This window comes from Ranitomeya variabilis, chromosome 1 (genome assembly GCF_051348905.1).
Source record: "Ranitomeya variabilis isolate aRanVar5 chromosome 1, aRanVar5.hap1, whole genome shotgun sequence".
Classification (NCBI taxonomy): Eukaryota; Metazoa; Chordata; class Amphibia; order Anura; family Dendrobatidae; genus Ranitomeya; species Ranitomeya variabilis.
This window is the reverse complement of record NC_135232.1, coordinates 177,740,447-177,812,535: the sequence shown is the minus strand read 5'-3', so window position 1 is coordinate 177,812,535 and position 72,089 is coordinate 177,740,447. Positions and strand designations below refer to the sequence as shown.

Here is a 72,089-nt window from a genome sequence, read left to right as displayed (position 1 = left end):
AAATTTAAGCAAATTTTTTAAAATTCAAATTTTAGAGAATATAAATTTTGGTAAAATTTGAGAAGTATGTATGTATTGAAATACATTTGCTTATCTCTAGAGCTATGCCATCCTCTGCTATTCATATCTGAATTTCATTTCCCAACCCATTCATACAAATGAAATGGTATATATATACACAGAAGAGCCGTTCTGATTAGTGTTATTATGTGTTATTAACCTCCCTTGAAGCCGCACATTTCCTCGTTCTAAGACATATAGAAAATTTTAATAGTTTCCTACTTGAAACATAATTGGAATATTATGAATCATGTATGTCAGAAGAGGTTTATCTTCTGCCTTTCTTTCACTATGGTAAAGTAATGCATTGTCCCTTATCAAAAGAAATAATTAATAAAAGTAAATAAATCAAGAGAAAAGGAGCAAATCTAATATAAGTAATTGGAGTTGCACTACTTGATTTTTGCACAATTATGTTGCAAGTCAAAGCTAGCTGAAACTTGAGATTTCTAAAAATTATACTTAAACACACACACAAAAAAAAAAAATGAAACGTATTACGGGGAAGATATCAAGGGTTGTATGAATACGTATCATAGGGCACCATTTTAAAAATATATACTGTATGTACTGTGAGGTTTAATACAATCAAGACATGTGCAGAGGGCCCAACTATCAATGTACTGTATTTAAATGGTACATCTGAGACTTCATGGGACTTCATGAAAAACAACAATGCGCCTAAGCACTAACAGGCAGTTAGCTGCTACCTACCTGCCTGTTGTGCATGGCGTCATTCTTTCCTGGCACAGAAAGGCCACAGACCAGTCTTGATAAAGATTCAGCTGCGTCTGCTGACGCCACGTTAACAAACGGAAGCTTTTTTTCTTCTCCATCCTGTTGACAGAGCAGGACTTCTGACGTCATTCTCACTGAAAGCCGGATTCCTGCTGCCTAACTGGAGGAACTGTCAATCAGAATGATGTCAGAAGTCACACCCTGTCTAGTCAGTAGAGGCAGCTAAATCGCTGGCAGGAGCGGTCTGTGGCATTGTGCACAGCAGGCAGGTCGATATCAAGTACCTGCCAGTTAGTGCTTAGGCACATTTTTTTTTTTTATAATAAAATCCTGGATATATTCTTTACGGTCAACCCATTAGACTGTCTCAAAGAAAAACTGGGGTTTAGATGTTTTCAGCCTTAAGGGGAAAAATCAAGTATCGGACAAACAATGCATGTACTTCCCATTGCAAAATGTGATTGCTAGGAAGGGTGTCTTTTACAACTAGACTGTCAAACATGTTCCAGCTTTATAGTGGAAAACGTTTCATACTGTGCAATGATTCATATTTAAGAGTTTTAGGCTCACACTGCTCTCAATGTATTACATGATATTTAGCAAAAAGCTCTTAAAAAAACAGTAACACAGGGAGCTGTAACAACTCTGCTGGCATCACGGCATGGCCTCTCATCTCTCAGACTATCTTACCCACTGCTCCAGGTCATGTTGTGGTTTCTGTTTCTTGCCAGCACCATGTTCTATGTCTCTGCTCTCTGCATGCTTCATGGCTGTGTGTGTATAGGGGGCCGGCGCCTGAACTCTCTGGTTCTTATAGGAATCAGGTGCATCTGTCTAATCCGTTCCTGACCAATTACCAAGAGGCCTCCAGTATATAGTGCAGCTCCACCCAGTGTTCTGGGCCTGTGCAATGTGTTTGCTCAGTTAGTGTCTAGCTGCTGAGTTTGCCAGGCCTTGCTCTATGTTACTCCCTCGCTGGAGGCTCTACTCTGTATTTTTGCCTTGTTCTTGTTGTCCGCCCTCCAGGAGGCAGAATATCCTGGTCCCTGCGCCTTTGTCCTTGTGTCTTGTTCCCAGGGGTGGGATTCAAATTTTTAACAACAGGTCCTCTAAGTCGCGGCGGCCGGAATTTTGGCCACGCCCATTTTCAATAACCCCGCCCATACTAATAAGCCACGCCCAGTGGCACGATTCATATTTTTTGAAGCAGTTTGTCTCCCTTAATGACAAGAATACGTTGTGACATACGGTATTAAAGTCATTCAAAGAAACAAACGACTAAAGCAAATGTACTGCACAGGACAATTGTCCGTGTACAAGGTGCTTTAGCTGATCAGTCCACAACATCCTTAGTTAAATTACTAAAGTAGAAGTGTCAGTGCCGGCCGTAAAGCACAGCACAGCGGTGACGTCACCGCTGTGCTCTGCTTTTACTTTACGGCCGGCGCTCACAGTCAGTGCGGGAAGCAGACACCGGGGGACGTGACAGACATCAGAAGGTGAGTATGTAGTATTTGGTTTTTTTTTAGATTTACAATGGTAACCAGGGTAAACATCGGGTTACTAACCACGGCCCTGCGCTTAGTAACCCGATGTTTACCCTGGTTACAAGCGAACACATCGCTGGATCGGTGTCACACACGCTGATCCAGCGATGACAGCGGGAGATCCAGCGACGAAATAAAGTTCCAAACGATCTGCTACGACGTACGATTCTCAGCGGGGTCCCTGATCGCTGCTGCGTGTCAGACACAGCGATATCGTATGGATATCGCTGGAACATCACGGATCGTGCCGTCGTAGCGACAAAAGTGCCACTGTGAGACGGTACCCTTACTGTAGGTGATCAATGTGGCGAGACGCTGCAGAGAAGCGAGTGCAGCCCCAGCCTCCTGTGATGCCATGTGTGAGACCACCTCAAGTGAAACCGTGCACTCTGAACTACGCAAAACAAATCCCCCAAACTATACGGTGGAATTGCTTCCCCACCTTCATTTTACCTCACTGTGAACTTTTTTTTTCCTGGTTTTTCAGGACATTATATGGTAAAATGGGCTCATTCAGAACTAAAACTTGTCCTGCAAAAAAAGAAACACAAAACCCCAAGCCCTTACAAAGGCTCCTGAAAGGTGTGGCAGAAAAAGAACAATAGCTGCAACATGAAGGGGTTAATCACCATGATTTGCAGATATTTTGGGTGCATTACAAAGGTTGCAAAAGTGTAAAGACAAGAAGAGCTGCAGAGTGTCAGATAATTGGAGATGGCACAGAACTGCAGCCGTTATAAAGGTGCCGTTACACTGAGCAACTTACCAGTGATCGCGACCAGCGACGTGATCGCTGGTAAGTTGCTGTGTGGTCGCTGGGGAGCTGTCACACAGACAGCTCTCTCCAGCGACCAAGCGACTTCGGCATCGCTGAAACTGTCTTCAGCGATGCCGAAGTCCCCATGTAAAAAAAAAAAAAACACTACATACGCACCTTCTGTCGTCCTTCATGTCCCCTGGAGCTTGCCGTACTGACTGTCTCAGCGCCGGCCGTAAAGCAGAGCCCAGCGGTGAACCTGCAGTAACAGCGGTTCACCGCTGGGCACCGCTGTTACGGCCGGCCGGCGCTGAGACACAGTCAGTGCGGCAAGCGCCGAGGGACATGAAGGACGACAGAAGGTGCGTATGTAGTGTTTTTTTTTTTTTTACATGGGGACTTCGGCATCGCTGAAGACAGTTTCAGCGATGCCGAAGTCGCTTGGTCGCTGGAGAGAGCTGTCTGTGTGACAGCTCCCCAGCGACCACACAGCAACTTACCAGCGATCACGTCGCTGGTCGCGATCGCTGGTAAGTTGCTCAGTGTAACGGCACTTTTAGAGGGAGCTGATAATAACAGCATGGCCACCTCTCCAGCACAAGCCTGGCCTGATGGGAGGCTACAGGCTGCACAGCTGCGGTACTTGTGTGAGGTGAATGCCCGTGTGCTGAGGGGAACAATACAGCGACACTTCAACCGCACCCGGCTGTGCCTTCCTGGAGACTGATAAATGATCACATCACTGGACTCACCGGCATTTCTTTACACTCCACAGACTCACATCTCCCTCTCTCCTGTCTGCTCCTCCCACATGAGTCACAGTCACACTTCACTGAGCTCGCTGAATCTGATAGGCTGCAGGCGCCAGACAAGGAAGGAAAGAAAAAAAAAAAAAGATTCGGTTCACTCACGCTGCAGAGCCGGCTCACATCGTTCACAGCAGGGAGCCGGCTCTTTGTGTCGGCTCGTTCATGAACGACACATCACTACCTTCTTCCACGATCGGGTCCCGCTCCTCCCGGGGTGAACAGTCCCCACCAGCAGCACAGCAACCCGTCCGGGGGCGGTCCGGAGGCGGTCCGGGGGCGTGGTAACCATTTTCAATTACCGGAACGCTGGCAGATAGAAATTTTAGTAAGCGGCTGCCCCGTACCGGGTCGTACCGGCTGAATCCCACCCCTGCTTGTTCCATTGCCTTGTCTGTACTTAGTCTTATCTCCGTCTCCTTGTCTGTGGCTTCCTTCCCTGCTGTGTCTTTCCTTGTGTTCTCAGTCTGCTTATGCTCTGCACTCTTGCAGCTCTGCCTGCTCTGTACCTTTGTGGCTTTTACCTCTGATCCGCGGTTCTGCTCCGTTCATCTCTGCTCCGCTCCCGTTGCTGTAAGAATCTCTTTCTGCAGCTCCTCTCCGCATTCCTTGCGGTTCTGCTCCGTTCATCTCTGCTCCGCTCCTGTTGCTGTAAGAATCTCTTTCTGCAGCTCCTCTCTGCATTCCTTGCGGTTCTGCTCCGTTCATCTCTGCTCTGCTCCCGTTGCTGTAAGAATCTCTTTCTGCAGCTCCTCTCTGCATTCCTTGCGGTTCTGCTCCGTTCATCTCTGCTCTGCTCCCGTTGCTGTAAGAATCTTTCTGCAGCTCCTCTCTGCATTCCTTGCGGTTCTGCTCCGTTCATCTCTGCTCCGCTCCCGTTGCTGTAAGAATCTCTTGCTGCAGCTCTTCTCCACATTCCTTGTGGTTCTGCTCTGCTTTGCCTTTATTGCTGCGCTATCTCTTGCTGCTCTACCGCTCCTATCCGCAGCCTTGCGGTTCTCTTCCAGTGTGAACAGGCCCCAACCTGTTTCTCCATACTACATATCCGTTCCCGCACCTCCAGTGTGAACAGGTCCCTACCTGTTCCTTCATAAACCATATCAACCAGTCCTGTGTTCTCTGCCGTGCCTTCCAATCCAGTGTTCCTGCCAGTCCTGCCGTTCCTGCCATGTCTTCCAGTCCTGTGTTCCTGCCGTCCTAGCCAGTCCGGTGTTTCCTGCCGTTCCTGCCTGTCCTGTGTACCTGCCAGCCCTGTGTTCTCTGCCGTGCCGTGTCTCTGCCAGCCCTGTGTTTCAGCCGTGCCAGCCTACTCATCTGAGTTTCAGCCGTGCTCTTCTGCCAGTCCTGCCTGATGCCTGCACCAATCCTGGTGTTCCTGTCTCCCGAGTGGGATCAGCAGCCACAGCAAGACATCACCCTGGAGTAGCACCTGGCAGCTGCCTGCTGCACAAGCCTGACCTCACCATCAGAGGCCCCAGTGAAAACCCAGGCAGCTGTCATAGTCACGCCCCTTCCAGGGTAGTCTGGTTTGTGGCACAATGGGGCCACAAACCCCCTGAGCTCACGCCCACCAGTCAGGGCATGAGCGTGACAGGAGCCTTGTACTTTCAAAAAGGCTGGACTTGCCAAAAATGTAGAAAGAATCAAAGTTGCTGGACAAATCATCAAAAATCTTAAATATGCCGACAATATAACATTCATAGTAACAAACGTAGATGGAATGAAGGACTTATTACGGAGTTTCAAGATGGAAAGCTTGAACATTGGACTGCTACTCAACTCCAAGAAGACAAAAATATTGACTACTGCCATGTAGGACTGGAACACATTTGAGATAGTCAGCAACAAACTGGAAACTGTAAAGGACTTGAACCCACTTGGATCTAGGATTACTCAAGGTGCAGCGATGACACTGGAAGTTAATAGGATAATAGCTATGTACAAATCAACAATAAAGTCACTAAACAAGGTCTTCAAATCAAGGATAAATTCAGTGGCAATGAAGACATGGTTCGTACTTAGTTTGGTCTTCTCTGTGGTAACATAAGGATGTGAAACCTAGATGATAAATAAACAAGACAGAAGAAGAATCAATGTCTTTAACCCCTTCACCCCAAAGCCTGTTTTCACCTAAGTGACACGGCCAATTTTTACAATTCGGACCACTGTCACTTTATGAGGTCATAACTCTGAAACGCTTCAACGGATCCTGGTGATTCTGAGATTGTTTTCTCGTGACATATTGTACTTTATGATAGTGGTAAAACTTCTTCGATATGACTTGCATTTATTTGTGAAAAAACCAGAAATTTGTCAAATTATGAAAATTTAGCAATTTTCAAATTTTTCGTTTTTATGCCCTTAAATTAGAGAGTTATATCACATAATATAGTTAATAAACAACATTTCCCACATGTCTGCTTTACATCAGCACAATTTTGGAAACATATTTTTTTTTTTGTTAGGGAGTTATAAGGGTTAAAAGTTGACCAGCGATTTCTCATTTTTGCAACAAAATTTGCAAAACCATTTTTTTTACGGACCACCTCACACTTGAAGTGACTTTGAGGGGTCTATATGACAGAAAATGCCCAAAAGTGACACCATTCTAAAAACTGCACCCCTCAAGGTACTCAAAACCACATTCAAAAAGTTTATTAACCCTTCAGGTGCTTCTCAGGAATTTTTGGAATGTTTAAAAAAAATTGAACATTTAACTTTTTTTTCACAAAATTTTTACTTCAGATCCAATTTGTTTTATTTTACCAAGGGTAACAGGAGAAATTGGACCAAAAAAGTCGTTGTACAATTTGTCCTGAGTACGCCGATACCCCACATGTTGGGGTAAACCATTGATTGGGCACATGGCAGAGCTCGGAAGGGAAGGAGCGCCATTTGACTTTTCAATGCAAAATTGGCTGGAATTGAGATTGGAACCCATGTCGTGTTTGGAGAGCCCCTGACGTGCCTAAAGAGTGGAAACCCCCACAAGTGCTTCACAGAAGTTTATAATGTAGAGCCGTAAAAAAAATTTAATATTAATTTTCACAAAAAATGATCTTTTTGCCCCAAATTGTTTATTTTCCCAAGGGTAGCAGGATAAATTGGACCTCAAAAGTTGTTGTGCAATTTGTCCTGAGTACGCTGATACTTCATATATGGGAATAAACCACTGTTTGGGCGCATGGCAGAGCTCGGAAGGGAAGGAGCGCCATTTGACTTTTCAATGCAAAATTGGCTGGAATTGAGATCGGAACCCATGTCGTGTTTGGAGAGCCCCTGACGTGCCTAAACAGTGGAAAGCCCCACAAGTGACACCATTTTGGAAAGACCCCCTAAGGAACTTATCTAGATGTGTGGTGAGCACTTTTAACCCCCAATTGTTTCACTAAAGTTTAGAATGTAGCGCTGTGAAAATTAAAAAATCATTTTTTCTTTACACAAAATGATGTTTTAGCCCGCAATTTTTTTCCCCAAGGGTAACAGGAGAAATTGGACCACAAAAGTTATTGTCCAATTTGTCCTGAGTATGCTGATACCCCATACATTGGGGGGAACCACTGTTTGGGCGCACGGCAGAGCTCGGAAGGGAAGGAGCGCCGTTTGAAATGCAGACTTAGATGGATTGGTCTGCAGGTGTCATGTTGCATTTGCAGAGCCCCTGATGTACCTAAACAGTAGAAACCCCCCACAAGTGACCCCATATTGGAAACTAGACCCCCTACGGAACTTATCTAGATGTGTTTTGAGAACTTTGAACCAACAAGTGTTTCACTACAGTTTATCACGCAGAGCCGTGAAAATAAAAAATATTTTTTTTCCCACGAAAATTATATTTTAGCCCCCACGTTTTTATTTTCCCAAGGGTAACAGGAGAAATTGGACAGCAAAAGTTGTTGTCCAATTTGTCCTGAGTACGCTGATACCCCATATATGGGGGGGAACCACTGTTTGTGCGCACGGCAGAGCTCGGAAGGGAAGGAGCACCGTTTGAAATGCAGACTTAGATGGATTGGTCTGCAGGTGTCATGTTGCATTTGCAGAGCCCCTGATGTACCTAAACAGTAGAAACCCCCCACAAGTGACCCCATATTGGAAACTAGACCCCCCACAGAATTTATCTAGATGTGTTGTGAGAACTTTGAACCCCCAAGTGTTTCACTACAGTTTGTAATGCAGAGCCGCGAAAATAAAAAATATATTTTTTTCCACGAAAATTATATTTTAGCCCCCACGTTTTTATTTTCCCAAGGGTAACAGGACAAATTGGACCCCAAAAGTTGTTGTCCAACTTGTCCTGAGAACGCTGATACTCCATATGTTGGGGGGAACCACTGTTTGGGCGCACAGGAGAACTCGGAAGGGAAGGAGCACTGTTTTAGTTTTTCAAAGCAGAATTGGCTGGAATTGAGATCGGACGCCATGTCGCGTTTGGAGAGCCCCTGATGTGCCTAAACAGTGAAAACTCCCCAATTCTAACTGAAACCCTAACCCCAACCCTAACCCCAGCCCTAACCCTAGCCCTAACCCCAGCCCTAACCCTAGCCCTAACCCCAACCCTAACCCTAGCCCTAACCCTAGCGCTACTTTCACACTAGCGTTTTTTTGCATACGTCACAATGCATCGTTTTGGCGAAAAAAACGCATCCTGCAAAGTCATCTGCAGGATGCGTTTTTTCCCCATAGACTAACATTAGCGACGTATTGACACACGTCGCAAGCGTCTTGCGACGGTTGCTGTTATGATCCCTAGTGGCTGAGGATCACAAATAGACCAGCAAGTGATTAAACTAAGGACGAGCTCTAGGGAGATGGTAACTGGACTGATCGCAAAACTGAACCTATCCAACACAACTAGAGGTAGCCGGTGAATGTGCCTAAAAAATTACTAGACGTCTCGAGCCAGCCTGAGGAACTAGCTACCCCTAAAGAGAAAGAAAGACCTCGCTTGCCTCCAGAGAAATAATCCCCAAAGATATAGAAGCCCCCAACAAATATTAATGGCGAGGTAAGAAGAAGGCACACACATAGGGACGAAACCAGACCCAGCAAAAGAGGCCCACCAGTACTAGAAAGCAGAAAAACAGAGCAGGGGTCCATGCGATCAACAAAAAACCCTTACAAAATATCCATCCTGAGATTTCAAGAACCCACACACCAACTAACGGTGTGTGGGGAGAAACTCAGCCCACTAGAGCAACCAGCAAGCGAGGGAATTACATTTTATCAAGCTGGAACAGAAAACATGATAAACACTGCTGATCAAAAAATGAGCAAACAAAACTTAGCTTGTCCTGGATGGACTGGGAGCAAGGTAGTCAGAAAGAATCTGAGTAGCACTGATTACATCGACAGCCGGCAACAAGTGAAAGTAAAACAGAGCTATATAGGAACCTCCCAGAGGATAATGAACCAGCTGATAGCCAGAGACCAGCAGGATAACAGACAAAGCCACCAGGGGGAGCCCAAAGCAAAAGTCACACCATACCACCAGTGACCACAAGAGGGAGCCTGAACACAGAGTTCACAACAGGTTGCGTCGTGTTGTGGCGGACCGCCGGCAGCAAAAAACGTTACATGTAACTTTTTTTGTGCCGACGGTCCACCATTTCCGACCGCGCATGCGCGGCTGGAACTCCACCCCCACCTCCCCGCACCTCACAATGGGGCAGCGGATGCGTGGAAAAACAGCATCCGCTGCCCCCGTTGTGCGGCGCTTGCACAGTATGCGTCGGTATGTCGGGCCGACGCAGCGCGACGGCCCCGTACCGACGCTAGTGTGAAAGTAGCCTAACAAGAAAATGGAAATAAATATATTTTTTTACATTTTATTATTTTTCCCTAACTAAGGGGGTGATGAAGGGGGATTTGATTTACTTTTATAGCGTTTTTTGGGCGGATTTTTATGGTTGGCAGCCGTCACACACTAAAAGACGCTTTTTATTGCAAAAAATAGTTTTTGCATCACCACATTTTGAGAGCTATAATTTTTCCATATTTTGGTCCACAGAGTCATGTGAGATCTTGTTTTTTTGCGGGACGAGTTGACGTTTTTATTGGTACCATTTTCGGGTACATGACATTTTTTGATCGCTTTTTATTCCGATTTTTGTGAGGCAGAATGAACAAAAACCAGCAATTCCTGAAATTCTTTTAGGGGGGGCGTTTATACCGTTCCGCGTTTGGTAAAAAGGATAAAGCAGTTTTATTCTTCGGGTCAGTACAATTGCAGCGATACCTCATTTATGTAATTTTTTTATGTTTTGGCGCTTTTACACAATAAAAACTATTTTATATAAAAAAATAATTGTTTTTGCATCGCTTTATTCTGAGGACTATAACTTTTTTATTTTTCTGCTGATAATGCTGTATCACGGCTTTTTTTTGCGGGACAAGATGACATTTCTAGCGGTACCATGGTTATTTATATCCATCTTTTTGATCGCGTGGTATTCCACTTTTTGTTTGGCGGTATGAGAATAAAGCGTTGTTTTTTGCCTCTTTTTTTTTTTTTTTTTACGGTGTTCACTGAAGGGGTTAACTAGTGATATAGTTTTATAGGTGGGGTCGTTACGGACGCGGCGATACTAAATATGTGTACTTTTATTGTGTGATTTTTTTTTAAATTTAGATAAAGAAATGTATTTATGGGAATATTTTTATTTTTTTTTCTTTATTTAGGAATTTATTTTTTATTTTTTTTACACATGTGGAAAATTTTTTTTTTTACTTTGTCCCAGGGGGGACATCACAGATCGGTGATCTGACAGTGTGCACAGCACTCTGTCAGATCACCGATGTGACAGGCACATTGCAGAGGCTTGCCGGCACCTGCTATGAGGATTCTCAGCAGACGCCGGCAAGCAGGGTCATCTCATGACCCGGAAGGAGTCCCGCGGCCATCTTGGATCCGGGGACTCCTTCCAGGTCACCGGAGCAGCGCGATCTCATCGCGTTGCTCCGATGGGAGAGCGCAGGGAGCCCCCGTCCCTGCGCGATCCCCCTCTATGCCGCTGTCACTATTGACAGCGGCATCAGAGGGGTTAAGTGCCCACGATCGGCGATAGCGCCGATCGTGGGCATTGCTGCGGGGTGTCAGCTGTCATATACAGCTGACACCCGCACCCGATCACCGCGGCGCTCAGCGCGAGACCGCGGTGATCAATGCGCCGTACTAGTACTGCGGCTGGCACTAATGCAGTGTCGGCAGCGCCGTACTAGTACAGCGCATGGCACGAAGGGGTTAAAATGCGGTACTAGAGAAGGATGTTATCAATATCATGGTGGCAAGAAAAATAAACAAATCAATATTTGAACAAATCAAGCCAGATACGTCACTCAAAGAAAGGATCACAAAGTTTTGACTGCCTACTTTGCACACATCATATGAAGAGAGCAATCACTGGAAAAGGACATCATGGTTGGAAGAATAGAAGGAACAAGGCAAAGATGAAGACTAGCAAAGCAACCGTTTTAACCTCTGAGCCACCGTGCTCAACACGTTTCACCCTTTTCTTGTTCCTCTCTCACTTATAAATGTGTGTAAGTGTTTCACTACTGTTATTCTTATAAGTTATTCTGGTTTTGGCACAATTTTGGATTTTGCCTCTTTGACTTCAGTACTGGGAGCTGAGCTCCAATAAACACTACATACATAAACACTTCATATGTCATTCTGTAATGGTCTAAGTAAGGAAGAGGGTCCTCAAACCATAACTGGAACTAGGACCCTAACTATTACTGTCCCATTGGTATTCTTGAAGGTAGAGAGGCCTGGGTCTCCAACCTTACTTTGCTCCTGTTAAACCCTAACCTGTCCCCTCCCTCACCCCATGAGGCATTGGATAGAAGTGTAAGGTAAACGAGGCACAAGGACAAATCAGGTATAACAGAAAATCACTATCATACAGAAGCACTCACCAAAAATAAGGATAAAGATAGGGACAGGGAGGAATAAACTAAATGGGAATAAGATCAAGGAGATGAAAACTCACATACTACAGCAAACTACAGATCACTACAACTACAACTAAACAGCTTAGCACTTAGCACAGAAAGAATATTCTCTTACCGGCAAGGAAGAGACTCCCAGATCTAGTATATATAGGGAGTATAGATGATTAGCAGCAGCAACAGCTGTCTGCAGAAAAGCTGAATGTTCCCAGCCAGCATGGAAATAGTCCTTAACCCCTTCAGCGCTAAAGGAAAGGAAATCCATTTAAAATAGAACACTAATTATACCGTCTCCACACAGGACCTGCAATTTATTACCCGTTGTCACCTTCTAACTCCAGGTCTCCAAGGGGGATGTGACATCCTCAAGGCACCATAGCTGAAATTCAGCCAGGGCTACCCACAGGTCCTCTCATGCACTATTTCCATTGTCACAGTGTCCAAAGTTAAATATTTGCTGCACCTACTATGTCCTTGTCACACAAAGCATGTGAATTTGTATCATCAAGTACCTCCTATAGTCTGAAAAATATAGTTCTTACTACTTAGATTTGTAGAATGCACAAAGAGTTAACTGATTCAGCGTTATATAATTTTCAATTGCATCATAGATTTTGGACCAGTAACTTGAGTAAGAACAGCAATCATACTTGTAGAATCTCCCTTAAAAAATAACTGTGGAGACAAAAGAAAGTTTTATTTTTTTGCTCTTTCTTGGCATGCCAGGATAATAAAACTGTGTGATAGTGGTGTTACTGGTAAAGCAGGTGCTGGAAAAGGAAATAATTCTATCAGCATGTTACTAGAGGAAACTAAGCATTCATTGCATTGTTATATTCTGTGTATAAAACCATCTGCTGTGAAATGAATGATGTGCAATAAATCTGTTTAAGAAGGTTTGTCTTCTAAAAGAAATATGCTTATTTCATTAGATACAGAGCTTCATCCTTTGTCTGGCAGTCTACCTTCCTTCTCATGGATAGTTCCAATTCTGGATTTGTAGGTTTCTATTACAATCTGTTTTTCATATTCATTTTATTGTTCTCCTCACTATCTGTGTATACTGAGCATACTCTAGCAGTCATTGGATGTAGTCTCTTCTATATTCTCCATTGTAATCTATAAATGTTATCATAATGTCGTACTGTACATTGCAATTTACAGTGTGTAATGTAATTCAATAGGGACAGTACTAAAATCCAAAAATAGAAGTATATCTAGAACAAATTTTCCCATCTGATCCTACAAATGAAGATTGAGTGATTGCTCTGAGATTTAATTGCAAGGCTGAATTTATTGTCATGTTCCTAGAACCATTCTCTGGGCAATCTTAACATTGTGTCATAGAGCAATACCTTGCTAAAAATTATCTATTAATTATATCTGGTGGTTACTGTTTATCAGACAGCTTAGGATATGACATGTTCATAACATCGCAATCTATTAGCAGAGCTGAAATAGGGAAATTACATAAATAAAGTTCTAAAAAGATGAATACTCTGGGGTCCCCACCATGTCACTTGAATGCTTCACAGTATTTTCTATTTGAAAATCTTTGGTAGTTGTGAAACCATGGAACCTAGCACTATTATTTATTATAATGGTACAGTATGGACTTCTCATTTACCATAAGCACTATACAATATTATGCTGTAATAGGATAATAAGTGAGACCATATTATCTACTGGGTCATATACATGATATTGATACAATTTTATGCACTGTATGATGATAACATTATTTTACACATTGTATCTTACACGTTATAGTGCTATTATTTTATACTTTGTAGCTTACATACAGCTGCAGGCTGAGCCGGTTAGGACAGTATGTGCCCCTGGGTTGGTTCCAAGAGGATAATTAGTGATTTATAAAAAGGGTTGATTGAGGGGCCACCCGGAACTGAAGAATACTGAGCGTTGTATTGCTGCCCAAACTGCTGGCATTTCAACAGCATCCAGAATTGGCCTGGGCTAAAACTTTAAAGCAACAAGCTACACTCATTGAAGCCAGAATAATCCGCCACTGCTCATCAGTGTCCTACACTGTGTGTAGAATTATTAGGCAAGTTGTATTTTGATCACATGATACTTTTTATACATGTTGTCCTACTCCAAGCTGTTCAGGCTTGAGAGCCAACTACCAATTAAGTAAATCAGGTGATGTGCATCTCTGTAATGAGGAGGGGTGTTGTCTAATGACATCAAAACCTTATATAAGGTGTGCTTAATTATTAGGCAACTTCCTTTCCTTTGGCAAAATGGGTCAGAAGAGAGATTTGACGGGCTCTGAAAAGTTCAAAATTGTGAGAGGGATGCAGCAGTCTTGAAATTGCCAAACTTTTGAAGTGTGATCACCGAACAATCAAGCGTTTCATGGCAAATAGCCAACAGGGTCGCAAGAAGTGTGTTGGGCAAAAAAGGCGCAAAATAACTGCCCATGAATTGAGGAAAATCTAGCGTGAAGCTGCCAAGATGCCATTTGCCACCAGTTTTGCCATATTTCAGAGCTGCAACATTACTGGAGTAATAAAAAGCACAAGGTGTGTGATACTTAGGGACATGGCCAAGGTAAGGAAGGCTGAAAAACGACCACCTTTGATCAAGAAACATAAGATAAAATGTCAAGACTGGGCAAAGAAATATCTTAAGACTGACTTTTCAAAGGTTTTATGGACTGATGAAATGAGAGTGACTCTTGATGGGCCAGATGGATGGGTCAGAGGCTGGTTCAGTAAAGGGCAGAGAGCTCCACTCCGACTTAGCCGCCAGAAAGGTGGAGGTGGGGTACTGGTATGGGCTGGTATCATCAAAGATGAACTTGTGGGACCTTTTCGGGTTGAGGATGGAGTGAAGGTCAACTGACAGTTTCTGGAAGACAACTTCTTCAAGCAGTGGTACAGGAAGAAGTTGGTATTGTTCAAGAAAAATATGATCTTCATGCAGGACAATGCTCCATCACATGCCTCCAACTACTCCACAGCGTGGCTGGCCAGTAAAGGTCTCAAAGAAGAAAAAATAATGACATGGCCCCCTTGTTCACCTGAACTGAACCCCATAGAGAACCTGTGGTCCCTCTTAAAATGTGAGATCTACAGGGAGGGAAAACAGTACACCTCTCGGAACAGTGTCTGGGAGGCTGTGGTGGCTGCTGCACGCAATGTTTGATCGTAAATAGATCAAGCAACTGACAGAATCTATGGATGGAAGGCTGTTGAGTGTCATTATAAAGGAAGGTGGCGATATTGGTCACTAATTTTTTGGGGTTTTGCTTTTGCATGTCAGAAATGTTTATTTCTAAATTTTGTGCAGTTATATTGGTTTACCTGGTGAAAATAAACAAGTGAGATGGGTATATATTTGATTTTTATTAAGTTGCCTAATAATTCTGCACAGTAATAGGTACCTGCACAAACAGATATCCTCCTAAGATAGCCAAATCTAAAAAAAAAACACTCCGGCTTTCAAAAATATTAAGCTTTGATATTTATGAGTCTTTTGGGTTGATTGATAACATAGTTGTTGATCAGTAACAAAAATAATCCTCTAAAATACAACTTGCCTAATAATTCTGCACACAGTGTAGTTTCCTTCTTAAGTGTCTTGCTGACTTCATTTCTCAGATGAGGTTAAGTGTTCAAACTAAGGCCGCATTCAGACGTCTGATTTTTTCATGTACAAGAAAAGAAGACTGATTATTTTGATCAGACTCTGATCAGAATTTTATCAGAGTGTGGTATGAGTGTCATCTGATTTTCTCATACGTGGGGAAACTTAAAATAAAATTCTCCACCTTCTCCATTCTAACAGTCTGTGAAAATGGTCATCCGAGTGTGGTCCGATTTTTTTAAGGAACCATTCACTTGCATTGCTGATTTTGATCCAACACTCAGATCATAATTGGACATGTGTTTGATATTTTTCCCAGATCACTAGATCCAAGGAAATAATTGGACATGTGAATAACCCCACAAACTTTCACAGGTACAAGTGCCGTCTGCGAAAACACGGATATAACTTGCATGCAAAAATTGAACATCTGAATGAGCATAAATATATGTATGTGTCTATCTCTGTGTGTTCTTGCATGTTCCTGTTGTGTGTTGTATGCATGTCAAAGATTAAAGCAGTTGTCCACTACTAGGACAACGACTTCTGATCAAAATGTTTGACTCTGATAACATAAAGCCTATACTCACCTCACGGGGGCTCCCAAGCAGTTGTTGTGACTCTTGATGCCAGTGCCTAATCATCCAAACATGAAGAGGAAGTCCGGGCTGCAGCTAAGGGTTAAACATCAGCAATATGAAGTTTTAACCAAAATGTGCATTGGGGCAGTGGGGATGCTATAGCAAGCAGCTTTACACAAATGTAAGTACATGTTTCGTACCAAAGTCTCTTCTGTCTAAACTTGTTGTGGATGTTTAACGCTTAGTACTTTATTACATCAGGATTGATTTTTGGACTGTCTATGTAATACAAATTACTCAGTGCAGCTTAATATGCAAATTTTCTCTTCAGATAGAAAGAGGAATTAATAATAATAATAATACTAATAATACTAATAATCTTTATTTATATAGCGCCAACATATTCCGCAGCACTTTACAGTTTAACAGTTTCAAACACAATAGCCATAAGTAACAACGTTAGCAATACAATAATTAAAGCAAAATAATACGACCCTGCTCGTGAGAGCTTACAATCTACAATGAGGTGGGGGAGATACAAAGTACAGGTGTGTATTTACAATGATATATTTACAATGATGGTCCAGCCATCTTCAGGGGGTAGGGGATAGATGGGGATAGTGAATGGGCTACACACACACACAAACGTAAAATGACTTTGATTAGTGAACGTGATAGGCCGCTCTGAACAAATGTGTTTTGAGGGAGCGCCTAAAACTATGTAAATTGTGGATGGTCCTAATATCTTGGGGTAGAGTATTCCAGAGCATTGGCGCAGCACGGGAGAAGTCTTGGAGTCGGGAGTGGGAGGTACAGATCAGTGCAGAGGTTAGTTGAAAGTTGTTTGTAGAGCACAGTGATCGGTTAGGCCGATAGACAGAAATGAGGGAGGAGATGTAAGGGGGTGCCGCACTGTGGAGAGCTTTGTGGGTGAGAACAAGTACTTTGAATTGGATTCTATAATGAATGGGCAGCCAGTGTAACGACTGGTGAATAGCGGACACGTCTGAATACCAATTACCTAGATGGAGAACACTGGCTGCTGCATTAACCCTTTCACCCCCAAGGGTGGTTTGCACGTTAATGACCAGGCCAATTTTTACAATTCTGACCACTGTCCCTTTATGAGGTTATAACTCTGGAACGCTTCAACGAATCCTGGTGATTCTGACACTGTTTTCTCGTGACATATTGTACTTCATGATAGTGGTAAAATTTATTTGATATTACCTGCGTTTATTTGTGACAAAAATGGAAATTTGGCAAAAATTTAGAAAATTTCGCAATTTTCCAACTTTGAATTTTTATGCAATTAAATCACAGTGATATGTAACACAAAATACTTAATAAGTAACATTTCCCATATGTCTACTTTACATCAGCACAATTTTGGAACCAACATTTTTTTTTGTTATGGAGTAATAAGGGTTAAAATTTGACCAGCAATTTCTCATTTTTACAACACCATTTTTTTTAGGGACCACATCTCATTTGAAGTCATTTTGAGGGGTCTATATGATAGAAAATACCCAAGTGTGACACCATTCTAAAAACTGCACTCCTCAAGGTGCTCAAAACCACATTCAAGAAGTTTATTAACCCTTCAGGTGTTTCACAGGAATTTTTGGAATGTTTAAATAAAAATGAACATTTAACTTTTTTTCACACAAAATTTACTTTAGCTCCAATTTGTTTTATTTTACCAAGGGTAACAGGAGAAAATGCACCACAAAGGATGTTGTACAATTTGTCCTGAGTACGCTGATACCCCATATGTGGGGGTAAACCACTGTTTGGGCGCATGACAGAGCTCGGAAGTGAAGGAGCGCCATTTGACTTTTCAATGCAAAATTGACTGGAATTGAGATGGGATGCCATGTTGTGTTTGGAGAGCCCCTGATGTGCCTAAACATTGAAACCCCCCACAAGTGACACCATTTTGGAAAGTAGACCCCCTAAGGAACTTATCTAGAGGTGTGGTGAGCACTTTGACCCACCAAGTGCTTCACAGAAGTTTATAATGCAGAACCGTAAAAATAAAAAATCATATTTTTTCACAAAAAATATCTTTTCGCTCCCAATTTTTTATTTTCCCAAGGATAAGAGAAGAAATTGGACCCCAAAAGTTGTTGTACAGTTTGTCCTGAGTACGCTGATACCCCATATGTGGGGGTCAACCACTGTTTGGGCGCATAGGAGAGCTCGGAAGGAAAGGAGCGCCGTTTGACTTTTCAATGCGAAATTGACAGGAATTGAGATGGGACGCCATGTTGCGTTTGGAGAGCCACTAATGTGCCTAAACATTGAAACCCCCCACAAGTGACACCATTTTGGAAAGTAGACCCCATAAGGAACTTATCTAGGGGTGTGGTGAGCACTTTGACCCACCAAGTGCTTCGCAGAAGTTTATAATGCAGAGCCGTAAAAATAAAACAAACATTTTTTCCCACAAAAATAACTTTTTAGCCCCCACTTTTGTATTTTCCCGAGGGTAACAGGAGAAATTGGACCCCAAAAGTTGTTGTCCAATTTGTCCTTAGTACGCTGATACCCCATATGTGTGGGGGAACCACTGTTTGGGCACATGGGAGGGCTCAGAAGGGATGGAGCGCCATTTGGAATGCAGACTTAGATGGAATGGTCTGCAGGCGTCAGATTGCGTTTGCAGAGCCCCTAATGTACCTAAACAGTAAAAAAAAAACACAAGTGACACCATTTTGGAAAGTAGACCCCCTAAGGAACTCATCTAGATGTGTTGTGAGAGCTTTGAACCCTCAAGTGTTTCACTACAGTTTATAACGCAGAGCCGTGAAAATAAAAAAAAAAAATTCCCCCCAAAATTATTTTTTAGCCCCCAGTTTTGTATTTTCCCAAGGGTAACAGGAGAAATTGGACCCCAAAAGTTGTTGTCCAATTTGTCTTGAGTACGCTGATACCCCATATGTGGGGGGAACCACCGTTTGGGCGCATGGAAGGGCTCAGAAGGGAAGGGGCGCCATTTGGAATGCAGACTTAGATGGAATGGTCTGCAGAGCCCCTAATGTACCTAAACAGTAGAAACCCCCCACAAGTGACCCCATATTGGAAACTAGATCCCCCAAGGAACTTATCTAGATGTGTGGTGAGAACTTTGAACCCCCAAGTGTTTCACTACAGTTTATAATGCAGAGCCATGAAAATAAAAATCTTTTTTTTTTCCACAAAAAATATTTTTTAGCCCCCAGTTTTGTATTTTCCCAAGGGTAACAGGAGAAATTGGACCCCAAAAGTTGTTCTCCAATGTGTTCTGAGTACGCTGATACCCCATATCTTGGGGTAAACCCCTGTTTGGGCACACGGGAGAGCTCAGAAGGGAAGGAGCACTGTTTTACTTTTTCAACGCAGAATTGGCTGAAATTGAGATCGGACGCCATGTCGCGTTTGGAGAGCCCCTGATGTGCCTAAACAGTGGAAACCCCCCAATTATAACTGAAACCCTAATCCAAACGCACCCCTAACCCTAATCCCAACGGTAACCCTAACCTCACCTCTAACCCAGACACACCCCTAACCCTAATCCCAACCCTATTCCCAACCGTAAATGTAATCCAAACCCTAACCCTAACTTTAGCCCCAACCCTAACCCTAACTTTAGCCCCAACCCTAACTGTAGCCTTAAACCTAGCCCCAACCCTAGCCCTAACCCTAACCCTAGCCCTAACCCTAGCCCTAACCTTAGCCCTAACGGGAAAATGGAAATAAATACATTTTTTAAATTTTTAAATTTTTCCCTAATCAAGCGGGTGATGAAGGGGGGTTTGATTTACTTTTGTAGCAGGTTTTTTTGCAGATTTTTATGATTGGCAGCCGTCACACACTGAAAGACACTTTTTATTGCAAAAAATATTTTTTGCGTTACCACATTTTGAGAGCTATAATTTTTCCATATTTGAGTCCACAGAGTCATGTGAGGTCTTGTTTTTTGCGGGACGAGTTGACGTTTTTATTAGTAACATGTTCAGGCATGGGAGATATTTTGATCGCTTTTTATTCCGATTTTTGTGAGGCAGAATGACCAAAAACCAGCTATTCATGAATTTCTTTTGGGGGAGGCGTTTATACCGTTCCACATTTGTTAAAATTGATAAAGCAGTTTTATTCTTCGGGTCAGTACGATTACAGGGATACCTCATTTATATCTTTTTTTATGTTTTGGCGTCTTTATACGATAAAAACTATTTTATAGAAAAAAATAATTATTTTGGCATCGCTTTATTCTGAGGACTATAACTTTTTAATTTTTTCGCTGATGATGCTGTATTGTGGCTCGTTTTTTGCGGGACAAGATGACGTTTTCAGCGGTACCATGGTTATTTATATCCGTCTTTTTGATCGCGTGTTATTCCACTTTTTGTTTGGCAGTATGAGAATAAAGCGTTGTTTTTTGCCTCGTTTTTATTTATTTATTTATTTACGGTGTTCACTGAAGGGGTTAACTAGTGATATAGTTTTATAGGTCGGGTCATTACGGATGCGGCGATACTAAATATGTGTACTTTTATTGTTTGATTTTTTTTAATTTAAATAAAGAAATGTATTTATGGGAATAATATATATATATTTTTTCATTATTTAGAAATTTTTTTTCTTTTTTTTTTACACATGTGGAAATTTTTTTTTAAACTTTTTTACTTTGTCCCAGGGGGGCCATCACAGATCGCTGATCTGACAGTTTGCACAGCACTCTGTCAGATAACCGATCTGAGTTGCAGTGCTGCAGGGCAGTGCAGGCTTACCAGAGCCTGGTCTGCACCCGGAAGTAATCCCTGCAGGACCCGGATACAGCCCCGCGGCCATTTTGGATCTGGGGCCTGCAGGGATAGGAGGTAAGAGACCCTCGCAGCAATGCGATCATATCGCGTTGCTCCAGGGGTCTCAGGGAAGCCTGCAGGGAGCCCCCTCCCTGCGCGATGCTTCCCTGTACCGCCGGCACACCGCGATCATGTTTGATCGCGGTGTGCCGGGGGTTAATGTGTCGGGGGTGGTCCGTGACCGCTCCTGGCACATAGTATCGGATGTCAGCTGCGATCGGCCGCGCTCCCCCCGTGAGAATTCCTTGGGAATTAGGGCCCACCCCGCATGGATGGAATAGTACGTCCAATGGCAGAAAGGGGTTAAGGATAGACTGGAAAGGGGAAAGTCGAGTAAGAGGGAGGCCAATTAATAGAGCGCTACAGTAGTCGAGGTGGAAATGGATCAAGGCGACAGTGAGGGTTTTTGTTATTTCCATGTTGAGAAAAGGGCGGATTCTAGAGATGTTCTTAAGGTGTAAGCGGCACGAGCGGGCAAGAGATTGTATATGGGATGTGAAGGAGAGATTGGAGTCAAACATAACACCCAGACAGCGCGTCTGCTGCTGGGGTGTTATTATGGTGCCACCCACGGAGAGGGAAATGTCAGATTTAGGGAGGTTAGTAGATGGCGGGAGCAAAAGAAGGTCAGTTTTGGAGAGGTTGAGTTTCAGATAGAGAGGGGACATGATATTGGAGACTGCAGACAGACAGTCAGTGGCGTTCTGTAGTACAGTGGGGTTAAGGTCAGGGGATGATGTGTATAATTGTGTGTCATCGGCATGATGATGGTACTGAAAACCAAATCTGCTGATGGTCTGTCCAATTGGGACCATGTAGTGGGAGAAGAGAAGGGAGCCAAGGACTGAGCCCTGAGGTACCCAGACAGTGAGAGGAAGAGGAGATGAAGTGGAGCCAGAGAACAGAACACTGAAGGAGTGGTCAGAAAGATAGGAAGAGAACCAAGAGACAGCAGTGTCCTTAATGCCTAGTGACTGGAGCCTAGAGAGTAGGAGAGGGTGGTCAACAGTTTCAAAAGCTGCAGAGAGGTCGAGAAGAATGAGCAGAGAGTGGTCACCATTACATTTTGCTGTCAGAAGGTCATTGGTCACTTTGATGAGTGCAGTTTCTGTTGAATGTAGGGGGCAGAAACCGGACTGTGAAGGGTCTAGGAGGGAATGAGTGGAGAGGTAACGGGTAAGGCGGGAGTAGATCAGGCACTCCAAGAGTTTAGAGATGAAGGGGAGATTGGAGACCAGTCTGTAGTTATTTGTGCAGGATGGATTGAGGACGGGTTTCTTGATGGAGGAGGGGAAAATGCCAGAGAAGAGGGAGAGATTAAAGATTGTAGTTAGGTGAGTTGTGGCGACTGGAGAGAGAGACTGGAGGAGATGTGAGGGAATGGGTTCGGTAGTGCATGTAGTCGGACGAGAAGAAGAGAGGAACTTGGAGACTTCTTCTTCTGTGATGGGATTGAATGTGCCAGAGGAGATGCAGGGAGAGATGGGGGTAACTGCACTTGGTGTCTGGGAGCAGATTTCCTGACGGATATTATCTATTTTCTCTATAAAGTGGGAGGCCTGGTCATCAGCACAAATGTCTGTGATAGGGGTTTGTGCTTTTGGCTTGAGGAGGGAGTAAAAGGTGTCAAAAAGTTTCTTGGGGTTTATGGATAGTGAGGAGATCAGAGTGGTGAAGTAGGTCTGTTTGGTGAGGTGAAGGGCAGAATTATAGGTTTTTAACATAAATTTGAAGTGTATGAAGTCTTCTGGTGTGTGAGTTTTCCTCCATAAGCGTTCAGAACACCTAGAGCATCGCTGGAGAAATTGGGTTTGCGATGTGAGCCAGGGCTGTTTTACTCTGTGTTTGGAGGTTCTGAGGGTGAGGGGAGCTACTTGGTCAAGGGTGCTTCTAAGAGTGTCATTAAAGTGATGTACAGCCAGATCAGGACAGGAAAAAGATGAGATTGGGGACAATGATGAGTGTAGGGAGTCTGAAAGTGTGTGAGGGTTAATAGCATGTAGATTTCTGAATGTGTGGTAGGTAGGAGTGTGCTGGGGTGGGCGAGGAATTGTGAGTGTGAAGGAGAGAATGTTGCGGTCAGAGAGGGGACGCGGTGAGTTACCTAGGTAGGAGATTGAACAGAGCTGGACAAAGACTAGGTCAAGGGTGTTACCGTCCTTGTGTGTTTCAGAGGTTGAGAGCTGTGAGAGGCCTAGAGAAGTGGTTAGTGATAGAAGCTAGGATGCAGATGTGGAAGTGAGGCTGTTATTGGGGATGTTGAAGTCTCCCAGGATAAGGGTTGGTAGTTCTGAGGACATGAAGTGCGGCAACCAGGCAGAGAAATGGTCCAGAAAATGGGTGGGTGAAACTGGGGGCCGGTATATGACCGCTATTCTGAGGGAGAGGGGACGAAAGAGCCTGATGGGGTGGACCTCAAAAGAAGGGAATGAGAGTGATGGATCTGGGGGGATGACCTGGAAAGTGCATTGTGGGGCCAGTATGCCGACTCCACCACCATGTCTGTTTTTGGGTCTCGGGGAATGTGAGAATTGTAAGCCACCATGGGAAATGGCAGCAGGAGAGAAAGTGTCAGAATTCTGAATCCAGGTTTTCGTGAGGGACAACAGATTAATAGAGTTTTTCAGAAAGTAATTGTGTAGGAAAGGAAGCTTGTTACATACAGACCCTGGATTCCAAAGGGCACAATTAAAAGAAGAAGATGAAGGAGTGTGTTATGATCCTAGTGGCAAGGATCGCAGGACGGACTAGCTAAGTAAGTGAACAGACGACTAGCTCTGGGGAGGTGGTAACTAGATTGACCGCAACCTGATCCTATCCGCAAACAACTATAAGTAGCCGTGGAACGTTACCTGAAAATCCTAGACGTCTCTTCACGGCCTGAGAAACTGACTATTCCTGGAGGGAAAGAAAGTCCTCTCTTGCCTCAGTGGAATGACCCCAAAGATATAGAATAGCCCCCCACAAATATTAACGGTGAGTTAAGGGGAAAGCACAAACACAGAGATGAAATCAGATTTAGCAAATGAGGCCCGCTAATACTAGATAGCAGAAAATAGGAAGGAAACTGTGCGGTCAATAAAAAACCCTATTCAAAATATCCACGCAGAGATTGCTCGAGCCCCCGCACCAACTAACGGTGCGGGGGAAGCAACTCCGTGCCCCAGAGCTTACCAGCAACAAGAAATCACATATTAGCAAGCTGGACTAGACTCATCTTACACAGAAATCATATTGCAGGCAGATGAGCAAAAAATATTCAAACAGAACTTAGCTTATCCTGAAGAGGCAGAAAACGAGATAATCAGGAGTAATCAGAATAGCACTGAATACATTGACAGCCGGCAACAAGTGGAAGTGAAGCAGAGCTAAATAGGAACCTCCCTGGTGAATAACGAGGCAGCTGATCCAGCCAGACCCGCAGGATAATAAACCAAACCACCAGGGGGAGCCAAAAAACCAAAGTCACACAATACCATCTGTGACCACAAGAGGGAGCCTGAAAACTGAGTTCACAACAGGAGTGCAAATAATATTAGTAAGATTAGTAAGATTTCGATGTGAGGTAGGGTAGAGGTAGAGGACTTGAACTCTATAGTGCAACCTGTTAGAAGCAGCAATCCTATATAAGTCACAATCAACCCTTTAACGAGTTTTGCAATATGACTTAGGAGAAACATTACCCCCTTAAACTTCAGTCCAGAGCCTCTCACCTAGCCAAATCAGTTCTCATACTTTGCACTGACAAGGGCCAATAGCCTGAAACACTGTATCTGCAAATTGAGATTCTGATTTTGCTTTTTATCCTAAGTCATATTGTGAGATTCGTTAAAGTGTAATTAGTGACTTGTAGGCTTCCAACAGGTGGCGCTGTAGAGTTCAAGTTCTCTTTCTCTCTGAAGAGGCAATTTGCATATTACATTTCCCGGAGGAGCACTGCACAGCAAATAATCCTCCTTATGTTGACATGCCAGAGCTGGAATGTCATTCTCCACAAGGAGAAAAGTTACCCCTTAGACCTCAATGCAGCTTGTATTTATCAGTGTTTGTTCAGCAGCCTCTATGCTATTATTCTATTTAGTTATATATTTGTTTTAATTATTTTAAATAAAATCTTATATTTTTAAGGGCATATACTCTATAGTTATTTCATAACCCTCTCTTGCTTCTATACATACTATGTGAGTTTTTTTCACCCTAAGTCTAATTTTTATATGGGTATTTTTTAATATTGATTATACATCCTGCTAAATGTCTAAAATTACAGTCACAGGGCAGCACACAAATACAAATTCCTTGCAGAACACAGGATAGTTTATGCTGGTTGACGTTTATAGTTGTGATTGCTTTGCACTTTCAACAATGTAAAGTATTTTTCTGATTTGCTGAATGATTGTTGACTTGCATTACACAGACATGCCAGTAGGTGGCACTTGAACTATTCTATTAAAAGGACATCACATTTTAATGTCCTTAGCAACACTTGTAAGTGTAACTTCGTTGGAAGGAAAATGTAAAATAATAGTGTTTTCAACTTAAAATCATATGGTTGTTTATTAATTTTAATTTTAATATTCAAGGCATATGACATTTAAAATATTAACTAATACATTTTATATACAACAGACTTTGTACTGCGTATAACATCTTGCATTGCACGTTACAGCAGATGAAAAAAATTCCATTCAGAGTATTAGATTACTCATTTTTTTAATTTAGGCAAGGCAGCTTAGGAAGAGTTAATGGTTTGACTTTCTACTTTAGCGCTCAGTGAAGGACAATGATTCGTCAGGTAAGGATCTTAGATTCCTAATTGCAGACTAGAAATAATACCACATTGATGTGGTCAGGAGAAATATGCCCTTATTATTAGTAATATAAGATTTCCTCATTTAATGAGAAGAAAAGAATAATCCTTTTCAACTGAGGAAGCGGGATATATGACCTTCGTCTGCCGATTAGCATATGAAGGACTTGAAATTATCACAGTGAAAGGGCACATTTTAAAGACAATTTAAAGCTGTGTACAGCAACAAGCATTTCAAAAGAGAATGAAAAAAGCTCCTGCCCATATCATCTTTCCCGCATTACTGACATTTATTGAAAAGGTTCCTTACCAAGGACTGAATAATACAGCAGAAAAAGTAGTTTAATCAACTGGGAGAATATTACAAAAATAAAAATGAAAGTAGGAAATTCTAACAAATTGTTGCCAGTGACAATAATAGTAATATTGCATTAAACGTTATGACTAGAACTATGTTTCACCTCTTCCAAAAAAATTGTATAAGTTTAAGGGTACAGGGGCAGTGTTTTGTCAAACTTCTGGTGTAAAATTGCTTGAAATATCACTAAATTTTTGCACAAATCAGAACTGTGACTTTTGTTGAATTTATACCAATGCTGGCCAGCTCCACCAACTTTTACAAAAGTGGATGGAGACAGGTTGTGGAAAAGTGCTCCCGACAAATTCAAAATGACTAATGCAACAAAAGGGGTATAAATTATGACAGGCCTCTAAATACATTTGATGGATCTTACTATAGCGCTCCCTTGATTCGGATTGACATACAAAACACCAGTCTTAACCAATCGGAATGTGAGACTTTTCTGTTCCTAATTGGAATCCGTATTCTGCAGAATACAATTTTTTTTGAGAAATTCAAGAAGAATTTAATTTCACTCTAATAAATTAGTTCATATCTAGTCTTAATTGAACAGGCAGGGAATTAAATGTTTATTGTGGCAATGTATGCATTAGCCCCAGGGAAAGTTGACAGCACCAGGGAAAAGTAACAATTGGCTGATTTTCCACTTTCATGGCCCTGCATAAGCACAAAATGGTGGGCATGGCCTGTAGATTCATTTCACTGTTTACTCAGGAACTGCAAGTCCCCAGAAGTTGAAATCTGTGAAAGACTAAATGAAAGAGGATGACAAATAGCAAACCTTTTGAGACAATGATGTTCCTCAAACTAGAGGCGTCCCTATAACACCTACCTGGTACGTTTTGAACTGTCTGCTAACCTGGAATACCCACTGCACCCGTGAATCCATGCACCTCTCTCCCCCTATTCTACCTGGTATGTTTTGAACTGTCTGCTAACCTGGAATACCCACTGCACCCCTGAATCCATGCACTTCTCTCCCCCTATTCTACCTGGTCCGCTGTTACTTTTTTCCTGACTTTAATTCAATGAATCATACTTCCAATTTACTGCATGCTGATTGACATATCCATGCTTTCCACACCTAACACTCTCCTCCTATCCTATCCTATCTTTCTTCAGCTTTCATGGCAGTCAAATGTTGTATTAACTGCAATCTGCTAATTGTCCCCTGCTGTGGACTGTCTCCCCCCCTCCCTCTCTCACCTGGCTTCATTTCTTGGAAACATGAATGGTATAAGTTGAATGGTGTCGGTCAGACTTGACTTTAGTCAGACGTGACATTTCAAGTGACATCTTTAAGTGTATCATCAGAAATATGCCAGAAATAGTCCAGAAATTGGCCAGACGGTAAGACTAATCACTGTATCCTAATTTTACTTGCATCTCCTTTCTTCCCCTGCTATTTAACCATACTCACATTTGCCCTCACTATTTTCACTCCACTAATTCTCACCCCTATCCTTCTCACACTATGAGAAACTACCGTAATCCCTCACACTTAAAATCTGTGCCACTGACCCCCACCCCCCTGCTTCCTCTCTCTGGGGCACTTTGGAATGCCCACTCTGTCTGCAACAAGCTCCATGTGATCCACAATCTCTTTACTTCCCACAACCTTTCCTTCCTGGCCCTCACTGAGACCTGGCTGACGCCCCCTGACACAGCCTCCCCTGCTGCACTGAGTTACGGTGGCCTCCACTTTACCCACACTCCTCGCTCTGGCAACAGACATGGAGGAGGATGTTATGGTTCTCAATGGCAAGAGAACATAGCCCAGCAAACATACGAACTAGCTCTTGGAAGGATGGAAACTAAACTGACCATAAACTAAACCTGCCGCACAACTAACAGTAGCCGGGTAGCGTAGCCTGCGTTTTATCCCTAGACGCCCAGCGCCGGCCGGAGGACTAACTAATCCTGGCAGAGGAAAATATAGTCCTGGCTCACCTCTAGAGAAATTTCCCCGAAAGGCAGACAGAGGCCCCCACAAATATTGGCGGTGATTTTAGATGAAATGACAAACGTAGTATGAAAATAGGTTTAGCAAAATTGAGGTCCGCTTACTAGATAGCAGGAAGACAGAAAGGGCACTTTCATGGTCAGCTGAAAACCCTATCAAAATACCATCCTGAAATTACTTTAAGACTCTAGTATTAACTCATAACATCAGAGTGGCAATTTCAGATCACAAGAGCTTTCCAGACACAGAAACGAAACTACAGCTGTGAACTGGAACAAAATGCAAAAACAAACAAGGACTAAGTCCAACTTAGCTGGGAGTTGTCTAGCAGCAGGAACATGCACAGAAAGGCTTCTGATTACAATGTTGACCGGCATGGAAGTGACAGAGGAGCAAGGCTAAATAGCGACTCCCACATCCTGATGGAAACAGGTGAACAGAGAGGATGATGCACACCAGTTCAATTCCACCAGTGGCCACCGGGGGAGCCCAAAATCCAATTTCACAACAGTACCCCCCCCTCAAGGAGGGGGCACCGAACCCTCACCAGAACCACCAGGGCGATCAGGATGAGCCCTATGAAAGGCACGGACCAAATCGGAGGCATGAACATCAGAGGCAGTCACCCAAGAATTATCCTCCTGACCGTATCCCTTCCATTTGACCAGATACTGGAGTTTCCGTCTGGAAACACGGGAGTCCAAGATTTTTTCCACAACGTACTCCAAGTCGCCCTCAACCAACACCGGAGCAGGAGGCTCAACGGAAGGCACAACCGGTACCTCATACCTGCGCAATAATGACCGATGAAAAACATTATGAATAGAAAAAGATGCAGGGAGGTCCAAACGGAAGGACACAGGGTTAAGAATCTCCAATATCTTGTACGGGCCGATGAACCGAGGCTTAAACTTGGGAGAAGAAACCCTCATAGGGACAAAACGAGAAGACAACCACACCAAGTCCCCAACACAAAGCCGAGGACCAACCCGACGCCGGCGGTTGGCAAAAAGCTGAGTCTTCTCCTGGGACAACTTCAAATTGTCCACTACCTGCCCCCAAATCTGATGCAACCTCTCCACCACAGCATCCACTCCAGGACAATCCGAAGATTCCACCTGACCAGAAGAAAATCGAGGATGAAACCCCGAATTACAGAAAAAGGGAGACACCAAGGTGGCAGAATTGGCCCGATTATTGAGGGCAAACTCCACTAAAGGCAAAAAAGCAACCCAATCATCCTGATCTGCAGACACAAAACACCTCAAATATGTCTCCAAGGTCTGATTCGTCCGCTCGGTCTGGCCATTAGTCTGAGGATGGAAAGCAGACGAGAAAGACAAATCTATGCCCATCCTAGCACAGAATGCTCGCCAAAATCTAGACACGAATTGGGTACCTCTGTCAGAAACGATATTCTCCGGAATACCATGCAAACGGACCACATTTTGAAAAAACAGAGGAACCAACTCGGAAGAAGAAGGCAACTTAGGCAGGGGAACCAAATGGACCATCTTAGAGAAACGATCACACACCACCCAGATGACAGACATCTTCTGAGAAACAGGAAGATCCGAAATAAAATCCATCGAGATGTGCGTCCAGGGCCTCTTCGGGATAGGCAAGGGCAACAACAATCCACTAGCCCGAGAACAACAAGGCTTGGCCCGAGCACAAACGTCACAAGACTGCACGAAGCCTCGCACATCTCGAGACAGGGAAGGCCACCAGAAGGACCTTGCCACCAAATCCCTGGTACGAAAGATTCCAGGATGACCTGCCAACGCAGAAGAATGAACCTCAGAAATGACTTTACTGGTCCAATCATCAGGAACAAACAGTCTACCAGGTGGGCAACGATCAGGTCTATCCGCCTGAAACTCCTGCAAGGCCCGCCGCAGGTCTGGAGAAACGGCAGACAATATCACTCCATCCTTAAGGATACCTGTAGGTTCAGAATTACCAGGGGAGTCAGGCTCAAAACTCCTAGAAAGGGCATCCGCCTTAACATTCTTAGAACCCGGCAGGTAGGACACCACAAAATTAAACCGAGAGAAAAACAACTACCAGCGCGCCTGTCTAGGATTCAGGCGTCTGGCGGACTCAAGATAAATTAGATTTTTGTGGTCAGTCAATACCACCACCTGATGTCTAGCCCCCTCAAGCCAATGACGCCACTCCTCAAAAGCCCACTTCATGGCCAAAAGCTCCCGATTCCCAACATCATAATTCCGCTCGGCGGGCGAAAATTTACGCGAGAAAAAAGCACAAGGTCTCATCACGGAGCAATCGGAACTTCTCTGCGACAAAACCGCCCCAGCTCCGATTTCAGAAGCGTCGACCTCAACCTGAAAAGGAAGAGCAACATCAGGCTGACGCAACACAGGGGCGGAAGAAAAGCGGCGCTTAAGCTCCCGAAAGGCCTCCACAGCAGCAGGGGACCAATCAGCAACATCAGCACCCTTCTTAGTCAATTCAGTCAATGGTTTAACAACATCAGAAAAACCAGCAATAAATCGACGATAAAAGTTAGCAAAGCCCAAAAATTTCTGAAGACTCTTAAGAGAAGAGGGTTGCGTCCAATCACAAATAGCCTGAACCTTGACAGGATCCATCTCGATGGAAGAGGGGGAAAAAATATATCCCAAAAAGGAAATCTTTTGAACCCCAAAAACGCACTTAGAACCCTTCACACACAAGGAATTAGACCGCAAAACCTGAAAAACCCTCCTGACCTGCTGGACATGAGAGTCCCAGTCATCCGAAAAAATCAAAATATCATCCAGATACACAATCATAAATTTATCCAAATAATCACGGAAAATGTCATGCATAAAGGACTGAAAGACTGAAGGGGCATTTGAAAGACCAAAAGGCATCACCAAATACTCAAAGTGGCCCTCGGGCGTATTAAATGCGGTTTTCCACTCATCCCCCTGCTTAATTCGCACCAAATTATACGCCCCACGAAGATCTATCTTAGAGAACCACTTGGCCCCCTTTATGCGAGCAAACAAATCAGTCAGCAGTGGCAACGGATATTGATATTTAACCGTGATTTTATTCAAAAGCCGATAATCAATGCACGGCCTCAAAGAGCCATCTTTCTTAGCCACAAAGAAAAAACCGGCTCCTAAGGGAGATGACGAAGGACGAATATGTCCCTTTTCCAAGGACTCCTTTATATATTCTCGCATAGCAGCATGTTCAGGCACAGACAGATTAAATAAACGACCCTTAGGGTATTTACTACCCGGAATCAAATCTATGGCACAATCGCACTCCCGGTGCGGAGGTAATGAACCAAGCTTAGGTTCTTCAAAAACGTCACGATATTCAGTCAAGAATTCAGGAATCTCAGAGGGAATAGATGATGAAATGGAAACCACAGGTACGTCCCCATGCGTCCCCTTACATCCCCAGCTTAACACAGACATAGCTTTCCAGTCAAGGACTGGGTTATGAGATTGCAGCCATGGCAATCCCAGCACCAACACATCATGTAGGTTATACAGCACAAGAAAGCGAATAATCTCCTGGTGATCCGGATTAATCCGCATAGTTACTTGTGTCCAGTATTGTGGTTTATTGCTAGCCAATGGGGTGGAGTCAATCCCCTTCAGGGGTATAGGAGTTTCAAGAGGCTCCAAATCATACCCACAGCGTTTGGCAAAGGACCAATCCATAAGACTCAAAGCGGCGCCAGAGTCGACATAGGCATCCGCGGTAATAGATGATAAAGAACAAATCAGGGTCACAGATAGAATAAACTTAGACTGTAAAGTGCCAATTGAAACAGACTTATCAAGCTTCTTAGTACGCTTAGAGCATGCTGATATAACATGAGTTGAATCACCGCAATAGAAGCACAACCCATTTTTTCGTCTAAAATTCTGCCGTTCACTTCTGGACAGAATTCTATCACATTGCATATTCTCTGGCGTCTTCTCAGTAGACACCGCCAAATGGTGCACAGGTTTGCGCTCCCGCAGACGCCTATCGATCTGGATAGCCATTGTCATGGACTCATTCAGACCCGCAGGCACAGGGAACCCCACCATAACATCCTTAATGGCATCAGAGAGACCCTCTCTGAAATTCGCCGCCAGGGCGCACTCATTCCACTGAGTAAGCACAGCCCATTTACGGAATTTCTGGCAGTATATTTCAGCTTCGTCTTGCCCCTGAGATAGGGACATCAAGGCCTTTTCCGCCTGAAGTTCTAACTGAGGTTCCTCATAAAGCAACCCCAAGGCCAGAAAAAACGCATCCACATTGAGCAACGCAGGATCCCCTGGAGCCAATGCAAAAGCCCAATCCTGAGGGTCGCCCCGGAGCAAAGAAATCACAATCCTGACCTGCTGAGCAGGATCTCCAGCAGAGCGAGATTTCAGGGACAAAAACAACTTGCAATTATTTTTGAAATTTTGAAAGCAAGATCTATTCCCCGAGAAAAATTCAGGCAAAGGAATTCTAGGTTCAGATATAGGAACATGAACAACAAAATCTTGTAAGTTTTGAACTTTCGTGGTGAGATTATTCAAACCTGCAGCTAAACTCTGAATATCCATTTTAAACAGGTGAACACAGAGCCATTCCAGGATTAGAAGGAGAGAGAGAGAGAAAGGCTGCAATATAGGCAGACTTGCAAGAGATTCAATTACAAGCACACTCAGAACTGAGAAAAAAAAAAAAATCTTCAGCAGACTTCTCTTTTCTCTCCTTTCTCTGTCAATTAATTTAACCCTTTTAGGCTCCGGTCAAACTGTTATGGTTCTCAATGGCAAGAGAACATAGCCCAGCAAACATACGAACTAGCTCTTGGAAGGATGGAAACTAAACTGACCATAAACTAAACCTGCCGCACAACTAACAGTAGCCGGGTAGCGTAGCCTGCGTTTTATCCCTAGACGCCCAGCGCCGGCCGGAGGACTAACTAATCCTGGCAGAGGAAAATATAGTCCTGGCTCACCTCTAGAGAAATTTCCCCGAAAGGCAGACAGAGGCCCCCACAAATATTGGCGGTGATTTTAGATGAAATGACAAACGTAGTATGAAAATAGATTTAGCAAAATTGAGGTCCGCTTACTAGATAGCAGGAAGACAGAAAGGGCACTTTCATGGTCAGCTGAAAACCCTATCAAAATACCATCCTGAAATTACTTTAAGACTCTAGTATTAACTCATAACATCAGAGTGGCAATTTCAGATCACAAGAGCTTTCCAGACACAGAAACGAAACTACAGCTGTGAACTGGAACAAAATGCAAAAACAAACAAGGACTAAGTCCAACTTAGCTGGGAGTTGTCTAGCAGCAGGAACATGCACAGAAAGGCTTCTGATTACAATGTTGACCGGCATGGAAGTGACAGAGGAGCAAGGCTAAATAGCGACTCCCACATCCTGATGGAAACAGGTGAACAGAGAGGATGATGCACACCAGTTCAATTCCACCAGTGGCCACCGGGGGAGCCCAAAATCCAATTTCACAACAGGAGGAGTGGGTTTCCTTTTTTCTAAAAACTGCTACTTCAACCCTATCCAACCCCCACCCTCCCATAACCTCCCTTCTTTCGAGGTTCACTCTGTCCGTATCTACTCTCCCTCTAATCTCCAAATGGCTGTCATATACCGACCACTGGGCTCAGCGACTGCCTTCATTGACCAATTTTCCACCTGGCTTCTTCACTTTCTTTCTGCTGACATCCCCACCATCATAATGGGTGACTTTAATATCCCTACTGACACCCGCCAACCAGAAGCATCCAAGCTCCTGGCCCTTACCTCATCCTTTGGACTTACTCAGTGGTCCTCCACAGCCACCCACACAGACGGACATACGCTAGACCTCATCTTCACCCGCCTCTGTTCCTTATCTAATCTCACAACCTCTCCCTTCCCCTTATCTGACCACCATCTACTCACCTTCTCTTCCTTGTCCTCCTCACCTGCCCCCCACGTCCAGCCAGTACCACATCCTTGCAGAACCCTTGCACACCTAGACATTCACAGACTCTCAGACTCTCTTCTACCCCTGTCCTCCATATCTTCACTCCACGACACGGATAGCGCCACCTGTTGTGAATTAGACTTTTTGGCTCCCTCTTGTGGTTACTAGTGATATGACTCTGGGATTGTCTTTCCTCAGTTTGGCACCCACCTGGGTCGTTAGTCCAGGGGAGTTGCTATATAAGCTTCATAGATCCTTAGTCCAGTGCCTGGCATCGTTGTAATCAGATCCTTTCTGTTTGCTCCTGTCTGCTGGTCCGGGTTCGTGCAAAATTAAGCTAAGTCCTGCTTCTTCGTTTTTTTGGTTATTTGCTTGCTTTCATTTTTGTCCAGCTTGTACTAAATGTGATTCCTGACCTTGCTGGAAGCTCTAGGGGGCTGGTGTTCTCCCCCCGGGCCGTTAGACGGTTCGGGGGTTCTTGAATATCCAGCGTGGATATTTTGATAGGGTTTTTGCTGACCATATAAGTCATCTTACTATATTCTGCTATTAGCTAGTGGGCCTCTCTTTGCTAAATACCTAGCTCATTCCTACGTTTGTCTTTTCCCCTTACCTCACCGTTATTATTTGTTGGGGGCTTGTATCCAACTTTTGGGGTCTTTTCTCTGGAGGCAAGAAAGGTCTTTCTTTTCCCTTCTAGGGTTAGTTAGTTCTCCGGCTGGCGCGAGACGTCTAGAACCAACGTAGGCACGTTCCCCGGCTGCTGCTATTTGTGGTGCTAGGATTAGATATATGGTCAGCTCAGTTACCACTGCCCTATGAGCTGGTTTTTTGTGTTTGCAGACTTAGTAATTGTTTCTGAGACCCTATGCCATTGGGGTCATAACAGTATGCCAGGCCAACATTGAATGTTTAATGCATTGCTGAAGTGGGATTATAAGAAAGGAAATTCTGAGTTTTTTTTTTTTTTCCTCTCTTCCTCCCCTTTACCTCTGAGTGGCTTGTGCTTGCTGCAGACATGAATGTCCAGACCTTGATTACAAGTGTAGACCAGCTTGCTGCTCGTGTGCAGGGCATACAAGATTTTGTTACCACTACAGTAGTCCTATGTCTGAACCTAAAATACCTATTCCTGAACTGTTTTCTGGAGACCGATTTAAGTTTAGGAATTTCAGGAATAATTGTAAACTGTTTCTATCTCTGAGACCCCGTTCATCTGGAGATTCAGCTCAGCAAGTTAAAATTGTTATCTCTTTTTTACGGGGCGACCCTCAGGATTGGGCTTTCTCGCTAGCGCCAGGAGATCCGGCATTGGCAAATATTGATGCGTCTTTTCTGTCGCTCGGATTGCTTTACGAGGAACCCAATCTTGAAGATCAGGCAGAAAAAGCCTTGCTGGCTATTTCTCAGGGCCAGGATGAAGCTGAAGTGTATTGCCAAAAATTTCGGAAATGGTCCGTGCTTACTCAGTGGAATGAATGTGCTCTGGCCGCAAATTTCAGAAATGGCCTTTCTGAAGCCATTAAGAATGTGATGGTGGGTTTCCCCATTCCTACAAGTCTGAATGATTCCATGGCGCTGGCTATTCAAATTGACCGGCGTTTGCGGGAGCGCAAAACCGCTCATCCTCTGGTGGTGTTGTCTGAACAAACACCTGATTTAATGCAATGTGATAGAATTCAGACTAGAAATGAGCGGAAAAATCATAGACGTCAGAATGGGTTGTGTTTTTACTGTGGTGATTCTACACATGTTATATCAGCATGCTCTAAACGCCTAACAAGGGTTGTTAGTCCTGTCGCCATTGGTAATTTGCAACCTAAATTTATTTTGTCTGTGACTTTAATTTGCTCATTGTCTTCTTACCCTGTTATGGCGTTTGTGGATTCAGGTGCTGCCCTGAGTCTTATGGATCTGTCATTTGCCAAGCGCTGTGGTTTTGTTCTTGAACCGTTGGTAAATCCTATTCCTCTTAGAGGTATTGATGCTACGCCATTGGCGGAAAATAAACCGCAGTTTTGGACGCAGGTAACCATGTGCATGACTCCTGAACATCGGGAGGTGATTCGTTTTCTTGTTCTGCATAAAATGCATGATTTGGTCGTTTTGGGTCTGCCATGGTTACAGACCCACAATCCAGTCTTGGATTGGAAGGCAATGTCTGTGTCAAGTTGGGGCTGTCAGGGAATTCATGCTGATTCCCCGCCGGTGTCTATTGCTTCCTCTACTCCTTCGGAAGTTCCTGAGTATTTGTCTGATTATCAGGATGTATTCAGTGAGTCCAGGTCCAGTGCTCTGCCTCCTCATAGGGACTGTGACTGCGCCATAAATTTGATTCCAGGTAGTAAATTTCCTAAGGGAAGACTATTTAATCTGTCTGTACCTGAGCATGCGGCAATGCGTTCGTATATCAAGGAGTCTCTGGAGAAGGGGCATATCCGTCCATCCTCTTCCCCTCTTGGTGCGGGATTCTTTTTTGTGGCCAAGAAGGATGGATCTTTGAGACCTTGTATTGACTATCGGCTTCTGAATAAAATCACTGTTAAATTTCAGTATCCTTTGCCTCTGTTGTCGGACTTGTTTGCCCGGATTAAAGGTGCCAAGTGGTTCACCAAGATAGATCTTCGTGGTGCGTACAACCTTGTGCGCATTAAGCAAGGAGATGAATGGAAGACAGCATTTAATACGCCCGAAGGTCATTTTGAGTACTTGGTGATGCCTTTTGGGCTCTCTAATGCTCCCTCAGTGTTTCAGTCCTTTATGCATGATATTTTCCGGAAGTATCTGGATAAATTTATGATTGTTTATCTGGATGATATTCTGGTTTTCTCTGAAAATTGGGACTCACATGTGGAGCAGGTCAGGATGGTGTTTCAGGTTTTGCGTGAGAATGCTTTGTTTGTTAAGGGCTCAAAGTGTCTCTTTGGAGTACAGAAGGTTCCCTTTTTGGGGTTTATTTTTTCCCCTTCTGCTGTGGAGATGGACCCAGTCAAGGTCCGAGCTATTCATGATTGGACTCAACCCACGTCAGTTAAGAGTCTTCAGAAGTTCTTGGGTTTTGCTAACTTCTACCGTTGTTTTATCGCTAATTTTTCTAGCGTTGTTAAACCTTTGACGGATATGACCAAGAAAGGTTCTGATGTTGCTAACTGGGCTCCTGCAGCCGTGGAGGCGTTCCAAGAGTTGAAGCGCCGGTTTACTTCGGCGCCTGTTTTGTGCCAGCCTGATGTCTCACTTCCCTTTCAGGTCGAAGTGGATGCTTCTGAGATTGGGGCAGGGGCCATTTTGTCGCAGAGAGGCCCTGGTTGCTCGGTAATGAGACCATGTGCTTTCTTCTCTAGGAAGTTTTCGCCTGCTGAGCGGAATTATGATGTTGGCAATCGGGAGTTGCTGGCCATGAAGTGGGCATTTGAGGAGTGGCGTCATTGGCTCGAGGGTGCTAAGCATCGTGTGGTGGTCTTGACTGATCACAAAAATTTGATGTATCTCGAGTCTGCTAAACGCCTGAATCCTAGACAGGCCCGCTGGTCATTGTTTTTCTCCCGTTTTGACTTTGTGGTCTCGTATTTACCAGGTTCAAAGAATGTGAAGGCTGATGCTCTTTCAAGGAGCTTTGTGCCTGACTCTCCTGGAGTCGCAGAACCAGTTGGTATTCTTAAAGAGGGAGTTATCTTGTCGGCCATTTCTCCTGATTTGCGACGTGTGTTGCAGAGATTTCAGGCTGGTAGACCTGACTCTTGTCCACCTGACAGACTGTTTGTTCCTGATAAGTGGACCAGCAGAGTCATTTCCGAGGTTCATTCCTCGGTGTTGGCAGGGCATCCGGGAATTTTTGGCACCAGAGATCTGGTGGCTAGGTCCTTTTGGTGGCCTTCCTTGTCACGGGATGTGCGGTCATTTGTGCAGTCCTGTGGGACTTGTGCTCGAGCTAAGCCTTGCTGTTCTCGTGCCAGCGGGTTGCTCTTGCCCTTGCCTGTCCCGAAGAGGCCTTGGACACACATTTCCATGGATTTCATTTCAGATCTCCCGGTGTCTCAGGGCATGTCTGTCATCTGGGTGGTGTGTGATCGCTTTTCTAAAATGGTCCATTTGGTGCCTTTGCCTAAGCTGCCTTCCTCTTCCGATCTGGTTCCTGTGTTCTTTCAGAATGTGGTTCGTTTACATGGCATTCCTGAGAATATTGTGTCTGACAGAGGATCCCAGTTTGTTTCCAGGTTCTGGCGATCCTTTTGTGCTAGGATGGGCATTGATTTGTCGTTTTCGTCTGCCTTTGATCCTCAGACTAATGGACAAACGGAGCGAACTAATCAGACTCTGGAGGCTTATTTGAGGTGTTTTGTTTCGGCAGATCAGGATGATTGGGTGACCTTCTTGCCGTTGGCTGAGTTTGCCCTTAATAATCGGGCTAGTTCCGCTACTTTGGTTTCGCCTTTTTTTTTGCAACTCTGGTTTCCACCCTCGTTTTTCCTCGGGATATGTGGAGCCTTCTGACTGTCCTGGGGTAGATTCTGTGGTGGATAGGTTGCAGCAGATCTGGAATCATGTGGTGGACTACTTAAAGTTGTCACAGGAGAAGGCTCAGCGTTTTGCCAACCGCCGCCGCGGTGTGGGTCCCCGACTTCGTGTTGGGGATTTGGTATGGCTGTCTTCTCGATTTGTTCCGATGAAGGTCTCCTCTCCTAAATTTAAGCCTCGCTTCATCGGTCCTTACAAGATATTGGAAATCCTTAATCCTGTGTCCTTTCGCTTGGATCTTCTGGTGTCGTTTGCCATTCACAACGTGTTCCATAGGTCTTTGTTGCGGCGGTACGTTGTACCTGTGGTTCCTTCTGTTGAGCCTCCTGCTCCGGTGTTGGTTGAGGGCGAGTTGGAGTACGTGGTGGAGAAGATCTTGGATTCTCGTCTCTCCAGATGGAGGCTTCAGTATCTGGTCAAGTGGAAGGGCTATGGTCAGGAGGATAATTCCTGGGTGGTTGCCTCTGATGTGCATGCGGCCGATTTAGTTCGTGCCTTTCACGCTGCTCATCCTGATCGCCCTGGTGGTCTTGGTGAGGGTTCGGTGACCCCTCCTTAAGGGGGGGTACTGTTGTGAATTAGACTTTTTGGCTCCCTCTTGTGGTTACTAGTGATATGACTCTGGGATTGTCTTTCCTCAGTTTGGCACCCACCTGGGTCGTTAGTCCAGGGGAGTTGCTATATAAGCTTCATAGATCCTTAGTCCAGTGCCTGGCATCGTTGTAATCAGATCCTTTCTGTTTGCTCCTGTCTGCTGGTCCGGGTTCGTGCAAAATTAAGCTAAGTCCTGCTTCTTTGTTTTTTTGGTTATTTGCTTGCTTTCATTTTTGTCCAGCTTGTACTAAATGTGATTCCTGACCTTGCTGGAAGCTCTAGGGGGCTGGTATTCTCCCCCTGGGCCGTTAGACGGTTCAGGGGTTCTTGAATATCCAGCGTGGATATTTTGATAGGGTTTTTGCTGACCATATAAGTCATCTTACTATATTCTGCTATTAGCTAGTGGGCCTCTCTTTGCTAAATACCTAGCTCATTCCTACGTTTGTCTTTTCCCCTTACCTCACCGTTATTATTTGTTGGGGGCTTGTATCCAACTTTTGGGGTCTTTTCTCTGGAGGCAAGAAAGGTCTTTCTTTTCCCTTCTAGGGTTAGTTAGTTCTCCGGCTGGCGCGAGACGTCTAGAACCAACGTAGGCACGTTCCCCGGCTGCTGCTATTTGTGGTGCTAGGATTAGATATATGGTCAGCTCAGTTACCACTGCCCTATGAGCTGTTTTTTTGTGTTTGCAGACTTAGTAATTGTTTCTGAGACCCTCTGCCATTGGGGTCATAACAGCCACCGCTTTCTATAACTCCACCCTCACATCAGCCATAGACTCAGTCGCCCCTCTCATGCATGGCCAAGTGCGACAAATCAATAGGCAACCCTGGCATAACAACCTCACCAAGAAACTCCGACAAGCATCCAGGGTCGCTGAGCGGCGTTGGAAAAAAACACGCCTGCCAGACAACTTCACCACTTTCAAACAAGCTACACTTGCCTTCAAACTAGACCTCACTTCTGCTAAACAGACCTATTTCACTAACCTTGTGTCTTCTCTATCCTACAACCCAAAACAACTGTTCAGCACATTTAACTCTCTCCTCCGCCCACCACTGCCACCTCCAACTCCCCTATTCTCTTCTGAGGACTTTGCCACCTACTTCAAAAACAAGATCGACCAAACAAGGCAAACCTTTACTTTTCCACCACCCCAACCACTCCATATACCAGACCTCTGCCCTTCCCCAATAACTTCCCTCTCCAACATCACTGAAGGAGAACTTACTCACCTCCTTTCCAAATCACACCTCACCACCTGTGCACTTGACCCCATCCCTTCCCACTTGCTCCCCAACCTCAATAACATGCTCATTCCAGCCCTAACCCATCTCTTCAACCTATCGCTATCTTCTGGTACTTTCCCTTCTGCCTTCAAACATGCCACCTTCACACCCATCCTCAAAAAAGCTAACCTTGACCCAACCGCTATGCCCAGCTATCGCCCCATATCACTGCTCCCGTTTACTTCCAAACTCCTTGAGAAGCATGTCCATGGTCAACTTTCCTCCCACCTTTCATCTAACTCTCTGCTTGACAACCTCCAATCTGGCTTCCGCCCCCACCACTCCACCGAAACTGCTCTGACCAAAATTACTAATTACTTACTCACAGCCAAAGCTAACAGACAGTTCTCCATCCTCCTCCTTCTCGATCTGTCCTCTGCTTTCGACACAGTCGACCAACTCCTACTGCTACAGATTCTTTCTTCCCTCGGCATCAAAGGCCTTGCCCTGTCCTGGATTGCCTCATACCTTTCCGACCACACATTTAGCGTTTCCTACTCACACACTACCTCCTCACCCCGCCCCCTCTCTGTTGGAGTCCCTCAAGGCTCTGTCCTAGGGCCTCTACTTTTTTCCATCTATACCCTTGGCCTAGGACAACTCATAAAGTCCCATGGCTTCCAGTACCACCTATACGCGGACGACACTCAGATCTACCTCTCTGGCTCAGATGTCGCCTCTCTTCTGTCCAGAATCCCAGAGTGTCTGTCAGACATATCCTCCTTCTTCAACTCTCGCTTCCTAAAACTCAATGTAGACAAAACCGAACTCATCATCTTTCCCCCATCTCGCGTATCCCCCCTACCTGAACTATCTATTATAGTAAATGGCATCACACTCTCTCCCTGAAATCCACTGCCTCAGGGTAACTCTCGATTCTGCCCTGTCCTTCAAACCGCACGTCCAAACCCTTGCCACCTCCTGTCGCCTCCAACTCAAAAATATTGCCAGAATCCGTCCCTTCCTCAGCCCGCAATTAACTAAAACTCTTGTGCATGCCCTCATCATATGCCGCCTCGATTACTGCAACACCCTACTGTGGCCTCCCCGCTAACTCCCTTGCACCACTCCAGTCTGTCTTCAACTCTGCTGCTCGGCTAATCCACCTCTCTCCTCGCTACTCCCCTGCTTCACCCCTCTGCAAATCCCTCCACTGGCTCCCAATTCCCCAACGAATCCAGTTCAAACTACTAACACTGATCTACAAAGCCATCCACAACCTGTCCCCTCCATATATCTCTGAACTAATCTCCCACTATCTTCCCTCACGTAATCTTCGATCCTCCCAAGACCTCCTTCTCTCCTCCACACTTATTCGTTCCTCACACAACCGCCTCCAAGATTTCTCCCGAATATCCCCCATCCTCTGGAATTCCACGCCTCAACACGTCCGATTATCCACCACCCTCAAATCCTTCAGACGGAACGTGAAAACCCATCTCTTCAGGAAAGCCTACAGCCTGCAATAACCATTCTGCCGCCTCACCAACTGTCCGAGCTGCTGCCACGTCACCGACCACCCGAGCTGCCGCCATGTCACCGACCACCCGAGCTGCCGCCATGTCACCGACCACCCAAGCTGCCACTACGTCACCGACCACCCAAGCTGCCACCATGTCACTGACCACCTGAGCTGCCTCCACGTCACCGACCACCCGAGCTGCCGCCACAACCACCCGAGCTGCTGCCACGAACACCCGAGCTGCCACCTCACCACCACCAGTGCTGCAGCACACCAACCTCCTGTCTCTTCCCCACTATCCTGAAGAATGTAAGTCCGCAAGGACAGGGTCCTCTCCCCTCTGTACCAGTCTGTCACTGTAAATTTGTTTACTGTTAACGATATCTATAACCCTGTATGTAACCCCTTTTCACATGTACAGCACCATGGAATTAATGGTGCTATATAAATAAATAATAATAATAATAATAATAATAACACTTATTATCTATAAGCCCCTAAAGAATAATCAATGTATTCTAATAACCCACATCAGGATGGACTAAAAGCTTGCAAGGTCTTCATAGAATATAAAGAAATTGCCACTAAATCGGTGGTAAGTTTGAGTTACAGTTGCAGCGGTCACATGTGCTGTAATTGGCACCATTACAGTCCAGAAAAAAGACCAAGGCATGATTATAATTATGCCTGGAAAACGTATTTAGCACTCAAATATTCTTTTACTGAACTAAATATTTTGGATACCATAATCAAGAGAAAGATTTTACAATAAAATAAGAGGCACTTGTGTACCAGAAACCAATTGACTGCCCATCACACCTCAGATGGGACATATTAATTTGGTTTGTGTACATTCAGGCTGCTTGATAAAGCTACAGACTGGTGATGAGCAAATGTCCTCGGATAACGTGGTAACCGAGTATGCTCGGATAATATATTTGAGGCCCTGCGGCTGCATGTTTTACGGCGGTAGACAGCCACAACAAATGTAGGGATTGCCTTTTTGTTTGGCAATCCCCGCATGTGTTGCGTCTGTCTACTGCCGCAACATATGCAGCCACAGGAACTTGAATCTATTACCCGAGCACGCCCAAGATACTCGAATAGGACCAGAGCTTAACATGTTATCCAAGGATATTCGCTCATCACTACTACAGATACAATCAAAATTATTCACCCCCTATTGCAATTTAGGTTTATTAGCAAAATTTACAAACTATCTGCAGTTTGTAATAAAACAAAAACAATTTAAACATCTCACTTATATACTTAGGTTTTCAAGAGAGTTGTCCAAAAACAGACTACCACCAGATTCCTGAATAGGCAGGTGATCAAAAATGTTCGAGTGACTGTGAAATACCTACAGCAATGTTTGGTGGCAGTATTTTACCAAAAAAGGTGATTATTCAAAATCAGTATTTCCATTTGTTGTATTATAGGTCACCTCCTAATCTGAGAACTATCATTATCATCATCATTATGTGAGGAAGGTGTGTGCCAGCACCATCTGATACGACTCCCGAAGAATTCGACACTCTAGTAGTAGAAGGAAGAAAATTGCATTCACAGTCTCTTTAAAACGTCTTCACTTTATTTGAAAAGCCCTTACAAGAACCTGTTGAAGAGCTGTTTGGCAAGAAATGGCCATTATCCCCCATGCATTCCATTCACTGTGCAACCTGATGTTTTAACTTTTCAAATAAAGTGAAGACATTTTAAAGGGACAGTGAGTGCGTTTTTTTCCTTCTACGCTTGGAGTTTATTCATCATCATCATTTGAGTTTCCCTTCAACCTAAAGCATTATATATGACCTGTCAACACATTGCATAGTGGCCAACAGTCCTGAATTTTTAGGAACAGTTTGGGAATATTCAACACTGTTCTTTGCCTAAAAGGGTGGGGTTAGGAGGATTTAGTCTGTGCTGTTAACTTTTATTTTTTCTGTGGCCAAAATTACTGTTGGTAGTCATGGGGGCATTCCTGCTCCAAGTCCCACCTGAGAACAGCCTCAGCCTACAACCAGGTAGGCCATTCTAAGGTGACATGGGAGTGTTCCCAGATTGGGACTTGAGGGCAAACCTAGACATCCCTATAGTGCCAACATTAAGTATGATAACGACTATGGACCAAATAAAAGATTCATAACACACATCACATCATGTGTTAACAATTGGCTGGACCAATAGGATTTTAATTATATGGGGCCTTTTCTGTCACTTAAATCTTTCATCACACTACAGCTTTGTTTTTGTGCAAAAAGCATTTGACAGTTATAGTGTCCTGTTCTGTGTCATACTCACATGCAAGCATTTGATAAGCAGAGCTTTTGTTATTTACATTATCAGCATACATACTGTATACTAGGAAACACATAACAAGTTGAAATGAAAAAGGGCTAAAAACTCTAGATGTCACAACCTCGTTTGCACCTCCCAAACACGTCCAGCGGAAGTGAAAATCTGTAAGATTACCCAGAACAATTCTCACTGGTAATTGATGAGGGACTATATGGAAAAATATTAGCCAATCTTTCTGCCGATAAGACATTAAACCATTATCTATCTACTAGGCAAAATATAACTGCTACACCCAGTAGAAACTTGAGGGAACTGCTGGTGCAGAGCAATTACGATATGAACGATCAAACAAATCAATATTTAATTCATCAGATGATCTCAAGGAGTATAAGATCACACAGTCCATCACGTGTTACATGAAGGCTGCTGTTTATTGTGCTACTTGTCCTAGTCCTAAAATATATATAGAACTCACAACATGATCCCTTAAAGTACTGGTCTGGGAACACGTGAGGGACATTTTAGCTGCAAGAGAAGTAATTGACTTGGAGAACCTGTAAATGTTACCTAGACATTTTAAAAGTCTTCATAATTGTGACCCTAGGAGAGTGAAGGTGAAGGGAATTGACTGTGTTTTTTCTGGGAGTGCGTGGAGGTTAAGTTAGCCGCCTTCTAACACAGTTAGAAACCCAATGGATATGGACTCTACAATCCCTACAGCCACGTGGTTTGAACAAAAATATGAACTTTGGTGCATTCCTCTGAAGCATCTACTGTACATGCTATTTTTATCACACTTGTTTTTTGTCTTTGCTGTGATTCTGTAGTGTTAATTGTGTTTTTAATTATTTCAGAGCGCATAAACTTACTTTTGTTGGGAACCTTTCGTTTTGTCGCTCTGCTTGCCTCTTTGCTGAATATGTCAATTTGGCAAGGCTTTATTGGTGGGAAAGAGAAAAAATAGATCAGAATAAAGGAAGTCTTCTGTCTCCGAATCCTCCTATATATGGATATGTCTATGACATACCATAATTAACCAGTACCATGGTCCAAACTGATTTGGTATTGATATTGCACATTCTGTATTCTTTGGTGCCTCCTTCTTATGGATACTATGTTTCAATTTTGTTTTATATATCTTTTTTAGACTATGTATATATGGGCACCCTTCGACAGATACTGTGTGATTTGTTTTCTTTAAAATTCTTCAGGTAGATCTCTTTTATGACAATTATACAGTTGTGCTCAAAAGTTTACATACACTGGCAGAATTTTTTGCTCTTTTGGCCTTTTTTCAGAGAATATGAATGATAACACCAAAACTTTTTCTACCCTCATGGTTAGTGGTTGGGTGAAGCCATTTATTGTCAAACTACTGTGTTTTCTCTTTCTAAATCATAATGAGAACCCAAAACAACCAAATGATCCTGATCAATATAGTTTTCATACCCTATTTCTTAATAACGTGTATTGCCCCCTCAAACTTCAATGACAGCTTGAAGTCTTTTGTGGTAGTTGTTGATGAGGTTCTTTATTTTCTCAGATGGTAAAGCTGCCCACTCTTCTTAGCAAAAAGCCTCCAGTTCCTGTAAATTTCTGGTCTGTCTAGCATGAACTGCGTGCTTGAGATCTCCCCAGAGTGGTTCAATGATATTGAGATCAGGAGACTGAGATGGCCACTCCAGAACCTTCAGTTTGTTCTGCTGAAGCCTATGACAGGTTGACTTGGCCTTGTGTTTTGGATCATTGTCATGTTGGAATGTCCAAGTATGTCCCATGTGCAGCTTCCGTGCTGATGCAAATTTGCCTCCAGTATTTGCTGATAACGTTCTGCATTCATCTTTCCTTCAACTTTGACCAAGTTTCTTGTGCCTTTCTAGCTCACATATCCTCAAAACATCAGCCATCCACCTCCGTGGTTTACAGTAGGAATTGTCATGATTCTCAATGGCGAGAGAACATAGCCCAGCATATATGAGAACTAGCTCTTGGAAGATGGAAACTATACTGACCATGAACTAAACCTGCCGCACAACTAGAAGTGGCCGGGTAGCATGCCTACGTTTTTTAACCCTAGATGCCCAGCGCCAGCCGGAGAACTACCTAATCCTAGCAGAGGAAAAGACAGTCCTGGCTCACCTCTAGAGAAATTTTCCCAAAAGGCAGACAGAGGCCCCCACATATATTGGCGGTGATTTTAGATGAAATGACAAACGTAGTATGAAAATAGGTTTAGCAAAATCGAGGTCCGCTTTCTAGATAGCAGGAAGACAGAAAGGACACTTTCATGGTCAGCAGAAAACCTTAACAAAACACCATCCAGAAATTCCTTTAAGAGTCTAGCATTAACTCATAACACCAGAGTGGCAATTTCCGATCACAAGAGCTTTCCAGACACAGTAACGAAACAGCAGCTGTGAACAGGAACTAAATGCAAAAACACACAAGGACAAAAGTCCAACTTAGCTGGGAGTTGTCTAGTAGCAGGAACAAGCACAGAAGGCTTCTGATTACATTGTTGACCGGCAAGAAACTGACAGAGGAGCAAGGTTATATAGCGACTCCCACATCCTGATAGGAGCAGGTGAACAGAGGGGATGATGCACACAAGTTCAATTCCACAAGTGGCCACCGGGGGAGCCCAGAATCCAATTTCACAACAGTACCCCCCCCTCAAGGAGGGGGCACCGAACCCTCACCAGAACCACCAGGGCGATCAGGATGAGCCCTATGAAAGGCACGGACAAGATCGGAGGCATGAACATCAGAGGCAGTGACCCAAGAATTATCCTCCTGACCGTATCCCTTCCATTTGACCAGATACTGGAGTCTCCGTCTGGAAACACGAGAGTCTAAGATCTTTTCCACAACGTACTCCAACTCACCCTCAACCAACACCGGAGCAGGAGGCTCAACGGAAGGCACAACCGGTACCTCATACCTGCGCAACAATGACCGATGAAAAACATTATGAATCGAAAAGGATGCAGGGAGGTCCAAACGGAAGGACACAGGGTTAAGAATCTCCAATATCTTGTACGGGCCGATGAACCGAGGCTTAAACTTAGGAGAAGAAACCCTCATAGGGACAAAACGAGAAGACAACCACACCAAGTCCCCAACACAAAGCCGAGGACCAACACGACGACGGCGGTTGGCAAAAAGCTGAGTCTTCTCCTGGGACAACTTCAAATTGTCCACCACCTGCCCCCAAATCTGATGCAACCTCTCCACCACAGCATCCACTCCAGGACAATCCGAAGATTCCACTTGACCGGAGGAAAATCGAGGATGAAACCCCAAATTACAGAAAAACGGGGACACCAAGGTGGCAGAGCTGGCCCGATTATTGAGGGCGAACTCCGCCAAAGGCAAAAAAGCAACCCAATCATCCTGATCCGCAGACACAAAACACCTCAAATATGTCTCCAAGGTCTGATTAGTCCGCTCGGTCTGGCCATTAGTCTGAGGATGGAAAGCAGACGAAAAAGACAAATCTATGCCCATCCTAGCACAGAATGCCCGCCAAAATCTAGACACGAATTGGGTCCCTCTGTCAGAAACGATATTCTCAGGAATACCATGCAAACGAACAACATTTTGAAAAAACAGAGGAACCAACTCGGAAGAAGAAGGCAACTTAGGCAAGGGAACCAGATGGACCATCTTAGAGAAACGGTCACACACCACCCAGATGACAGACATCTTCTGAGAAACAGGCAGATCCGAAATAAAATCCATCGAGATGTGCGTCCAAGGCCTCTTCGGGATAGGCAAGGGCAACAACAATCCACTAGCCCGAGAACAACAAGGCTTGGCCCGAGCACAAACGTCACAAGACTGCACAAAGCCTCGCACATCTCGTGACAGGGAAGGCCACCAGAAGGACCTTGCCACCAAATCCCTGGTACCAAAGATTCCAGGATGACCTGCCAACGCAGAAGAATGAACCTCAGAGATGACTCTACTGGTCCAATCATCAGGAACAAACAGTCTACCAGGTGGGCAACGATCAGGTCTATCCGCCTGAAACTCCTGCAAGGCCCGCCGCAGGTCTGGAGAAACGGCAGACAATATCACTCCATCTTTAAGGATACCTGTGGGCTCAGAATTACCAGGGGAGTCAGGCTCAAAACTCCTAGAAAGGGCATCCGCCTTAACATTCTTAGAACCCGGTAGGTACGACACCACAAAATTAAATCGAGAGAAAAACAACGACCAGCGCGCCTGTCTAGGATTCAGGCGCCTGGCAGACTCAAGGTAAATTAAATTTTTGTGGTCAGTCAATACCACCACCTGATGTCTGGCCCCCTCAAGCCAGTGACGCCACTCCTCAAAAGCCCACTTCATGGCCAAAAGCTCCCGATTCCCAATATCATAATTCCGCTCGGCGGGCGAAAATTTACGGGAAAAAAAAGCACAAGGTCTCATCACGGAGCAGTCGGAACTTCTCTGCGACAACACTGCCCCAGCTCCGATTTCAGAAGCGTCGACCTCAACCTGAAAAGGAAGAGCAACATCAGGCTGACGCAACACTGGGGCGGAAGAAAAGCGGCGCTTGAGCTCCCGAAAGGCCTCCACAGCATCAGGGGACCAATCAGCAACATCAGCACCCTTCTTAGTCAAATCAGTCAATGGTTTTACAACATCAGAAAAACCAGCAATAAATCGACGATAAAAGTTAGCAAAGCCCAAAAATTTCTGAAGACTCTTAAGAGAAGAGGGTTGCGTCCAATCACCAATAGCCTGAACCTTGACAGGATCCATCTCGATGGAAGAGGGGGAAAAAATGTATCCCAAGAAAGAAATCTTTTGAACCCCAAAAACACACTTAGAACCCTTCACACACAAGGAATTAGACCGCAAAACCTGAAAAACCCTCCTGACCTGCTGGACATGAGAGTCCCAGTCATCCGAAAAAATCAGAATATCATCCAGATACACAATCATAAATTTATCCAAATAATCGCGGAAAATGTCATGCATAAAGGACTGGAAGACTGAAGGGGCATTAGAAAGACCAAAAGGCATCACCAAATACTCAAAATGGCCCTCGGGCGTATTAAATGCGGTTTTCCACTCATCCCCCTGCTTGATTCGCACCAAATTATACGCACCACGGAGATCAATCTTAGAGAACCACTTGGCCCCCTTTATACGAGCAAACAAATCAGTAAGCAGTGGTAACGGATATTGATATTTAACCGTGATTTTATTCAAAAGTCGATAATCAATACACGGCCTCAAAGAGCCGTCTTTCTTAGACACAAAGAAAAAACCGGCTCCTAAGGGAGATGACGAAGGACGAATATGTCCCTTTTCCAAGGACTCCTTTATATATTCTCGCATAGCAGCGTGTTCAGGCACAGACAGATTAAATAAACGACCCTTAGGGTATTTACTACCCGGAATCAAGTCTATGGCACAATCGCACTCCCGGTGCGGAGGTAGTGAACCAACCTTGGGTTCTTCAAAAACGTCACGAAAGTCAGACAAGAATTCAGGAATCTCAGAGGGAATAGATGATGAAATGGAAACCAAAGGTACGTCCCCATGAGTTCCTTTACATCCCCAGCTTAACACAGACATAGCTCTCCAGTCGAGGACTGGGTTATGAGATTGCAGCCATGGCAATCCCAGCACCAAAACATCATGTAGATTATACAGCACCAGAAAGCGAATAACCTCCTGGTGAACTGGATTAACACTCATAGTCACTTGTGTCCAGTATTGTGGTTTATTACTAGCCAATGGGGTGGAGTCAATCCCTTTCAGAGGTATCGGAGCCTCCAGTGGCTCCAAATCATACCCACAGCGTTTGGCAAAGGACCAATCCATAAGACTCAAAGCAGCGCCAGAGTCGACATAGGCGTCCGCGGTAATAGATGACAAAGAACAAATCAGGGTCACAGATAGAATAAACTTAGACTGTAAAGTGCTAATTGAAACAGACTTGTCAGGCTTCTTAGTACGCTTAAAGCATGCTGATATAACATGAGTTGAATCACCACAATAGAAGCACAACCCATTTTTTCGTCTAAAATTCTGCCGCTCGCTTCTGGACAGAATTCTATCACATTGCATATTTTCTGGCGTTTTCTCAGTAGACACCGCCAAATGGTGCACAGGTTTGCGCTCCCGCAGACGCCTATCGATCTGAATAGCCATCGTCATGGACTCATTCAGACTCGCAGGCACAGGGAACCCCACCATAACATCCTTAATGGCATCAGAGAGACCTTCTCTGAAAATCGCCGCCAGGGCGCACTCATTCCACTGAGTAAGCACAGACCATTTGCGGAATTTTTGGCAGTATATTTCAGCTTCATCTTGCCCCTGAGACAAGGACATCAAGGCCTTTTCCGCCTGAAGCTCTAAATGAGGTTCCTCATAAAGCAACCCCAAGGCCAGAAAAAACGCATCCACATTGAGCAACGCAGGATCCCCTGGTGCCAATGCAAAAGCCCAGTCTTGAGGGTCGCCCCGGAGCAAGGAAATTACAATCCTGACCTGCTGTGCAGGGTCTCCGGCAGAGCGAGACTTCAGGGACAAAAACAATTTGCAATTATTTTTAAAATTTTGAAAGTGAGATCTATTCCCCGAGAAGAATTCAGGCAAAGGAATTCTAGGCTCAGACATAGGTGCATGAACAACAAAATCTTGCAAATTTTGTACCTTTGTGGCGAGATTATTCAAACCTGTAGCTACACTCTGAAGATCCATTTGAAACAGGTGAACACAGAGCCATTCAAGGATTAGAAGGAGAGAAAGAGAGGAAGGCTGCAGTATAGGCAGACTAGCAAGTGATTCAATTAAGAGCACACTCAGAACTAGAGGAAAAAAAAAAAAAAAAAAAATTGTAGCAGACTTCTTTTTTCTCTCCTTTCTCAGCCAGTAATTTAACCCTTTTTTGGGCCGGTCAAACTGTCATGATTCTCAATGGCGAGAGAACATAGCCCAGCATATATGAGAACTAGCTCTTGGAAGATGGAAACTATACTGACCATGAACTAAACCTGCCGCACAACTAGAAGTGGCCGGGTAGCATGCCTACGTTTTTTAACCCTAGATGCCCAGCGCCAGCCGGAGAACTACCTAATCCTAGCAGAGGAAAAGACAGTCCTGGCTCACCTCTAGAGAAATTTTCCCAAAAGGCAGACAGAGGCCCCCACATATATTGGCGGTGATTTTAGATGAAATGACAAACGTAGTATGAAAATAGGTTTAGCAAAATCGAGGTCCGCTTTCTAGATAGCAGGAAGACAGAAAGGACACTTTCATGGTCAGCAGAAAACCCTAACAAAACACCATCCAGAAATTCCTTTAAGACTCTAGCATTAACTCATAACACCAGAGTGGCAATTTCCGATCACAAGAGCTTTCCAGACACAGTAACGAAACAGCAGCTGTGAACAGGAACTAAATGCAAAAACACACAAGGACAAAAGTCCAACTTAGCTGGGAGTTGTCTAGTAGCAGGAACAAGCACAGAAGGCTTCTGATTACATTGTTGACCGGCAAGAAACTGACAGAGGAGCAAGGTTATATAGCGACTCCCACATCCTGATAGGAGCAGGTGAACAGAGGGGATGATGCACACAAGTTCAATTCCACAAGTGGCCACCGGGGGAGCCCAGAATCCAATTTCACAACAAGGAATGGTGTTCCTTTCATCATGTGCCTTTTTGACCTCTCTCCAGATGTAACGTTTATGGTTTTTGCCAAAAAGTAAAATTTTGTTTTCATCACTCCAAATTACCTTGTTCCAGAAGTTTGGAGGCTTGTCTCTGTGCTGTTTTGCATATTGTAAGAAAGATACTGTTAGGGCTGGCAGAACGCACCGAGCAAATATAGAGATAGTATAGGTGCGTTTGCAGCTCGGGGTCCACCGTGCAGGAGTGGAACCTGCTGCTAATATATGGCAGCACTATATGGCAGTACTACGCCTGAATTGACATGGGTTCCATCACCCGGTCAATATAGAAGCGAACTCTGTTGCTTCACAGAGTCACCGGGATTAAAGATAACGCTGTGCCCTGTTAACCTCACAGGGGAGCGAAGCTCACTAATGGAGCTGGTAGCATGCAGTGGTCATACAGTCAGCAACAGCACTCAAACAACTCCTCTCCAGAGGTGCCGGAATTTTAGTGGCTATACGCCTGCCCTAAATTCATACAAACAAACTCCTCTCCGGAGGTGTCGGAATTCTAGTGGCTATACGCCAGCCCTAGATTCACACAGACAAACTCCTCTCCGGAGGTGCCGGAATTCTAGTGGCTATACAGCCGACCCTGAGCACATGCTGACACAGACAACAAAGTAGCAAAGCTCATGCACTCATGAACATAAATTGATACTAGCGCATGTCCGTGCAGCCATGTGACCCTTTTATAAAGGAAGCTCTCCAGAACCTTCCTAATGGTCCAAGAGGAACCGCTTCAGGACCTGAGCATGTGACCCCCCGACCTCCAATGAGAGGACTTCCCTTGGGCATGCTCAGTAGAGGAAAAGCAGGACTTAGTCCCAGGAACGTCTGCTCACCACAAAACAGTGCTGATTACAAAGGCTGAGCCTGGAAGAGCAGCAGTAACCAAGCGCACAGTATCTGCTTGAGCCAGATGCTGGGACCGACATCTCTGCTAAGCAGGTTCCACTGCAGCTGGAGAAGAATGGGAGACTGCAGCGGAGGTGGCTTGAGATTCCCTCTGTGCAGCGGTGGGAACTTGACACCTAATAGATACTTTGTGGCATTTGTGCAGTAATGGCTTTCTTCTGGTGTCTCAACCATGCAGCCCATTTTTCTTCAAGTGCCTCCTGTCATGATCCAGGCTGGGGTTTGTTTCTTGCTATGCTCTTCCCGGTCTGGTCATGCAGGGGGTAATTTTCCTCTGCCTCGTTCTGGGATCTGTTTGGCTATTTCTGCCCACTGCTGACTGCAGGCAGTGTCAGTTGTAGTTCCTGCCCAAGCTTGAGTGGCTGACCCCGTTACACCCTGATTTGTCCTTTGCCCATTTGCTCAGTCCCCATGCTTTCTCACTCCTGCTACCCTGCTTGACTTAGTGTTTGTTCCCCGTACTCTGACCTCCTGGTGTCTGACAAGACTTGACTTCTGACTCGTTTGTCTGTTTCACATCTCTGGCATTTCTGTTCCTGTAGGGCTTTGATTTCTCTGGTTTGCATCTGACCATGTTTGTTGCTGTTTCATCTGGTACTGCGTTTCTTGACTGTTACTGACTTGGCATGTCTGACCACTCTCTCGCTACCTAGTGGTGTCTGCGCTGCCGCACTGTGGTGCTACGCTGTGAGCACAATCTTTCTTCCTCCACCAGCTCCCCCTGGTGGAGGCTGTGCATACTGTGCTGCGGCAGCATTACACCTCCTTATTGTGCATCTTGAAATATCCACACCGCTAGTTTTTCAGAGAGTTCAGTATTTCAGCTTGTTATTTGTGGGTTTTTATTTTCATCCCGAACAATTTTCCTGGCAGTTGTGGACAAAATTTTTGTTGGTCTTCCTGATCGTGGTTTTGTTTTTACAGAGCCCCTGATTTTCCATTTGTTAATCACAGTTTGAACACTGCTGACTGGCATTATCAATTCCATGGAAATCTTTTTGTATCCCTTTCCTGTTTTATACAGTTCAACTAACTTTTCCTGTAGATTGGTTGACAATTCTTTTGTTTTCCCCATGACTCACAATCTAGAAATGTCAGTGGCTGGATGAAAGATGCAAGAGTCTGACTGGATCTCAAACTCTCTCAGCTTTTATGCACACACACACTGATTACAAGCAGACAGGTCACAGGTGAGGATGTTACCTTTAGTAGCCTTTCAAACCTATTTGTGTCAACTTCTATGCATGTTATCAGGCCAAAATCACCAGGGTATGTAAACTTTTGATTGGGGTCATTTGGATGTTTTGGGTTGTCATTATGATTTAAAAAGAGAAAACACAGTAGTTTGACAATAAATCGCTTCACCCAACCACTAACCATGAGTGGAGATAAAGTTTTGGTGCTATCATTTATATTCTCTAAAAAAAGGCCAAGAAAGCAAAAATTCTGCCAGGGTATGTAAACTTTTCAGCCCAACTGTATGTACAAAGGTACCCACTTTACATATGAAGAGAGGCCTGTACATTTATGTATTATGCAGTATATTTCTATAGTCTCATATGCTCGTGGGTAATCTTTAGAGGTATCCATATAAGTGTATCAGAGAATACCATTTCTATTTAAAATTTTGGAATGTGGATCCAATATCTTTTTGTTGCATTTATTTTTATGTATATACTTTTTATGGATAAAATACATTTTATATGTCTTCTTGCACCTAGCATTGACTAATATTTCAAATATTCTTAATCTCTATTGTTTGGGGCACAGGCTCTTCAACCCCTTACCGACATTGGGTGTAATAGTATTCCAATGTTGGTATCTCTTCCTTTGATGTGGGCTCCGGCGATGAGCCAACATCTTTCCCAGGACATGTCAGCTATTTTGAACAGCTGACATGTGCCCACAATGGCCAAGGGTGGAATCGCGATACACCCGTGGTTATTAACTAGATAAATGCCGCTGTCAAATGCTGACAGCAGCATTTAAATGGTGCTTCCGGCAATCACGCTAGAAACACGCACACCGCTGACCTGCATCACATGATCGTGGGTCATCGGTGTTGGCATGACAACCCGAGGTCTCCTGGAGACCTCTATGGTTGTCAGTTCTGGATTGTCGGCAATCATAGCAATTCAGCAATTCTACTACATAGAGGCAACCTTACCATCGCCTCTATGTAGTAGAGCCGATTGGGCTATGGCAGCTTCTAGTCTCCTATGCAGACTATTGAAGCATGCCAAAAGTAAAAAAAAGTTTTTAAAAATATAAATTCAAATCACCCCCCTTTCGCCCCATTCAATATAAAACAATAAAAATAAAATCAAACATACACATATTTGGTATCGCCGAGTTCAGAATCGCCCAATCTATCAATAAAAAAGAAGGGTTAACCTGATCACTAAACAGCGTAGCGAGAAAAAAGTCAGATTGCCAAAATTACTATTTTTTTGGTAGCCGCAACATTGCATTAAAATGCAATAATGGGCTATCAAAAGATCGTATCTGCACCAAAATGGTATAATTGAAACCGTCAGATCGGCATGCAAAAAATAAGCCCTCACCTAACCTGAGATCATGAAAAATGGAAATGCTACTGGTATATCAGAAACAAAATTTGGTATTTTTATTTTTTAACACTTAGATAAAAAGAGAGCCTAAACATGTTTGGTGTCTATGAACTCATAATGACCTGGAGAATCATAATGGCAAAAAAAAGCCAAACAAAAAACCAGTGTGGAATTGCACTTTTTTTTTGCAATTTCACAACACTTGGAATTCTTTTCCCATTTTCCAGTACATGACATGGTAAAATCAATGGAGTTGTTCAAACGTACAACTCGTCCCGCAAAAAACAAGCCCTCACATGGCCATATTGACGGAAATATAAAAAAGGTATGGCTCTGGGAAAAAGGGGAGCGAAAAATGAAAATGCAAAACCAAAAAAAGCTCCGGGGTCTAAGGGGGTTAAGGCTGATTCCTCCTTGGTTCATCATTAGACATATGTTGCTATTTTTTCAATCTGCTTTAGGGAATGAGGAAGATTGTTCCTTCTATCGGTCCCACTAATATATACTTACAGTACCTTCCTCGCTTATTCTGTGCATATGCACCATACCACTCTGGACTCATGCATCTTGGGGCATGTTTCTTGGGAACCACCACATTATGGGTGTCAGGTCTGAGCATTCCTACATGAACAGTTTCCTGGAAAGTGGTTTGGTCATTGTGGGCCAGTTGAATGGCCACCAAGTTCTCCCAATCTGACCCCCTTAGACTTTTATCTGTGGGGTCTTCTGAAGGCAATTGTCTATGCGGTGAAGATACGAGATGTGCAGCATCTGAAACAATGGATACTGGAAGCCTGTGCTAGCATTTCTTCTGTGGTGTTGTTATCAGTGTGTCAAGAATGGGAGAAGACGGTTGAATTGACATTCCAACACAATGGGCAGCACTTTGAACACATTTTATAAGTGGTCATAAACTTGTAAATAACTCATGAAAGAATAAAGTTACGTTAAAACCAATCACACCATTGTTTTTCTTGTGAAATTCTCCTGGAAAAAATAAAGTTGGATCCAAAATGGCCGACTTCAAAATGGCTGCCATAGTCACCCGTCTTGAAAAGTTTTCCCACTCCCATAAACTAATGTGCAAAAAGTGCAACAAACAGGAAGTTGATGTCACCAACCATTCCCATTTTATTTAGGTGTATCCATATAAATGACCCACCCTGTATTTCTCATGTGAATGCCATTTATCTTAAATGTTGGGATAAGGGCAATATGTACACCTCTGTCAACATTCTTTTCACTTTTGCAGGTTTTAAGTAGAAAAGTTTCATTGGAATCATGAGATCACCATCAGGACACTGTGGAAACCTTTTTACTTTTTAATTTCAAGTACTCATCTCCGGAAAGAACATGATATAAATATAGCTTGATCCCAAACTTTCTATAATAGCCATCAGCTTCATAATAAACAATCCTAACTTTTGTAATTTAATATGATATTGATTTAGAGCTAAGCCATCTTGTACTGGTAATGTCTAAATTTCATATTGTCAACAAATGAAATGGTATGTATACGGAGGACCCATTCTGATTAGCCATTATATGTTATTAACCTCCCCTGAAGCAGCACATTTCCTCCTTCTAAGACATGTAGAAAGTTTTAGTCGCTTCCAACTTTAAACATAATTGCTATATTATCAGTCATTTATGTCTGAAGAGGTTTATCTTCTGGCTTTCTTTTACTATGGTCAAATAAAACATGGTACCTTATCAAAAGTGATAAATTTATGAAAATAAATCAAGAGAAAATTAGGAAATCTAATATAAATAAATGGACATGGGCAACTTGATTTTTGCACAATTATGCTGCAAGTTAATACAAAAACTGTTGTCTTGAGGCATCAGAAAAAAACACAGAAAATTCAACATAAGAAAATCAACAGCTTCGCACACCTGTAATTATTATTATTATACATTTTTATAGCATCATTTAATCCATGGCACTTTACATGTGAATACGGGGCAAATAAAGACAAATACATTAAATATGAGCAAAAAACAAGGCACACAGGTACATAAGGAGAGAGAATCGTGCCCGCGAGGGCTCACATTCTGCAGGGGATGAGTGAGGATACACTAGGAGAGGTTAGAGCAGGTTGTGCGGTGGTTCAATAGTTTGAGGATCACTGCAGGCTGTAGGCTTGTCGGAAAAGGTGAGTCTTCAGGTTGTTTTTGAAGGTTTCTATGGTAGATGAGAGTCTGATGTGTTGGGGTAGAGAGTTCCAGAGTAAGGGGGAAGCATGGGAGAAGTCTTGGATGCGGTTGTGGGAAGAAGAGATGAGAGGGGAGTAGAAAAGGAGGTCTTGAGAGGGTCGGAGGTTGCGTGTAGGTAGGTACCGGGAGACCATGTCACGGATGTATGGAGGAGATAGGTTGTGGATGGCTTTGTATGTCATTGTGAGGGTTTTGAACTGGAGTCTCTGGGCAATAGGAAGCCAGTGAAGGGCTTGGCATAGATAAGAGGCTGGGGAAAAGCTGGGAGATAGGTAGATTAGTCGAGCAGCAGACTGTAGGATGGATTGGAGTGGTGCCAGAGTGCTAGAGGGGAGTCCAGAGAGTAGGAGGTTGCAGTAGTCAAGGCGGGAGATGATAAGGGCATGCACTAGTATTTTTGTGGTGTCGCGGTCAAGGAATGCACGGATCCGGGAGATAGTATTGAGTTTGAGATGGCAGGAGGAGGCAAGGGCTTGGATATGTGGCTTGAAAGAGTGGGCAGAGTCGAGGATCACCCCGAGGCACCAGGCGTGTGGGACTGGGAAAAGTGAGCAGCCATTGACATTGATGGATAGGTCTAGTGGAGGGGTAGAGTGAGATGGGGGAAAGATGATGAATTCTGTTTTGTCCATGTTTAGTTGTAGAAAGCGAGCAGAAAAGAAGGCTGAAATAGCAGACAGACAGTGCGGGATTTTGGTAAGTAAGGAGGTGAGATCAGGTCCGGATAGGTAGATCTGCTTGTCATCGGCGTAGAGATGGTACTGCATACCATGGGATTCTATGAGCTGTCCAAGGCCGAAGGTGTAGATGGAGAAGAGTAGGGGTCCTAGAACAGAACCTTGAGGAACACCGACTGACAAGGGGTGAAGTGAGGAGGTGGTGAGGGGGAGGGAGACACTGAATGTTCGGTCTGTCAGATATGACGAGATCCAGGATAGGGCTAAGTCTGTGATGCCAAGAGATGAGAGGATCTGTAGCAGAAGGGAGTGGTACACAGTGTCGAAGGCAGAAGACAGGTCCAGGAGAAGGAGGACAGAGTAGTGTCGCTTGCTCCTTGTAGTTAGTAGGTCATTGGTGACTTTACAGTAGTTAGGGCAGTTTCAGTTGAGTGATGGGGACAGAAGTTAGATTGTAACCGATTAAAGAGGGAGCAGAAGGAGAGGTGGGAGGACAGTTCAAGATACACGTGTTGCTCCAGTAATTTGGAGGCATAAGGGAGAAGAGATATCGGGCGATAGCTAGACACAGAGGATGGATCGAGGGAGGGCTTTTTGAGGATGGGTGTGATCTTGGCATGCTTGAAGGATGAGGGGAAGACACCTGTTGTGAGTGAGAGAATGAAGAGGTGTGTTAGGGTTGGGATAAAGACTGTGGAAAGGTTAGGGATGAGGTGGGATGGGAGCGGGTCGAGCTTGCAGATGGTGAGGTGTGATCTTGACAGGAGGGTGGAGAGCTGATCTTCTGTCATGGTGGAGAAGCTGGTTTTTGAAGAGCAGGGTTGAGCAGCTAAGAGGGGCAATGGGTGCTGTGGGCCAAAGCTTTCTCTGATCGTATCGATCTTCTGTTTAAAGAAAGAGGCAAAGTCTTCAGCAGAAATGAGAGGGGAGGGACTTCATCTAGGGTGCTAGGCAGTTTGAGAAGAACGTTTCAATATAATCAAGTAAGAGAAATGTCAGCACTCCATCCCTCTTGAGAAAATGTCGTGTTTATTGAAACTTTATTCCACACGTGCTAAAACCCACTGAACACAGATCCTCAAACATTTGAACCATTTTGGGCGTAAACTTCCTTAATCATAGCATAACACAGAAAAAATGGAACCATAAAGATACATCATAGGGAATCACTTTAAAAAATATATACATATTTTTCGCTTTATAAGACGCACCTGATTATTAGATGCACCCCCAAATTTGGTGAAGAAAAAGGGAAAAAAATAATTTTATGTTAAATGGGGGTCTGTCTTATAATGCCAGTGTCAGTCTTAAAAATCATATATATGTCCCTCATCCTGGTATCTATCTAACCCCTGTCCTGACACATGGCCCCCCGTGCTGCTGGCACACTGGCACATTTCCCCCATGTGCTGCTGGCACACTGCCCCCCTTGTGCTGCTGGCACACTGCCCCCTGTGCTGCTGGCACACTGCCTCCCTGTGCTGCTGGCACACGCCCCCCTGTGCTCCTGGCACACTGCCCCCTGTGCTGTTGGCACACCTGCCCCCTTGGTCTGCTGTCACACTGCCCCCTGTGCTGCTGGTGGCACACCTGCCTCCCTGTGCTGCTGGCACACTTCCCCCTGTGCTGCTGGAACACTGCCCCATCTCATCCTGGATAAGGCCCCCTGTCACTATAAGCCCATCTTCTGGCACACACAAGGCCCCCCTGTCTGTATATGCACCCCTGCTGGCACACACATGGACCCCCAATCACTACATGCCCCCTGCAGGCACGCACATGATAAAATAACAAACACTTATCTCACCTTCTGATGATGGCTCTGTGCTCCCAGCTCCTCGGTTGCACTTCCTGTTTCCCAGGCATCAGATCATGTGACCTGGGCACACAGTGATGACATCACTTTAAGGCCCGAAATTATCCCATTGACCTTCTTAACACAGAGTCGACTAGAGCCCTCAACGAGACAGATGACAGCGTACATAATCCCCAAAAAACCCTGAGACTTCCCTTTGTCCATGGCCACCACCCCATAATGCGCAGGATACACAATTTGATTCAGGGACAGTGGCCACTTATGAGTAGAGCTTACCCAACCATTTCCATCTTCAAGGAGCCCCCATTAATGTGCACCAGAAGGCCCAAAAATATACGGGACAGGGTCGTAAAAGCTGACCTAGGTACACAGAGAACACTAGCGACTAGGACACTTTCTGGACAGAAACGCACTGGCACATTTCCCTGCTTGAGCTGTATGAGCTGCTCTAATGTGATCAAGGGCAACGAAGTGGTACACCCTCGGACTGGGAAGTCATATAAAATCAAGGACTACTATACCTGCGAAACTAACTTCGTGATCTACACTATAAAATGTCCCTGCGGGCTATTATACGTAGGCGAGACCACGCAGGCAATAAGGGATCGTATAACCAGCCATAAGTCCACGATTCGATGTGAGAAATTGTGGCTTCCCCTTCCCCTTCATTTCAAAGAAGCCAAACATAGTGTGGCACAACTGAGGTTCCAGGTTATAGAAAAGGTCCCCCGTCCTAGAAGAGGTGGCAACCATGTGAAACTGTTAAAACAACGGGAAACATTCTGGATATATACTCTGGACACCTTACATCAACGTGGCTTAAACCGTGAGATAGATTGGCTAACTTAATCTTGTCTTTTATATAGATGCACTGACCTTTTGCAAAAACAACATCTGCGACTTGCTCATCCAGGCTGGTAAGACGCATACCCTATTAGACCCTACATAAGCTTTATTTTTCCCCATTTTTTCATTTTTCCTTGTTTTCATCTTGTTCATTTTTTCCTCGGTTTCATTTTTTTTCCTTTTTTTCCTTTTTTTCACCCTTTTTCATTTTTTTTAATTTTTTTAATTTTTTTCATTTCTTTCATTTTCCCATTTTCATTATTATTTTTTTATTTTTATATTTTTTTTCAGTTTATTTATTTTTTTCTAATTTGGTTTCTTTCATTTTCATTCTCATTTCTATTTTCTTTTCATTTTTTCCATTATATTCCTCCTATCATTACCCTCATTCTTTCTATTAGTTTGGACTCCTACCATGTTTATATGTGTTGTGATATATGTGATGCAGTAACCCCTGTAACAGGTAGGGGGCGCTACATGGTCTCCCCGGGATCTGCACGGAGTTGTATTGAGGCCGTGAGAATTGACCTGCAGTGATGTCAGGATCATGTGACCAGTCCATGTGATCCATTACTGTGGGTGTGGTTACAGGTACATAACGTGACCAGAGTGTGGGTCACATGTTCCTGTGTGGTTCCAGTGTTTGGACCTGAAGGGTCCAAGTGCAAAATCCCTGAGGGAGTTCCTGAGGGCTCGGTGTGTTCCTGTGTTGGAAGCCTGAGAGGAGGCTTCCTGGAAAGCACCTGCTGGCGTGGGAGGTCCTAGTAGGAGCAGTGCACAGTGGAACTGAGGAAGCTGGAGTCCTTCGGTGAGGTCTGGACTGACTACTGTATGCCGGACAGGCAAGTTGGGGATCCCTGTTAGGCAGCTTACCCAGAAGAGTGTTAACGGAGTCTGGGGAAGCTGGAGTCCTTCGGTGAGGTCTGGACTGACTAGTGCGTGCCGGCCAGGCAAGTTGGTGATCCCTGTAAGGCAGCTTACCCGGAGGTGTGGACTGGCGAGGAGTCAGCAGGTGGAGCCGGAGCTCCCGTCAGGTATCATACAGGCCGGTAGTGCTTGTGAAGTTCTATGAACTGTGTGGTCTCCCTTGGGAACTGGTTAAGGGAGGACCAGCGTGTTAGTGTCCGTGAGGCAAAGCCGTACACTGAAGTGTTAGAAGCTGCAAGTAAATATCACCAGTTGGTGCCTGTTGTGTTTCATGTTATGAACTGTGCGTAACCCGGTTTATGAGGCTTAATAAACCGCATGGACTGCTTTGTTTTATAAACTCGTGCCCGTGTGCTTGAATATCGCGGCCAAGTGAGTGTCCCCCAACACTCTCAGTAAGAGAAACCTTACAATTGGTGGAGAATTTTGGCAACAATCCCGCTAGCACACGTGGAGTTAATTGCTGTGGCAGAGCCACGAAGGTGACAAGCGTCTAGCGGTAACTCGGCGGGGTTACGAAAGTGACAAGCGTCTGCTGTGACTCGGCGGGGTCACGAAGGTGACAAGCGGCAGCGGTGGAGCCGTGCAGAGCCGTGTGGAGAGTAGCCGTGGTTGCAGCAAGAGGTTCCACAGCAGGCGGAGCTGTAGTGGCTTGTGGTTGGCAGCACCTGGAGGTGCCGGTTGTGTGTGACTGCAGCGGGAGCTGTGGCGGTACCAGCAGGAGCTGGTGAAAGTGACATAGAGAGAAAAATTTTTTTTTTCTCTTTTTGTGCAGACTCTTAAAGGGCCAGTACAAGCCCAGAGACATTGGGGTGTACTGTGCGAACTGGGGCCTGAGTGCCGTGGGGGAGTCCACGGGGTGTATCCCAGGGAGGGGATTATCCCTAATAGTGAGCGGTGGCCCAAACGGGGATGCTTGCCCAAAAGGGGGCGGAGACCCAAAAGGGGCGGTAACCCGAATAGGGGTAATGGCCCAAAAAGGGGTGGAATCCCGAAGGGGGGCTGAATCTCGAACCGGGGTGGTATCAAAAAGCGGAGCACTTGCCCAGAAAGGGGGTGGAGCCAAAAAAGGGGCGGCAATCAGTGAGGTGTCACGACTGTGTCCTTTTTGGCTGGATGGAAAGTGTGTGCAAGGGTTGATAGACCCGGGGAGAGAAGCGTCTGTGCTGAGAACCCGTCCAGGAGATTCTGTGTCACCTGGCGACACTGAATATCTCCAGGTAGCCACTATCTACATTGTCGCAGCGGAGGTTTCCACATACCATGAGGTGGTTGTAGACCCGATCTTGTCGTATCCTATGGTAATAGGACAAGATTTGGTAGCACTGTGGGAAAAGGCTGAAGTGTTTGTGGATATAATGTGGATGTCAGTTAGTAATGTTGAGAAGGCAGGCCTGACCAGAGGGAAAGGTGCGACTGTCCAACTAACTGACCTGACGTCACCTGAAGTGTGCCACAATACGACTGATAGTGGTCTGCTGGATAAAACACGTGGAGCTGACACCCAGACAGAGAGTGACTTGCAGGGTCATCAGACTGTGGGGTGTGACACAGATTCTGGGGGTGACTGTGACAAGTCATGGCCAGTAACAAGCGCATATGCCCTGGTGACAGGTGGAGGACGGGGTCCAGGACCTGTGGTAATGGGTGGAGGACGGGGTCCAGGACCTGTGCTGACGGGTGGAGGACGGGGTCCAGGACCTGTGGTGACGATTGATGGCGACTCCCATTCAGACGGTGACGCCAGTGGAAAAGAGTGTAATAAGGTTGACTAAGGCAATTCTTCCTCCCGTCGCCGGAGACGTAAAAGAGCCAAAGGGGCTGAACCCGTTGCTCCGTGGGGGGAATTGACGGAAGATGCTAAAGGCCTGGGGTGTATGAAGTACTCTGAAGTCCCAGGGAAAAGGGACGAACCTAATGACGTCACCGCTGAGACCCAAGAGAGGGCCGACCCTGACAGCGCAGAGTCGGAGGGTGCGGAAGTGGAGGAGGCCACCAAGGAGATGGTGCCGGAAGTGAATACCTCCTCAAGTGATGGATGTTTCACCAATCCGGAGGATGGGAGAAGCGAGATGGAATTGGTTATAGAGATGGTGAACGACCATGTCGAACAAGAAAGGGTCCTGAAACAAGCGGCTGAGCGCAGAGTGGATGAGCTGGAGAAGGAAGTCTCGGAGCTCAGAGGCCACCTGTTCAGGTGGCAAAGTGTGTATCAGACCCTAAAGGAAGACATTGTAGTGCTTAGAGAAGCACTAAAAGGCCCTCTACAAGGAAAAGAGGTGGTGGTCGCAGACTTCTCGTGCCAGTACCAGAGTGGTAATGAGAGTAAAGCTGAAGAGGAGTTGGCGCTAAAAGCAGAACATGATGGTCACCCGGTTGTGACAGGTGTCTTGATGGAAAGGTCCATGGCAAGGCAGGAGCCATCTGTTCTTGAAGGAAGTGAGACTCCGCTCTTCAAGTGCGTGATAGATGTACCCGTAGAGGCGCAGGATGCATGTACCCGTGAGGGTGTGCATGAGGCCTTTAAAAAGGCAGTGGAAGCGTGTAGTGTGCACTGGGCACTGGAGACGAAACAGTTGGTGGTACTGTCTACTAAGGAAGTCACAGTGAAGAGGGTGGCTGTCCTGAGGGACATGCACCTACGGTGCCTCTGCACGAAACAGAGGGTCCTGTTGGGGAATGGTGAGGCCACTCGTTGTTTGGAGCAAGCCAGGAAAGCTCAAAGTCGTCTGGGTTTGGTGGAGGACACAGTCCAAGTGCCCAGAGCTCTGGTAGCGAAGCTCACTGGCCGATTTGGAAAAGCGATGCAGGAGATGGTGGATGTGTCCGGTGTGAAGAGACTGAGGATTCCGGCTGAAGACAAGGCCCAGGTGGGTGAAGATGGAATGGTGTCATTCCTGGTTGTCGGGTCCAAGGAGAGTCTAGCGAATATCCGGATGCTCCTGAGGTATCGCGTGGCCTACTTGAGAGAAATAGAGCAGCTGAGACTGTACAGACGGCAGGTCAATAAACAGCTGCAGAACACAAGGTGGCAGCCGCCTTCTTCCCAACGAAAAGGAAACAAAAAGGACATGTACAGTAGTAGACGTAGTGATGGAGGGTCAGACTCTGATCAGTTGCTAGTCTCGACTGTAAGTGGGACTAATGTCCGTGCCAACCGTGGGTGGCGACCCTGGAGAGAAAGGTCGAGTAAAAAGACAAACTTGACTAAAGGTTTGGTGTCACGGACAGACTGTAACTTAAGGGCCAAACCTCAAGGCCTACATGTTGACCGCTGGGGGCGGGGTAAACTCAACAACTGGATGGGTCTGTGTGATGCTCAAAACCGACTGAGACGGTTCTCTCGACAGGAAGGGCAAGGCAACGTGCATGACATATCCCGTGATCCCACGTGTATGACAGGTGTTCAACCCTACAGGTGTGAACAGAGGGGGAGGATATGTGATATATGTGATGCAGTAACCCCTGTAACAGGTAGCTGCATGGTCTCCCCGGGATCTGCACGGAGTTGTATTGAGGCCGTGAGAATTGACCTGCAGTGATGTCAGGATCACGTGACCAGTCCATGTGATCCATTACTGTGGGTGTGATTACAGGTACATAACGTGACCAGAGTGTGGGTCACATGTTCCTGTGTGGTTCCAGTGTTTGGACCTGAAGGGTCCAAGTGCAAAACCCCTGAGGGAGTTCCTGAGGGCTCGGTGTGTTCCTGTGTTGGAAGCCTGAGAGGAGGCTTCCTGGAAAGCACCTGCTGGCGTGGGAGGTCCTAGTAGGAGGACCGGATCCCGGAGCAGTGCACAGTGGAACTGGGGAAGCTGGAGTCCTTCGGTGAGGTCTGGACTGACTACTGTATGCCGGACAGGCAAGTTGGGGATCCCTGTTAGGCAGCTTACCCAGAAGAGTGATAACGGAGTCTGGGGAAGCTGGAGTCCTTCGGTGAGGTCTGGACTGACTAGTGCGTGCCGGCCAGGCAAGTTGGTGATCCCTGTAAGGCAGCTTACCCGGAGGTGTGGACTGGCGAGGAGTCAGCAGGTGGAGCCGGAGCTCCCATCAGGTATCGTACAGGCCGGTAGTGCTTGTGAAGTTCTATGAACTGTGTGGTCTCCCTTGGGAACTGGTTAAGGGAGGACCAGCGTGTTAGTGTCCGTGAGGCAAAGCCGTACACTGAAGTGTTAGAAGCTGCAAGTAAATATCACCAGTTGGTGCCTGTTGTGTTTCATGTTATGAACTGTGCGTAACCCGGTTTATGAGGCTTAATAAACCGCATGGACTGCTTTGTTTTATAAACTCGTGCCCGTGTGCTTGAATATCGCGGCCAAGTGAGTGTCCCCCAACACTCTCAGTAAGAGAAACCTTACAGTGTATATACCATATTTTCACTATAATTGTGTATCATTATATTGATTGTTCCTTTCTTACTTAGCATATGTAACGTCTGATTATGCACATCAACCATTAAGGATTAACCAATTGTTAAAACCCCATCATCACTGGCTCATAGGCTCAAAGACACATGAGAGATTTGGCCCTGCTTCACCGCACAGTCGCTCAGCTCTGAGCCCCTGTACCCGGTGCGCAGGGACATTCCTGTCTCCCCTTCACACAGATGCACCGCGGAAGCGCCGGCGAGGACACTCATCACGCAGGCGCCGATTTCAGCGTCCGCAGCCCAGCTCCAAGGGATGTTATCTTCCCCTATAAGCGCCCTCTGCGCATGCACCGGCGTCCTTCTACATGTCCGGTCACATGACCGGCTGAAGGACACTCACTGTGCAGGCGCCGACCTCAGCGCATACTGCGCAGGCGTAAGCAGCCCAGCGTCAAGGGATGGTATCTCCCCCCTAGAAGCGCCCTATGAGCATGCGCCAGCGTCATTCTACATGTCCAGTCACATGACCGGCTGAAGATCTATAAAAAACTCCACGGCCATTACCGACATTAGCCTCCTCACTGCCTGGACACAGATTGTGTCGGCTCTTTCCACTTGGCCACCAACGCTTATTCCACGTGCAGGAAAATGAAGGGAGACGGATGTGAGACTCCACCACGCTCTCAGATAAGTTTACCAACTCTTTGCACCACCTCTCAGCCTTATATCACTCTTTTGTTTACAGCGCTATCCTTCCCTGCTCCCCCCGGGATATATCAAGCTACACAGGGACCACACAACCTGACCTGTAGCCCTTACTATATATACAAGACAGGTACTAGATTGGCTTCTAAAACACTCACATATTGGTAATCCGTTATACCTTTCTACTTGTAGTTATCACACCCGCATTACTAATTCCTTTACAGCCATATTCCTCAAGTCTATAATCCCATTTCCAGTTGGAGCTACATTTGTATTGCACTGGCAAGCTGAGCATTTAGACCATACTGGTCTGGTTAGTACTTTTTGCTTTTTAACACATAATTCATTTACAGTCTCTATGACAATGCATTACGGTTTCCTTTTACCCACTGTACCTCCAACCACGCACACCCAAACCTGGAGCACTAAATTGGGCCTCCTCACCTTAGATAATGAGGCTTTGGTTACAGCCAATCTGTAGTATCGCTGCATGATACCACATTCCTGGTGACTGATCTCTAGGTAGCATCCACATACATACTGTTTTTATATGACTGTTTTACTTTGTATCATTCCCTGCAGGCTTATATAACTGCGTTATCTATCAGATTCTTCAGCCACACAGTATTCCTACTTTAACTGCGAAATCTATTGGGGTATGTTTATACATCTTATCTGTCTGGATAGTATATGTTCTGCTTCTTAAAACCACTCTCTCTGATGTTAGGTCCATTTAAGTTATGAACTTCGTGGATCAGATGTAGTATATGTCTTTATTTTGGGTATACCCTATCATGGCTACTATCCTTGACATGCATTCATAAATGTAAATATGTAAATATGTATGTGTATATATATGTTTGTCTGATTTTGTAATTTTGTGTGTTCTCTGTTTATTACAGCGATTTTGTGATCAAGGCCACGGGTTGGCCGAAACGTTAATTTACTTATCGCTTCACCACAAGTCCTAGCCTAAATAAAGTTCTGATACAAGAAACTTTCAGTATACGAGTGCAGTGATTACCTTATCTTATGATTTATGGGACTCCTGGCCCGTTCACTAGCACCGTGAATAACAGTGATTGAGTGCTAGCTTTCTATGTTCTCTATAGTGAGCACGTTGTACCCCCAAGTGCTTCACAGAAGTTTATAACGTAGAGCCGTGAAAATAAAATATAATTTTTTTTCCTCAAAAATTATTTTTTAGCCCGCAATTTTTTATTTTCACAAGGGCAACAGGAGAAATTGGACCCCAAAAGTTGTTGTTAAATTTGTCCTGAGTATGCTGATTCCCCATATGTGGGAGAAAACTACTGTTTGGGCCCATGTTGGGGCTTGGAAGAGAAGTAGTGATGTTTTGGAATGCAGACTTTGATAGAATGGTCTGCGGGCATCATGTTGCATTTGCAGAGCCTCTGATGGGCCTAAACCAGGTACGGACTGGGACTGAAATTCAGCCCTGGCATTTGAAATCACACAGGCCCATGTTGTCCCCTTCCCCAAGGACCAGATGGGATATATTACTACTAATATTACCCTAGGTGGAGGAAAGCAAGATTTACTACCAGACCAATATTTCTATGATACCAGTGACCTGCTGGGGTAAGTGACGGAGTCAGCGACTTTGTGTTCCGTCACAACTCTTAACGGTGTGGGTGCCTTGAGAACACTGATTCTGTTAACAACGTAGCAGACAAGGCAGCCCACGACCAGACAGGCCTTTCTGGCATTTGCCAGAATTGCCAGTGACCAGTCCGACCCTGGCCTAAACAGTAGAAACCCTCCACAAGTGACCCCATTTTGGAAATTAGACCCCCCAATGAACTTATCTAGATGTGTGGTGAGCACTTTGAATGCCCAAATGCTTCACAGAAGTTTATAATGCAGAGCTATGAAAATAAAATATCATTTTTTTCCACAAAAATGATTTTTAGCCCCAATTTTTTATTTTCCCAAGGGCAACAGGAGAAACTGGAACCCAAAGTTGTTGTCCAATGTGTCCCGAGTAGTGTTGAGCGATACCGTCCGATACTTGAAAGCATCGGTATCGGAAAGTATCGGCCGATACCGGCAAAGTATCGGATCTAATCCGATACCGATACCAATACAAGTCAATGGGACTCAAGTATCGGACGGTATCCCTGATGGTTCCCAGGGTCTGAAGGAGAGGAAACTCTCCTTCAGGCCCTGGGAACCATATTAATGTGTAAAATAAAGAGTTAAAATAAAAAATATTGCTATACTCACCTCTCCGACGCAGCCTGGACCTCACCGAGGGAACCGGCAGCGTTCTTTGCTTAAAATGCGCGCTTTTCCTTCCTTCCGTGACGTCACGGCTTCTGATTGGTCGCGTGCCGCCCATGTGGCCGCGACGCGACCAATCACAGCAAGCCGTGACGTAATTTTCAGGTCCTTCTAGGCATTCAGTATTTTAAAATTACGTTCCGGCTTTGTGATTGGTCGCGTCGCGGTCACATGGGCGGCACGCAACCAATCACAAGCCGTGACATAATTTTAAAAATGCGCGCGTTTCCTGCCTCCCGTGACGTCACGGCTTGTGATTGGTCGCGTCGCCCATGTGACCGCGACGCGACCAATCACAAAGCCGGAACGTAATTTTAAAATACTGAATGCCTAGAAGGACCTGAAAATTACATCACGGCTTGCTGTGATTGGTCGCGTCGCGGCCACATGGGCGGCACGCGACCAATCAGAAGCCGTGACGTCACAGAAGGAAGGAAAAGCGCGCATTTTAAGCAAAGAACGCTGCCGGTTCCCTCGGTGAGGTCCAGGCTGCGTCGGAGAGGTGAGTATAGCAATATTTTTTATTTTAATTCTTTATTTTACACATTAATGTTTCGATACCGATACCCGATACCACAAAAGTATCGGATCTCGGTATCGGAATTCCGATACCCGCAAGTATCGGCCGATACCCGATACTTGCGGTATCGGAATGCTCAACACTAGTCCCGAGTACGCAGATGCCCTATAAATGGGGATAGCCCACTGTTTGGGCGCATGGCAGAGCTCAGAAGGGAGGGAACACCATTTGCCTTTTTGAACTTTTGGCTGGAATCAATGATGGAGCCATGTCGCGTTTGGAGACCCCCTGATGTACCTAAACAGTGGAAACCCCCTGATTCTAACTCCAACCCTAACCCCACCACACCCCTAACCCTAATCCCAACTCTAACCATAATCCTAATACCAACCCTAACCCCAACACACCCCTAACCCTAATCCCAACCCTAACCATAATCCTAATACCAACCTTAACCCCAACACACCCCTAACCCTAATCCCAACCATAACCCTAATCACAACCCTAACCCCAACATACCCCTAACCCTGATCCCAACCCTAACCATAACCCTAATCACAACCCTAACCCCAACATACCCCTAACCCTGATCCCAACCGTATCCATAACCCTAACCACAAACCTAACCCTAATCCCAACCCTAATCCCAATACACCCCTAACCGTAACCCTAATCCCAAACCTAACCCTAATCCGAAGCCTAACCCTAAACCCAAACCTAACCCTAATCCCAACCCTAACCCTAATCTCAACCCTAATCCTAATCCAAACTCTAATCCCAACCCTAGCCCTAATCCCAACTCTAACCCTATCTTTAGTCCCAACCCTAACCCTAACTTTAGCCCAACTGTAACCCTAATTGGAAAATAGAAATAAATACATTCTCTTTATTTTATTATTTTTTCCCAACTAAGGGATGAAAAAGGGAGGGTTTATTTACTATTTTTTTTATTTTGATCACTGTGATAGGGTCTATCACAATGACCAAAATGAACCAATAGGAAAAATCTTCCTATTGTTGCCGGGTGCTGGCGGGCAGATCTCAGCCGATGCACTGCGCATGCACCCGCCATTTTCTTCCCGGAAAAAGATGGCAGAGCCCATGGGGGGAAGCAGGAGGGCCAAGGAGCACCGAGAGGTACCGGGGGGGATTGGGGACCTTATTTCTCTCTCTTTTTTTGCCATTGCCGGTATACAGTTACTACCGGCGATCGCAACCCAACCCGAATCATGTTGTCTGGGGTCTCGGCTACCCCCGGCAGCCGAGACCCTGGAGAAGATCCAACTCTGGGGGCGCTATACACTTTTTCCACAGCACCGTTAATTAACAGCGCTGTGGTTTAAGTACCTTTAACTACTGCCGGTAAAAAGGCGATCGCTAAGGGGTTATTATAGAACGCGTGCATTTTTTATGCATTGTTACATGCTTTTTTTTATCCATAAGTGCATGAACAAAACTGAAAGAGATATCTTGTAGCTCGTCAAAAGGCATTGTTGCAATATGTATGCCAGATATGAGCGAACCCGTAAATGTTCGTATTAGCCGAGCGGACATACAGTAAAAGTTTGGTTCAGGTCCGAACTTGACCTCGAACTTGACCCCGGACCCGAAGTCAAAAGGCACCCAAACTTCTATGATTTAAAATGGCTGTAAAATGGTCATATTGACGGCTAGTGGGCTGCAAAAGGAAACTAAATGGGGGTAGGGGCAGGCAGTTGCCCTGCAAAAATATGTAAATAAGGAAATGACTTAAAGGGATTCTGTCACCATAGCAGAAGAAAACATATATTTTCTGTGGGAGTACTGTCCTTGAAGCCGCTATGTGTACTCTGCACCCCCCCACCTGTCGGAGTACTGGATGTTACTACTATGAATACCCAGGTTGTTAACTCTGTACTCTCACTTAGTAAGAGCTAAACTGTAGGTTAACTTAAGACACCAAGTTATGGCACCAAGCCAGCAGACAGAAATCACAGACAGGCGAGCAAGTGTCATGGTAGATGCTGTTTGATCAAAAATAGTTGACAGATGGGATGGCAGGAAGAATTAGGCCTCATTCAGACTTCTGATTTTCACGCACGAGTGCTATCCATGGTTTTCATGGATAGTACTTTTACCCATAGTAGTCTATGGAGTTATTCATATGTCCGTGATTTTTCCAAAAATGTCCAAGGGTTGGATCAAAATCGGCAATGCAAGTATATGGGTTAGTGAAAAAAATCTGAGTGCAGTCCAAGTTTCACGAACTGTCAAAGGAGACGGTGGAGAAACTTTTTTTTCTTTGTATGAGGAAAATTGATGAAACTAGGACCATTTTTCTCATGAGGCCTAAGGCTGGTTTCATACTTGCGTTGGGCAGAGCTGTGGAGGGCTGTGTAGCTCC

General features: G+C 44.9%; 1 long non-coding RNA gene across 1 annotated transcript; it reads left to right on the top strand.

Moving 5' to 3' along the window:
• Positions 1–25,659: 25,659 nt before the first annotated feature.
• On the top strand, positions 25,660–67,538 carry LOC143793819 (uncharacterized). Its single transcript, XR_013220278.1, has 3 exons — positions 25,660–25,693; positions 60,902–60,952; positions 67,465–67,538. It is a non-coding gene; the product is annotated as an uncharacterized LOC143793819 (long non-coding RNA).
• The last annotated feature ends 4,551 nt before the right edge of the window (positions 67,539–72,089 follow it).